This window comes from Talpa occidentalis, unplaced genomic scaffold, assembly GCF_014898055.3.
Source record: "Talpa occidentalis isolate TD23 unplaced genomic scaffold, MPIMG_talOcc4v2.1, whole genome shotgun sequence".
Taxonomy (NCBI): domain Eukaryota; kingdom Metazoa; phylum Chordata; class Mammalia; order Eulipotyphla; family Talpidae; genus Talpa; species Talpa occidentalis.
This window is the reverse complement of record NW_026555331.1, coordinates 76,689,516-76,761,604: the sequence shown is the minus strand read 5'-3', so window position 1 is coordinate 76,761,604 and position 72,089 is coordinate 76,689,516. Positions and strand designations below refer to the sequence as shown.

The 72,089-nt window shown below is 37.5% G+C and overlaps 1 long non-coding RNA gene and 1 pseudogene across 1 annotated transcript; both read right to left on the bottom strand.

The window, feature by feature from the left end:
* Nucleotides 1-15,566: 15,566 nt before the first annotated feature.
* Nucleotides 15,567-52,298, bottom strand: LOC129145309 (uncharacterized). Its single transcript, XR_008550665.1, has 3 exons — nt 52,018-52,298; nt 51,176-51,308; nt 15,567-15,689 (listed from the first exon to the last, which is right to left on the bottom strand). It is a non-coding gene; the product is annotated as an uncharacterized LOC129145309 (long non-coding RNA).
* On the bottom strand, nt 47,520-47,619 carry LOC119251722 (U6 spliceosomal RNA; annotated as a pseudogene).
* Nucleotides 52,299-72,089: the final 19,791 nt, after the last annotated feature.

The following is a 72,089-nucleotide window of genomic DNA, read 5'->3' as shown; positions in this document are numbered from 1 at the left end:
GCATTTGGGACCAGCTCTCACAAAAATAGAAGAGCAATTAAATTGATATCTTCCAAAATGGTCTGGACTCACACACCTACAGTCCTGACTGCTCTGTTTTATCTCATTAAATGCCTGGTTATGGATGGACAGGTTTGCCATCTGTTTAAATAATAGTTTTCTGTTTTCCACGAACTGAGCTGCAGTGCTGAGGACAATAAAACGTCATTCTGGTGCCATGTCTCTGGGCAGGCGCTCTGCCATTGCAGGGCCATCATGCCACCACCACGCTGGCATCGACTCCCAGCTGATTTCACTGCTCTCCCACATAACCTCCGCATTAGAGGTAAGCCTTCCTGGCCAACAGGCAGGCTGTACAAGCATGAACACCCACTCAGAAAAGAACAGAAGACAGATTAGGAATAGTTCCAGCCCCCTCTTTCTTGGCAATACCAGAGTGACAAATGTGACTTCCTGTGAAATCTAATGATAAGCTATTTTCAAAATTCAGTTTAAAATTAGTGGGCAATGATGGGGTTTGTTTGGAAAGTGACGTGCTTAGAACTAGAACTGGAAGAAAAGCCAAGTGGCTGCACATCTGACTAAGGAAAAAAGGTCCAGTTTATAAAACATTCAGGGAAACATTGAAAGGGAATGAAAAATCCAAATGCATGTGGAGGGGTAAGTGGAGGTGCATCTGCAAGACGTGGCTATGGAAGGGGGAGGTGGGCTCTTGTGCTCCCTGCTTTAAATCAGGAAAGCATCTCACAGTAATACTAATAATTAATGGCTGATATTCATTGCACAGTTACTGTGAACTAAACATAGTGTAAAACACTTTATTAATCATTGTGTGTTATCCTTACAACAACCTTTAGATGTAATGATTGTTATTATGAGTATTTGGTTTAATTAGCGAGGAAACTGAGGTTTAGAGTTTAATTGACCTATTGGATGTGTAGATGAGGCATAGTTTTAACTCTAGCAGTTTGTCTTCTATCAGCTAGGAAACCAAACAATTTATTGTCCAAGTTAGGACAGTTTTAGGAGTAAAAAAGGATGTTATTGATAATTATGCCAGTTCAACAAACATAAGCTGAGAGTGCCATGAATAAGCTTCCCTGGAAAATATATTCAACCTATTCACGCTGCTTCCCCAATAAGTTGAATCAGTATACCTGACAACATCTCAGAATAGCACATATTTACTATTTCCTGGTGTACTGCAGTAGTCTCTATTATTCTTTATAGGTATTTTTTTCTCAAGTATCAGACCTTTAACACAACTTGCCTTAGGCTAGACCCTTACAAAAAAAGGTATCAAGCTCTATTCACTTTAGAACCAGTCAAACAAGTTTTGACAACTCTGGGAAAGAAAAGAATAGTCCATGATATCACTAGCAAGTTTTCTGAGAATGGGTATTCACAATCTCACTGATGTATGTGTGTGTGATATGTATGTGTACATATAACTATATATATATATATATCTACATACATGCACATATATTCATGTTATATATGTATAATATCATGTATGTATTATATAGGCCATATTATATATGTATGAATATATGTATATATGAAATATCCTTTTTATAAAGTATTACCTGTTGATTCTTCCAATTTCCTTTAAGTTTCGGTTACTGATAGCTCTTCCAACAAATTCTCTAATGGTGATGATGTTTCTGACTTGTTTAAGGTTAAAATTGAGCTTGGATTTAGTACTGATTTCTTTACTTCTGTTATGACTGTCTACTAAGTGCATTCTACCGAAGAATTCTATGACCTATGTAAGAAATTCCCATTTCCCAGAGTGAGCCTACTAATTCTCCTTCTCAATTGATTTCCACTAAATCACAGATTACCATCAAATCTAAAATAACCTTCACTTGAATAACCTAGGTATAACTAATTGCCCATTGATTCTATCTTGTGATACCATCACAATCCCACAATAGGCCTCAAAGACATCCTATGAGATGATGTAAAGTAACTGTTAAGGGAGATCTGAATAGAGAGATGGGAAGCTTTTTAGTAAAATATCTGTAGTGATTGTTTGACCACATATGTCAGAAAGTAGGTTCTAAAATGACAAAATCAGCAAAGAAATTTTTTCTGTATTTTAACAACCATTAGAATTTTTTTTAAAGAATTATTTATTTATACAAGCACTGGGTACAGTCAGAAGAGCGGGAGGGTGAGAGAATTCACCAGAGCCAGAGAGGGGAACAGAACAGGCAGACTGACGAAATACACTGCTAAGGGGAGCAGCAGGCGTGGCAGGAGAGGTCTGTCGCGCCATGTGGGACTCTCGCCTGTGGCTGGAGATCGAACCGGTGCTGCAGAGGCTGCAGGAAGCTTCGGAGTCCAGCGCTCAACCATTGCACCACTAGGGAAGGCCCCCATTAGAAATTTTTAAAGAAAAAAAAAAAAAAGGAGCCTTCATGAATTATCTCATTGAAACGTTAAATAAGACCAGTTTATTCTAAATCCTAATAAAAAGAGAAAACATAAAAGATTTGTTTTAGCATTTTTTACATCTATAACACCTCAGCACACATGTTTTTATAATCATTTTTGTTAGGCTTTTGTCTCCAAAAGCTCCTTTGCTGAGTATCTTGCCTGCCATGTTTGCTACAATTGCCCCTTCAAGTTATTAGGCTTGGAAGCAGTGAGAAAGAAATTGTAACTAATCTGCTGTGTTCCAGATGTGCTGCTTTGTGGCTGTGTCATAGCAGCTCTTGTTTTTCATGGTATAAGGGCCATTTACCCCCTCTAATTTTGAGCGCAAAATGACTAGGCAACAGTTACAGCCTTACTAAAGAAGACCACTTGCCACGCTCAGCTAAGAAGCCCACTGCCTGACCCTACAGAACCTATTTAACAAAGATGGGAGCATATATTCCTCAGGTGGGTCACAGGAGTCATGGAGAAAGGGACTAACCCCACTTCTACCCTTGGGTCCCAAAATGCTTATTCTACAGATCCAGGTCTTGTTGGGTAAGATTATGACTAAATTTATTATAAACACTTAATGATTATTAAGGTCCTTTCTTAAGGAGACTTAAATGTCCTTTAAGTCATGACTCTGAGTCTGCAAAACACCTTAGATTAGAGAGTGGGCAAGACTTACATTTCCATTGTAGTGTATGCAATTAGCTTTCTTTCCTCTAATTCATTTTTTTTTTCTAGTAATTTTCTTCAGTTCCTCATCTATCTTGTCTCTTGTAGTTCAATGATTACCAGTGTTCTTCAGGTGAAGGTCTTGGAGTCCATCATGATGATTATGTCCATCTTACCCTTTTTATCTATGTGCCAACTCACCTCTGTTTTTTATAGAATCTTCTCATTTCCATTGGAAATGAGCCCCAGCATCACCCACCCCCAACCTTAGCTTGCAAACAGCCACCTCTGAACTTCTCAAAGAACTCAAGGGTTGCTACTCAAGGTAACATTATAAATGCATCCTAATATTTCCCCTTCTCCCCTGAGATTTCGGAGCCCCTTGTCAATGATCTACATGACAATTCTACCACCTCTAACTTATGTTCTCAGCCATTAATATGTCCAAATTTTGAAAAGCCATTCCATCTATGTATTGGAAGTAAGTGCAGATACCGTGCTAGAATTTTATTTATTTATTTTTTAATTTTTATTTATTTATGCAAGTACTGGGTACAGGAGGGTGAGAGAATTCACCAGAGCCAGAGAAGGGAACAGAACAGGAAGACTGACAAAATTCACTGCTGAGGGGAGCAGCGGGTGTGGAAGGCAAGGTCTGTCGTGCCATGTGTGACCCTCGCCAGTGGCCGGGGATTGAACTGGTGCTACAGAGGCTGTGGGCAGCTTTGCAGCCCAGCGCTCAACCACTGTGCCACCAGGGGAGGCCCTTGTGCTGGAATTTTAAACCAGGATTTAAATTTAAAATTTTAAACAGGAGAGTGTATCCATGTCATAAATTCTTCTTTATATGGTATTATAGCTGATATCTCCTAGTCCAAACTCTGAAGATCCACCTACATATGTGTTTCCCTGGTCCTTACTGCTAAATATTTTATGGGTCTTGGGATTATCTGTACAAGATCCTTCCAGAGAAAGAACTGTATTCTAGATAAGCACTGTATTCTTATCTAGATATGTGCTGTCACCTATGTGAATCAAAGAAAGGAATCAGGAGATATTGAAAAGAGCAAACAACTGTCCCAGATGAGTCTTCATAGTCTCTCTGGGAGGGAGAAGGTTTCTGTTCTCAAAGAAGGGAATGTGAGGTCTTCTGCTGGCCTACACAGGACAGGGGAATATGAAAGTTTAATTTACTCAGCTATTCCATCCAAGTGTTTCCATCCTAGATATTAGAATTCCAGTCTTTTCCTCTTAGATAGAGTTCCTAAGTACTGATTTTACAGAGGCAATCTATTGAGGAGGTATATTCAGTTCCCCTATCTATTTACTCGTCTTATAATTAAATCCTCTGCCTCATTTTCAGGAGTCTGCCTTGTAGCTACAAAAATGATCTCTTTAAGTGCTACTAAAGAGATCTTCTGATTTGACAGTGTGTTTTGAGTTTGTTGTTTGCTATCAAGAATCATTTGCTCTGTATTTTTAAAGATTTTAAAGCAATTAGTGGAAGCATGCCAACTCTTCAATCTTATGTTTATATTTATCCCACCTCCATCCAAGTGCAAGAGTCCAGAGCTTTACCTTTTAATGATATATTTTCCCCTTCACGATCCTGAGAGTTTTAAGAATTGTGTCTGCTAGCCAGAATATCTTTAAGAGACCTACCAAAACAATTCATTCTTATCACCGTCTAAGTGGGAAGAGATTCTAATCCAAACCCAATAATGAGGTTTTGGTTTCTAGGGCCACTTAATAACCAACACTCTTAGCTTGGATTCCTCCAGAAAGAAAATCCAAGCTTCGACTGAGCGTAGGTCGTTTATTTTAGGAAGCAATTCCAGGAGTCACAGTGAAGAATGGTGAGAGCAAAGCAGGGAAGGGTTTCAAGCAGTTCAAAAGAATGTTCTGCTGTTGGTCAACTTGAGGCCAACTAGAAATACCTTCCATCAAGACTCCGAGAAGTCTTGCAGAATCTGCCTCAGATTTGATCCCTTGAGTGATGGAAGAGGACACGATAGATGCATACCATTTACCCCGCCCATCAAATATAAGTCAAACCTTGGTCATATGTTGCATTCTAGAATGCTGACCTGTGGCTCCTGGTAGGTTCTCACTAGAATCTGTGTTTTGATCAAAATGTCTCAGCACAAATAGTGAGAGATGGGTAGGTATGTTCAGGTTATATCTGTTTGCAGCTTGCTTCCATAGCAAGGTTATAGAAAGGTGGGTTGAAATTATGTGATGTGGGCACAACAGGAATCTAATACAAGTAATGTGACCACTTTAAAAAAATGACAGAATAGGGGCCTCCCTAGTGGCACAAGGGGTTAAACATCAGCATTATGAAGCCAGCCAGGGAGGTAACCCACATGGCATAGCAGACCTCTCATGTCTCACCCACTGCTCCCCTCAGCAGTGTAGCTCTGCCTGTTCTGCTCCCCACTCTGTCTCTGGTGAATCCTTTCACCCCCAGTACCTCTGGCCTGTACCCCAGTTCTTATATGCATAAATAAATAAATATTTTTTAAAAAATGACATAAGAATCTCTGGATTAGAAGAAAAAGAAGAAAAAAAATTGAAGAGATTGACAGATATTTTATACAGGAGGTGTTGGTTTTATACATAAGTCTATTAGCCATTATTAAAATGAAATGTTACTGTCTTTTGCTGAAATGAAACTTGTGTAATCATCCCTCAATAAACACTAAAATAGAAACAACTGGACCAGAATTTCACAGTAATGAAATATCACTAATCCTCTGCAAACTGACTCTATATATAATCAAATCAAAAGATTTCCTCACAGCACTAAATTAGAAAAAGATGAGGAAAATCCTAGGTTTATTTTGTTTGGAATGTGTTTGAGTCAGGACAACAATATTGGTCTTTTTTATTATATGAAATGATGCTGGTTTTTCTCCCTAGTCAGGGTCCATTTTCTCCTTGCTAGGCCTGAGGGTGGCCATCTGCTTCTTCCATACTTCTGTCTAGCATTTCATACAATCTAGCTTAAATTCTCTGGATTCCAGAACCGTGAAGGTGATAACGTCACACAGTGCCAAAGGGGATTACATTATTTGCAAATTCTGAAAGACTTTTAAACTGTGGACATTTTTAGAATTAATGTTATTAAATGAATAAATTCATGTAAGGCATTAAAAAGAGTGGCAAACACGATGAGCTCAATAAATATTAGCTTTATCATGATGTGATCATTATCACCATCAATGCATGGAAGAATGAAATCTAACAGAATGAGAGCTGAGGGGTCAGGGGATGTAGTTTGTAGTCCTGATTTTCTTATTTATCGCTCTCGTGGCTTTGGGAAAGCCAATTAACCTCTCTGATACTTGGTGTTCTTTCCTTTAGAAGATGGATAATAAATTCCATCTTGTGGTATTGCTATAAAGGAGGAAATAAGGTATTTGTGGATTTCAAAGTGCTAAACCGAAAAACTCTTTCATCACAATTGAGGCTGGTGCCGAAGAGCAGGGATTGTCAATAACTGTATGGTGCTTGGTAACATGTATTCCCCATAGTCTTATGAGTCTTGATTGTCATATGTAATGTATACTTCTTTGAATTCCGTTTCTTAGGACCCTCTTTCTCTCCATTCAAAATAGTATCCTTATCTTTATGTCCAGATTTCTTCCATTCTCACTGAATCAATCTGAATTATAATTTTAAATCATTTATTAATTTTAAATAATCTAAAAAATTGAAAGAATTACAGCCTTTTTCTTTTCCTACATCCTATTTCCTTTTCACACTTTCTAAATTTTCCAGAATGAAAATAGAATTATTTATAATCAGGAAAAAATAATGAAAACCTAAAGACCAATGTGCATTTAATTCACATATATGAATTTCTAACCAGTGATTTTAAAAGCAATTTATAAATATGCACCTGAGACAGTATCAGTTTTCAAAGTCACAAATCTATAGAATGCCCAGAACCTATATAGGCAGATTTTTATTTCTGTTAAAAAAATGACTTCTGGAGCAAAGTACAAAGGATATGTGGTTTATTTGTTCTATGCAAAGTGAAATAAATCAGGCAGCTTACCACCCCAATGGTAATCTTTTCTCCAAAGTTTTTCTCAGGTATTTGACTTGATATAACTCTTTCGTAAATTTCTGAGATGAATAAATAGTATGTATAAGTTTTTAAAGACATTCAACTGTCAGCACAGGAAATATAACAAGATGATTAAATAGAAGATGAGAGAACAGATGTAGGCCAAAACCTCAAATATTGTACTTGTTACTGCCTTTTGTGTAATCATCATGCAAGATAACAGAGCACTGCCTGATGAACTGAGATCATATTAAGTTGAAATTCAAGCTCTAAACCAAGGGCCAGCAAAGACAAAATGACATCCTGAAAAACTGATAAGGCCAATGTTCCAATAGCTGACTACAACAATAATAAATAAAATATTCAGATTATGGATGAAATGACTATTTTCCTTCAAATATTGTGGGATGAGCATTGAAACAAAATTGATAAAATTATATTATTTTCCCATTTATTCTTTGTTGGTTGTATAAGGAATTTATTACTCTTTACCTCTACTACCAGATGTTTAAAATGAGAATGACAGAAGTTGTCGAGTTCTAATAACTATAGGAAAATCCTTTGAAAAATATGGATGATAATTGGTTTTCCTGTGTTTCACAAATGCCTGTTAGTGATCACCATAGCAATCTAAATGATTGTGGGCTCTGAAGGCAGACCTCAGATAAGTAGATTATATTTAAAATATCAGTTTTCTTCTCTATGAGATAAAGATATTAAAGGTATATATGCCTTGTAACATTTTATTGATTCATGTTAAGTAAAATACTGGCAAGTGATTACATTGCATTATTTATGTAGCCAGTAATATGTATCATCAACCACCATTCCCAGACACCATGACAGAGGTTGGGGAGAAAACATCAAATATGGCACATTCCAGGACTTTAAAACACTTTCTGTCTAGTGTATCAAAACATAAGAGTTATTCGGTGCATGTGTTTGCTGTGGTTCTGAGTTATTGCCAAGTATGTGCTTATATGTGTATATTTGTTACAGATCGGGAAGAGAGGCACCCCAGTATCCCCAGACCTGTCTGCTCTAAATAGGTTCTGCCATCCACTGCATCAAGATAAATAAAACTCTAGTTCATAAGGCCTTTAATGGAAAGGAACTTTAATGCAATTAGTGTACAATACAAAAAAGGTGACAGAATACAATTTCCAAATCAAGCACCAAAAGTTACCCATCCAAGTGGGTAAATGTCCAGTCAAACAGGGTTTGACCCATGCAGGGCCACTGAGACCTGAAAGCCTGCCTTAAGTATAAGGCGTGTTCTGACAAGGACCCATAGAAAAGGGTCAAAAACAACCAGACAAGTCTGATAGAAAAAGAGCAAAATTAAAATCAAGGTAAAGCTGCCAATGTTAACCTCCCCACAGGTCTCTCACCCAAATCTGTTTTAACCAGTTCAGGACCGAGAAGCAAGTGCAGTTTCTTCACTTGTCTCTCTCCTCCATGTGCCTCCTCCTTGTCTCCTGGCTCTCCTTCCTTCTATTTTTCTTCTTCAGTCTCCTCTCCAGCTTCTCATCCCTGCTCAGCTCCACCCTACCTTGGGTGTGGCAGGGAACATGGAACCTCCCCTTTTCCTGGGGGTCACACTGTTACAAATTCACAGATACTTTTTATGCATTTTATGATAGTACATATTGACATCCAGTAGGCACTACAACCCCCCAGAAAAATTAGTTCCCTCTAAATCTCTTTTGTCACTCACTTGGCCTTTCTAGGAGCAAACACTTCTGCATTTCAAAACTTCCTTGCTGCTTGTTCAAAGATTATGAAATTTCTCCCAGTTTTCCCACTAAAACCTCACTGTCCCCTTCAATGAGGTGCTTCTACTGAGAATGCAATTTGAAAAATTAAGTCACAGCTGTGACAAAGTAAAGGATTATTTAAGTGTCTCAGAATAAAAGTGTTTATTGAATACCTCCTCCTGCATTAAAGTAGGCTTGACCTTAAGCAACCTGAAAATTTGTTGGAAGAGAATAAGCACATTCTACTAAGTATCTGTGAAATAGCAATTACTGTGAATACTAATCAAGGTGCTACTATACTGATTCTAGTAGATAGTGTCAAATGACTAAGACAGATCGTATGCAAGGGTGTGGGTGGGTGGAGGGCGGGTGCAAAGAATTAATTGGGAAGTTAGCAAATGGCAGTTTCAAAAGGAGAAGAGAGATACTATGTTTGAGTTAATTCTGCAACCTTCAGGTTTCTCTGGTATTTTCTCCTGAAGATAATTTGAAGAAGAATCAAATCAAGAACCTCTTCAAAGATTCAAATACCACACTGAATTAATGCTTAAGGGAAGAATTGCTACCATGTATAAAATGCAAGTAGAAAGAAATATACTTGTATCTATTTTTAGGGACTTTGTGATTTCATTTATTTCAGTAACCATTATTCAGGTATAATCTTGCAAGAAAAATGAACATGGCCTCTCAGTAGGAAGCAGAGTTCAATTGGAATGGTGTCTCTTGTGAGTTTAATTAAAAAATCAGATACACGCACTTGTTTCATAGTTGAAATAATGGATAAATAATTGCATTGAAGTGAAGGGTTAAATGGCTAGTCACATAAGCAAATAAACACCCTACAAAAATTTTTTCCATATAAATGCAGAAATATACAGCTCATTTCAGTGTCATGTTCTATTCTTAGAGTTAAAGCTGTTACAGAGTTGGAAATTAAGGGAAGAAGGGTTGAGGTGTTCAGAAAAAGTTTCAAGTATCTCTTTAATGACTGTCAATCAATTTAACAGATATATGATTAAATTGTAATGTGGGACTTATAAGGGTCAAATCACAGGAAAAAAAGGTTCTTTAGTGATTACTTCGAGTATTTCCCTCCTTTTACAGAAATGAAGATTCTGAGTTAGAGAGATTAAATGAGTCACTAAAACTTACACAGTAAGAAAAAGCAGCACCTGAGCCCTCTGGCTCATTCCCACCACTCTCAATGTCACACTGGGTTGTGCCTAGCATGAGTTGCTTCTGATGGGACCTTATAATTGAATAGCTTTTATTGTTGGGATTCTGATAGTGGTGTCCCCAAAACCACATAGAATGTTCAGTAAGAAGTACATGTCAGAGTTATCAGTCATGACATGGTTATTTTATTATCTTTATTCTAAGACTTTTTCAAATGAAAAATAATTCTATGTATGCCCAGTTTAGGGAAATATGCTACTTTTCAAAGTTTTGTTACAAGCTAATGACTAAATTGCTTTCAGATCTCAAAGAACACAAAAGGAAAAAAAAAAAAAAACTTACCTAATTTTCTCTCTGAGGCTGTATTTACAGATGCACTAAACAGCAACAACCTCAAGCTGAATCCAAGGCTGCCTGGGAACTGAAGACACAGAGAAAGAAGTGGTCACACAGAGAAAGAAGGATGTAGACGTGAGGGAATGTCACCATCTTGGTGACCTCGTCATTGTTCAGTTTGTTCTGTTTATTTTCTTGCAGACAAAACAAAACAAAGAAAAGAAAACAAGCAACAGACAACTGAAACAAAGTCTGAGATAAAAGTAAGATGAGGGTTAAACCACATGTTAAAAAAAAAAACAAAAAACAAAGAAACATGTCTGCCAGCGCCCTGATGGAATTGGTCAAGACTAAATTTGGAAGAGAAATGGGCATGAAAATAATTCCTGGAAACCTTTCTTATTTCTCTGTAGTTCTATTGACTCAGACCGTTTAACCCCTCCTCTTCCTTGACACTCCCAATATAAATCCCAGCTTCTTCCCAATTTCAGGAGATAGAATTTGAAACAACGGACTGCCATTCCTCAGGATGCTAGTTCTCAATTCAACCTTATTTCCTTCCACCAACTCTCATCTCTAGAGTTTTGGTTTATAAATGGTGAGTGGCCATACCCAAACTCCCGTACCAGCTTTACTAGTAATAATTAACCAGAGTTCTCAAATCCTTTGTGGAAAGAAATGCAGCATAGATGTTTAAGTTATTTAAACATTTAATTAATTGTACTTAGGGGCTACTTACATGTGATGTTTGTAGTCCGCCTGTTTGTAGCCATATTCTGCTTTAGTCAGGTGTCCCAGCAGAATCATGAGTCACCTCCCACAAAGTATACAATAAAGTCATAAAGGAAGACCAGAAGAGGGGATGGGTTTCTGAGGCTGACATTTCAACCAAGATAAAAACTAACAATGGTGTCTTTGGTCCATCATGCAGGCCAGCTCTGATGGGGAATTGGAGGTGACTGCCCAGTGCTATACTGAGAATACTTACAAGAGCAAGGAAGAGTCCACAATCAATTAGAGAGAATGATTATGTATGCACCTGGGGGCAGCAGACAGGGTTCTGTAGCTAGAGATAGGAGCCATGTACCTGGAGGCAGAGGTCTATAGTACTTAAAGAACCACACTCCTTTCTTTCCAGAAGTGATCAGAAGGCCAGAGTTTAGATAAGAAAGCTAGAGAGCAGAAGACCTTAAATAAACAATGAGTGAAAGATTTGACTTGAACAATTCCATTTACATTTCCTTTTATTTTTCCATTTCTCCTTTTCTTCCCAATTTATTCCCCCCTTTTTTGGTCTTGGTATATCATAAGAATGTATATCTAAACCCATCATGTTCTCAAAGGACATGAGGCAGCTTACAAAAAGACTACATTGAAAAATAAGTAGGGCCTCCCCGGTGGCGCAGTGGTTGAGTGCTGGACTGCAAAACTGCCCGAAGCCTCTGCTGCGCCAGTTCAATCCCCGGCCACTGGTGAGGGTCCCACATGGCGCGCAGATCTCTCCTGCCATGCCCACTGCTCCCCTCAGCAGTGTACTTCAGTCCTTCTGCCTGTTCTGCTTCCCGCTCTGGCTCTGGTGAATTCTCTCACCCTACTGTGCTTCTGATTGCACCCAGTGCTTGTATAAATAAATAAATCTTAAAAAAAAAAAAGGAAAATAAGTAGATAAGCAGGAGGAAGTAAGAAGTAAGAAAAAGTGTAATAACAATGACTATGACATGGCTACCTTCTAATGAGTATTTACTATGTTTTTACATAAAGTTATTTACATATGTTAACACATTCAATCTTCACAACAACCCCAGGAGGGAGGTACTATTATTATTATTAATTTTATTGAATGAGGAACTGATGTACAGGCTCATCTTTTCTCTAATAAATGGCAGAGCTTGGATTTAAGCCAACCATGTTCTGAAGTTCTTTCCCACCAGCTGTCTTTTTCAAAATAGGGACGATTAATAGCCACAATGTATTATCTAAACTTCCATACCCATTTGTACAGGTTATCCCTAATTTTACTCTCATCAGTCAGGGCAATGAGAGCTAAAACCTTAAAGACTACTAGCCAGTGGCACCCCAAAACTTATTCCTATAAGAGGTAAAGTGTCTAGACATCTAGCCAGATGTAGACTTCTTGGACAGAGCAGGCACTTGGGAGTCCAGGTGCTCCTCCACTTGGTGGCCATTTCCACCCCAGCTGGGTCAAGGCAGCTTTGCTATGAGTAAGTATGAGTCAGCACCTCCATGTGTTTTTACTCCATCCCACAAAAGGATCTGCATGGATTAATGCCGAATGTTGGCTGTTTGAAAAAGTTATGTATGATTCTAGAGTATAACAAGGAATTTAAATGATATAATTTAAGCTTTCATCTTTTGGGTTAAGAAAGAACAGAGAGAGAGATTGAGATTAATTGGCTGACATACCTGACCAGTGATACCTTCTGAACTGAGTTACCAGAGTGCAAGTCAAAGCCAAAAAACAAGAGGTGAGAGCACGCACGTGATGTTTTAAGCCCAACATGACTGCTTAGTTGCCAGTAGTTGCCACCATTCAAAAAGCCAGATTCATGGCAAGCTAGGAGTAGTAGTCCTGAGTACCTAAGGTCTCATTCGTGTGGAGATAGAGGTAAAACACATTCAGGACTTCAGTCACAGATTTAGTTTGTACCTTATTGTTCCTCTTACAAAACTACATGTTAACAGCATTATTTCTTATCATTTTAAAGGTATAATTAGTCAGACATTTTCAAACTATTTGGTGCCATGTGAAGTTGGAATATAATGGGGTTGTTCTTTAAAGGTTCATCTAAATGCTAAGGTTATGATCTGAAAGAATAAGACAAGAAAGCCATATCTTATAAAACAAATAACTAACTAAAAAAAACAAAGACCTTGGACATAGTCAGGTCTTGCAGAATTGAATATCTTAGTTCTAAGAGGAAAAATGGATCAACAAGGTGACCAGGACCACACAGGTATGTAGTTGGAATTTGAAATACAAAAGACAATTGTGAGTTAGGAGCTTTCAAAACAAACATCCAACACCCAGTCAGACAGAAACCTAAAAGTCTGTTCCCAAGTTCTCTAGGACCTTTTTCAACCTTTCAATACCCCTAAGCAATCCATAATTTTTTAATGGGAGCACTGGGTCTCAGACACAAACCACCATAGCACCTTTTATAGTGGACAGGATTACAGCAAGGGAAGGGCCTACCCCATGAAATCTTTGAGAAAGGATGCACAGTTCAGGAGAACTCCTTTATGGTTAATTATGGGGTGGGGGTTCAACCAGAAAACAATTTAAATTCCATCACTGCCACTCACTCACAGGATGACTGGGGACAATTTTATTTAAATCCCATGAGCAGGGCCTCCCCGGTGGCGCAGCGGTTGAGCACTGGGTTGCAAAGCTGCCCGCAGCCTCTGCAGCGCCAGTTGGATCCCTAGCTGCTCCCCGGCCACCGGAGGAGGGTCCCACATGGCGCGCAGACCTCTCCTGCCGTCCGCTGCTCCCCTCAGCAGTGTGCTTAGGTCCTTCTGCCTGCTCTGCTCCCCGCTCTGGCTCTGGTGAATTCTCTCACCCTCCCGTGCTTCTGACTGTACCCAGTGCTTGTATAAATAAATAAATAAATCTTTAAAAATAATAATAATAAAATAAAATAAAAGGTATTAAAAAAATAAAAAAAATAAATCCCATGAGCATTTATCTACAAGAGGTCCTTACTCAAAAAGCTTTTGTCAGGATTAAATGAACTGACTTACACAAATGCTTTGCATAGATGTCAACACAATAAATGGAAACTATTGCCATTTTTAATTGTCATTTATTTGGGTTTGTTGAATAGATAGTTTCATTTGTCATATTGTTGTTTCAAATAATTGCATAGACATTAATAACCACCCATTGTATTACTATGGGCCATATGCCTTGCAAATTAGTAGAGGATTAAGAAAATCAAAGAATATGCATGGCAGATTGTAAATGAATATAAATTTTTAGATAGGAGTATAAGATACTGAAATGAGAAAAAAAAATATTACTTCTACAACAAATGTGAATGAATTAAATTAACCTACTTAGAGTCCCATACTCTCAGATTAAGAATTCACAATCTAACAAGATATTTTATAGAAGATACAATGAAAACAATTGAGGAATATATAAAAGTTAAGTGGTAACAGTAAAATTAGAACCGATAAAGCTCAAGGATAAATTAAAAGTGTAATAAATTCTACTTGTCAAAACATATGAAACTCAAAATTTAAATGTCATAAATTCATTTTCATACTGGGAAACTTCATACTTTTTTTTATTTTCCAAGCAGTAGAAAAATATATATGATTATATCAAATATGAGTAATACAACTGGTATTTTGTTTACATAAGTATTAGCAAACTGTTTCTATACAGAGAAATAAATATTTTAGGTTTTACATGGTCTCTGTTGCATAACTTCTGTGAATGTATGTCTTCCTGTTTTAATAATTATTTTATTTATTTATTTATTAAATATTTATTGATTTATTTATACAAGTACTGGGTACAGTCAGAACCACAAGAGGGTGAGAGAATTCACCAGAGCCAGGGCGGGGAGCAGAGCAGGCAGAGTACACTGCTGAGGGGAGCAGTGGGTGGCTGGAGAGGTCCGCGTGCCATGTGGGACCCTCACCCAAACGCGGGGGATCAAACTGGTGCTGCAGAGGCTCCGGGCAGCTTCGCAACCCAGTGCTCAACCACTTTAATAATTGGGAGGCACTTTTAATAATTCTTTTAAAATATAAAACCCACAACTAGCTCAAGAGCCATACAAAAAGGTCGTCATTTACTGACTTTTGATTTACAGGTATAACATAATGAAAGTATTCATATATTTCATATTATGTTTAAATAACTAATTACACTTTATTAATTTCATTGTAGGTAAACTCTCATACAAACACCTGAACACATGAAACATTTACAATAATTAACTAAATATATTAGACAAAACAGAAATCTTACACATTTCCTTGATCAAACGATCTGGGGTTCTGGGAGATTCCCAAGCACCTTTAGCCAGGTGGCCCTGTAGGTTAAACATATTTTAATAGTGATATATGAGATTATTTACCTTTTTCACTCTCAGTCTCTCATGTGGATACAGTGAAGTTTTCCAAGAGCCTCATGACTTCTTAAATCTCAATAGATTGAATCCAGAAGCAAACATGAGAAATCAGTTGTCTTCTATTAAGGCAAATCTCTACGTTAAAGAGATTTGAAAATTATGAAACAATGCTACCTTTTTCAATTATTATTTGTCTTAAAAACAATCATTTTCCACCAGGCTATATCATATATGTTAAGATGTAAAGAGTATAGTCTTGCTATTTTAAAAATAATTTAAATATATTTGAAATATTTTACTTTGTTCCTAATATGGTAAATATTGATAGATATAAAACACATAAATACAAGCTCCTTGGGGGTCCTCTCTATTCTTTATGAGTGTAAAGAAATTCCGGAAACAATTATCGGAATTTCAGTTATCGAGAATAATAAATAAACAATTATCGGGAATTTCAGTTATCGAGAATAATTGTGCAAGCCATATTCTTTAATTACAATATAGTGCATTACACTAATATATTTAGTCTTTGACGGTAGACTTAGCCCAGATCTGAAAACCAATCTCTTTTCACCATTGTTCTATCTGCATTATATCTAAGAGAGATAGGCAAATAAATCCAGGGCAAAAGTCATCACTTCCCAACCTAACTTTCTCAAGGATTTCTAACATATTCAGTAGGGTTAATCTGGTAGGACGGGGTAAGGTCTAAGCTCCAATTAAGAAAAAAAAAAAAAATGACTTAAGTGGGCTGCAGAAACAGAATTGCTCCCAATAGTGAATAGCTACAAAGGCTAAACCATGACAGTTATATGAATTCCAGATGGAAAAGTGAAACCAAAGAGAAGACTTCATTACATTTCTAATTGAATAAAGTGATTCCTCAACAATAGTGCCAATTTAACTTTTATTTTCAAAGTATAAAGAATATACATTTGCTTAAATACTAAAAGAAACTTTTAAAAGAAAAAAAAAATAGATCTACTTATCTCCAAGCAGTTTAATGACTTGGCAACGTTGTAGAAAAGTATAAAAATTAGTGCATTATTTATGAATTTAATTTTAATTTTTAAGGAAATTTTATTGTAGTATTCAATATATTCAGAAAAGCATGCAACTAAATGTCTGCAGCTTGTGAATTCTTATAAAAATATCTGAGCAATACCCAGCATTACCCAGAACAAGAAACAGAACATGACAATCTCCCTGAAACTCTCCTAGTCTCTGTACCGTTTCCTCCCCACAAAGTCATTATTTTTACTTTTAATACCAGAAATTAATTCTTCCCTTTTAAAACAGTTACATAAATGGAAATCAGTCATTATGTATTCTTTTTGTATCTGACATTTCTACTCTACATTATGTTTTGGAAATTCATGTATATCATTAGGTATGGTGGTAATTTACTAATTTTCATTGTTATCAAGTATTTCATTATAGAATTCCACAATTTAGTTATTCATTCTACTTTTTCATGGAGAGTAAATTATTTTCCAACTTTCAGCTGTTACAAACAGCTCTGTCAAGAACGTTCCTCTATATGATATTTTGATTCATATTTAGGGTATCTGTTTGGTATATATCTGTAGATGGAGTTGCTACCCCATGTGCATTTTATAATAGTAAATATTTTCAACTTTCAAAGTGGTTGTGATGATTTATACTCTAAGCAACCAGTCACAAGATTTCTAGTTGCTCCCTCCTCAACATTTTGAATAGTAATTTTTTTTTTTTAATTTTGGTTATTCCAATGGAGATGTGTTTGTATCTAGTGATGGTTTGTTTTCAATTTTCCCTTTGTTTGAGATTGAGAATCAATTCAGGTATTTATTGGCAAATTAAATATTTTTGGTGAAGATAATATTTTCTTACCCCTTGGTGCTTTCCTAAAACAAATAATAATATAATTAATTTCTTAGTGCATTTAAAAAATGCACTATGTAAAATGTTTAGAAAATTGTTGAATAGAATTGGTGATGGAAGTACCCCAGTTCTCTTCTTCATCTCAGGGAAAAACTGAATAGTTAACCACTACATTTAATATTTTCTCAGAATCTTAGATAGAATTTTAAAAAAATCACAGAATTTCCTTTCTGTTTCTAGTTTGCTAAGAATTTTTCATTTAAATCATGAATGGTTATTATAATTGATTCACTTACAGAGATTATCATATGATTTTTCTTCTTTATATTCTTATGTGATAAGTTCATCAACTTACCAAATTTATTCCATCAATATAAAGTTGAACAAACTTTATATCTGAGTCACGATCTAGTTCCCTTTTTATGTATTTGTATCAAGGTTATGTTGGCCTTATAAAATGAATTAGAAGTGTTCTCTGTTTTTCTATTTCCTATTTTTGTAAATTTTGGATAAATTCACTGGTGATGCCATCTGGACCTTGAATTTTTTTAGGAAAGTTTAAATTACTCTTTCAATGTCTTAAATAAATATAGAATTATACAGATTTTCTATCTTTTTTTTTGATTATCTTTTCTTGTATTTTTTAGAGGTTAGTGTATTTTTAAATATTAAAATTCATGGGTTAAGAAAAAAAAACTATTACTGTCTTCTTTTCTTTGCAATGCTTGTGATATCTAGTAATGTCCCTTTTATTTTTTTTTTAATTTTTTTAAAAGTCTTTTTTTTTTTTTTTTAAAGATATACTTATTTATTTATACAAGCACTGGGTACATTCAGAAGCGCGGGAGGGTGAGAGAATTCACCAGAGCCAGAGCGGGGAACAGAACTGCTGAGGGGAGCAGGAGAGGTACCATGTAGAATAATGGTACCATGCGCAGGCACCATGTGGAACCCTTGCCTGCAGCTGGGGATGGAACCGGCGCTGCAGAGGCTGCGGGCAGCTTCGCAGCCCAGCACGCAACTGCTGTGCCACCAGGGGAGACCTTCATATACTAGTTTTTTGTACTCTTTTGTATTAAATATTTGTTTTCTAGTTTATTAATTTCTGCTGCTTTCTTCCTTCTATTTTTCATCCTCTATTGTTCATTCTTTATTGATTTCAGGTTTTAAATTGATTAATTATACCAATAAATAAATCTATAGATTTCCCTCTAAGTACATTTTAGTTGTATGCCATAAAGTATGTGTCATAGTTGCATTATCATTCATTTCACTTCAAATTTATTAGTTCTAATTAGATTTCCTTTTTGAATCATGCAATATTTATAATTATATAAATTAATTTCCAAATAATATAAATTTTCTGGTTATCTTTTAATATCATCATCTTATTTAATTTCACTATATTATATGAGATAGAACTTTGAAACCTTTTGACCACTGCTATGGCCCTGCAGTTGGTAGATTTTTGGTAAATGTTCCAACTGTACTTGAAAAGAATAAGGATAATGAGATCATTGGTTTTGGTGTTCTAAAAATGTCAATTTGTTTGACTGTGTTTACTGTATTCTTTAATATACATCTTTATTGAATTTTTAGTCTGGCATTCCTATCAGTTTCTGAAATGTATAAGTAAGAAATTTCTCAAAAAATCCTTAAACTTATTTAAGTTATCACATTTAGTTGCTGCTCCAAATGCAGGTGGAGCTGATGGCGAGGATCCAGCCTGGTAAGCTGATGAGGGCACTCTGGGCATGGAAAGTATTAGCAGAATAGTGGAGAACAACCTCTGAGCCAGTAGATGATGCTTATAGCTAACTCAGTGAAACAAGTTAGTGTTTTCCAGACTGTCTCCCTTGACTTCTTGAATGGAGGGTACTAGAATCAGGGAGTGTTGTTGAGCCACCATATTGACCTTAAAAACATGTACTTGTTCTCTCTGCCTTTCAGCTGGCTTTAAGGGCATTTTGGTCTTTGTCCAGCTGATACCATCTGCAGGTACTACAGACTGAATCTGGCTGAGTGCCACCCTAAACTTTCTTCTTTTCCTCCCTTAGTTCTTCCTTTTCTATCTAAATAAATCCTTTTCCTTTCTTTCTTTGTATCCTTCTTCAGCATGTGGGTGAGGACTCACCAGCCAGTCATTCTGGTTCCTCCAGGTTTGCCCCATTTCATTTCCATTTAATTTTAAACATTTTGGTTAACATGTTGTAGTCTCTCATGTAGTAATTTGATTGCCCTTCATGATCAATGTTGTTTAGTACTTTTCTTTTGCTCATTAGCCAATTATATTCTTCTTTTATTAAATGAATGTTTAAACCATTGATCCATTTTTCTTTATTTGGGATATTTATCTTTTTATTATTGAGTTATTAGAATTCTTTCTGTAATCTAGGATGCCAATCTTTTATCTTGTATATATAGTACAAATATTTACTTCATTCTGCTTTGCTTATTCATTTTTTATGTTGTCTTTTGATAGAAAAACATAATTTTGATGAAGCCTAATTTATCATCTTCTGTGAATATTTTCTGTGAACCTAAGTAAGAAATATTTGCCTATCTCTAAGTGAACATAATATTTGCTTATATGTTTCCTTAAAAAAACATGATTTTACTGTTTTTCTTGGTCATCTGCTCTCAGGTTTTTGTTTTCATTTTTAATTGAGGTAATGTCAGCTGACATTATTGTTAGTATTTTGGAACTGTATGATCCCTCTCCTGTCCCCTTCAGGGAGACCCACTTTAGTGAACCTGCCATCAAATCACACAGCCTGTCACCATCGCCCATTGTGCTGCCTTCCCTCTTAGTCCCCACCCCTCCATTCCCACCACTCCTCTCTGGATGTTTCAGTTCTATAGTCAGCTTTAAGGGTTAGTTTTGTAATTAACTTTTTCTGAACCTTAGCTTCCTTTCTCTATATTCCACATATAAGCGACACCATCAGATATTTATCTTTCTCCTTCTGATTATTTCACTGAGCATTAGCCCTTCTTGCTCCATTCACATTGCTGTAAATAACATGAGTTTATCTTTTTTCCATTGTGTATATATACCACATCCTCTTGATACATTCGTCTGGCTTTGGCACATTTAGATTGTTTCAACTGAAGATCTACAAAAAAACTCATCCAACTCAACAACACACACACACACACACACACACACACATCCTAATAAGAAAATGGGGAGGGACTTTTCCAAGGAAGATAGAGGGTAAGCAGGCACATGAAAAATGTTTTCTTCCTCACTTATTATCAGGGAAATGCAAATTAAGACCACAATGAGAAACCACCTCATATCTATGAGAATGGCCATTATGGAGCAGATTAGAAACATCAAGTGTCATCAAGGATGTGAAGAAAAGAGAACCCTCCTACATTGCCTGTGGCAACACAGATTGGTCCAGTCCCTATGAGAAGTAGTATGGACATCTCTTAAAGCTTTAAAGTGGGTCTGACAAAATACCCAGTAACTCCATTCTTAGGTCTCTACCTAAAAAAATTCAAAGACAGTGATTTCAAAGACCTGAACTCACATGTTTATTGCAGCTCTACTGAGGATATGGTTTTAATTTTTGTGTTTATGTCTGTGATCCATCTAAATTATTTTCATGTATTGAATGAGGTTTAAACTAAGACTGTGAACATATTATAAAACTTTCTCCCTCCATCCCCCATTGGTCCAGCAGGCAAGAGAGAAAATCAATCTACATAGATTTCAAATCAGAATAGGCTCCACTCTGTAGTTTATGCAGGAGTCTGCTGCCTGAGGGTAGTTTTTCAACCCATTCTAATGACCACTTAGCAGACAAAAGACTTTTACAATGGCTCCTAAACATTTGCATCTCTACAGTGTATTCTTTAGAAATCAGGGAAATGATTAAATGGAACAGCACACATAGGAAGCTTTAAGTATCTCTAGACAAAGAAACTTAGAAGTGGAAACCCCTTGACAGTAATAATTACATTTTGATTTCAATAACTCATTGTCCCTACCTACATAAACTAAGTTCAAACTTGCTATGTCACTACCACTCAGTTTTGATTACTAAAGTTTTATAATAAATATGAAATCAAATAGCACACATCCTCCAAATTTGTTGTTCTTTTCAAAATTGCTTTGAACACTGGTGTTATTTTCTAGTTTTTTTCTTTTAAGTTGGCTCATCTATTTCTTTTGATTATACTTTGATCTTCTTTTATTAGCTACTTAAAGTAAAACCTCAGGGCATTTATTTTTAGAGTTTTCTTCTATTCTAATGTAAATATTTAAAGCAAATAAAAAAGCAAAGTTATCCCTGCCTTTTAACACTGCTTTATAGACATTATCCAAATTTTATTTTATTTTTTTAAGATTTATTTATTTATACACACAAGAACTGGGGTACAGGCCAGAAGTGTGGGGGGTGAGAGGCCCCACCAGAGATAGAGTGGGGAGCAGAACAGGCAGACTGACTGAAATACATTGCTGAGGGGAGCAGCGGGCAAGGCAAGAAAGGTCTGCTCCACCATGCGGGCTGCTCCGTGGCTGGCTGTGGATCAAACTCATGCTGCAGTGGCTGTGAACAGCCTCATAGGTTGTGTCTTAACCTCTTGCACCACCAGGGAGGCCCCAATTTTTATTTTTTTTATTTTTTTCATAGAACTGGGTGTAGGCCAGAATTGGTGGGGGATGGGGTGAGAGGATTTGTAACAGGGTGGTTCCCAGGAAAAGGGGAAGTTCCAGGTTCCCTGCCCCACCCAAAGGAGGGTAGAGCTGAGTAGGGAGGAGAAAAAGCTGGAGAAGAGACTGAGGAAAGAAGGAAACAGGATGGAGAGCCAGAAGGAGACCTGGAGGGGGCACATGGAGCAGAGAGACTTGTGAAGAAACTATGCTTGCCTTTTGGTCCTGGACTGGTTGAAACAGATGTGGATGAAAGACTCATGAGGAGGATAACAATGGCAGCTTTTTATCTTGATTTTGATTTTGCTCTTTTCTCACAGACTTGTCTTGTTGTTTCTGATCCCTTCCTATGGGTCCCCACTGGAAGTTGCTTTAGATTTGTGGCAGGCTTTTGGCCCTTCCTCTGGGCCAATCCCATTTGGGTGGACTTTTACCCACAAGGGGATGGGTAACGTTGGGTGCTTGATTTCAGAACTATATTCTTTGTCTTTTCTGTATTGTTTACATATTGTATTAAAGTTCCTTTCCATTAAAGTCTTATATGTTTTGTGTTGATGTGGCAGATGGCAGAAACTATTTAGAGCAGGCAAAATTGGGGGAACTGGGGTGTCCCTCTCCTTGCCCTGTAACAGATTCACCAGACAGATTGGGGAACAGACAGGCAGATTTAGGAGAGCTACTAAGGGGAGCAATGGGTGAAACAGGAGAGGGCCGCTGTACCATATGTGGGTCAGCTGCCCCCCACCCTGCCCCCACCGACCAGGGATCTAAGTCAGGCTGTAAAGGTGATGGTATAACAGGGTGGTCCCCAGGAAAGGGGGAGGTTCCAGGTTCCTTGCCCCACCCAAGGAAGGGTGGAGCTGAGCAGGAAGAGGAGAAGCTGCAGAAAAGACTGAGGAAGGAAGGAAGCAGGATGGAGCCAGGAAACCTGGAGGAGGTGCATGGAGCCTAGAGACACGTGAAGAAACTGCGCTTGTCTTTGGGTTGTGGACTGGGTGACACAGACGTGGGTGAGACCCGTGGGGAGGTGACAATGGCAGCTTTTATCTTGATGTTGATTTTGCTCTTTTCTTTCCGGGCTTGTCTGGTTGTTTCTGACCCTTTTCTGTGGGTCCCTACAGGAAGATGCTTTAGACTTGTGGCAGGCTTTGGGGCCTTGTTCTGGGCAAATCCCATATGGATGGACTTTTACCCACGAGGGGACGGGTAACTTTGGGTGCTTCATTTAGAAACTAGACTCTTTGCCTTACCTGTATTGTTTCCTAGTTTTATTAAAGTTTCTTCCCATTAAAGTCTCCTATGTTTTGTGTTGATGCGGCGGATGGCAGAACCCATTTAGAATAGGCAGGTTTGCGGGGCTTGGGCTACCCCTCTCCCTGTCCTATAACAATGGCTCTGAGACTTAACCCCCAGGCCACCAGGGAGGCCCTTTACATACTTTTTTGTTGTTGTTGTTGTTAAGATTATTTATTCATATAAGCACTGGGTACAGTCAGAAACATGGGAGAATGAGAGAATTCACCAGAGCCAGAGCAGGGAACAGAACAGGCAGACTGATAAAGTACACTGCTAAGGGGAGCAGCGGGCCAACAGGAGAGGTCTGCCCACCATGTGGGACCCTCACCAGTGGCCAGGGATTGAACCAGCCACAGCAGAGGCTGCAGGCAGCTTTGCAGCCCAGTACTCAACCTCTGTGCCACTGGGGAGGCCCCCTTTACATACTTTAATATGCTCTACTTTTGTCATTCAGTTCAAAATGTTTTTTAATTTATCTTATTTATTATTTTTTGATGGCTTATTTAGAACTGTGTTGTTTAATGTTAGTGTTTATGGTTACATTAGACATTTTGTTGTTGATTTCTAATTGTCACAAAGAACACAATCTATCTGATACAATCCTTTTAAATTCTCTGAACTTTGTTTTATAGCCTAGCACTTGAGGTAGTTCAGTGACGGCATCATGTGCTCTGTTCTTTGAGTTACTCCTTACTGCTTGGGTAACTAAAGTGAAAACCAGAGAAAATCAGCACAGTGCTCACTCTTTCATGGACTCTGAAATTCATTTTCAACTTTCTATCTTAATGAAGCAGCAAATACTCTTGTTGTGCTTTTCTATATTTAGCCAGTCACTTAAGGATCAACTAATACCTCAAGGAAGAAAGCAGACCTGACAGTTAAGCTTACCTTCCAGCATGCTTTCTCTCTCTCAGGTCTTTTTGTGCAAGTATTGCTTGAAAATCTCTTGCTTTGAGCATATATATATATAATATATTATTCAGTTTCTCCAGTTGTTTTCAGAAGGACTTTTGTCTGATGCAATAACCTACTATAAACAGAAGTGGAATTCTAATTTTTTTTTGAAAGATTTTATTTATTTATTTATACATGCACTGGGTACAGTCAGAAGCCCGGGAGGGTGAGAGAATTCAACAGAGCCAGAGTGGAGGACAGAACAGGCAGAATGACAAAATGCACTGCTGAGGGAAGCAGTAGGCATGGCAGGAGAAGTCTGCGCTACATGTGGGACCCTCACTGGTGGCCGGGGATTGAACCAGCACTGCAGAGGCTGCAGGTAGCTTCATAGCCCAGCGCTCAACTGCTGTGCCACCAGGGGAGACCCCTGAATTGTTGTTTTAAAAGGGAAGAAATATCTGATGCCATATATTTGAGATTTAAACTTTAAAGTTTTAAGTTTTGTTTTGTTTTTTTTTTATATAAAGTTAGACAAGAAATTAACTTGCACATTCATTCACATTTTGGAGGTTATTGTAAGTAATTTTTAATGAAACATTTCAACATTTTAAACAAATTATTTTTAAAATATTTGACTCTGGTACCACAACATATAATTTTATTTATTAATAGAGTTTTTCTTTAAAAATGTGAAATGACTAATGATTATTATAAATGGCATGTAAGAAGTGAAAAATAAACTTTCAATAATTATTGTGCATGTACATTTTCTCCAGTAATATATCCACAATCTGGATACCATCTTCAAAATTGGTAATTATTTTTTAGGAATAATGTTTTCCAAACATTCTTCATTGTTTCCATTACATTTTAGGCATACAATCTTATTCCAGTTTCTCGTAATGAGAAGGAAACCAAAGTCATCAGTTTTTGGTACTACCCATTTCATCAACCTGAATATTGTAGTAAATTGAAGGTCAAAGCCTAATGTCAGGCTCTATTTAGCTGTTCTTAAAAAACCTGGGTGGTTTACAGTGATGGATAAGAAAGCCTACAAGTTATCACTTAGCATAAATAACTTCCATTAATTGAGCACATGTGCTACTTAAAATATTAATCCCTTCAGAGTGACTTTAGCTAGAAAAGAAATCATATGAGATCAACAGTTGTTCTTTCTAAGGCTAGGGTGTTTATTTCAGTTTGCCTTACAACTTGTGACTCTGATTCTGAAACTCTGTTCTGGTAAAAATCCATTTTAATTAAAGCCCAAATATGAATCTTCATGATAAATTGTAGAAAAAAGGGAGTCATGCTCTTCAGTGGAGTCAAGTCATCTGTTTTTAATGGCACCTTTCTTAATAATAATAATTTAAAAAATCCCTTTATATAATTTTTTTAAGATTTACTTTTATTTACTTATGCATACAAGAACCAGGACATAGACCAGAGGTGCAGGGGTTGAGGGGATTCACCAGAGACAGAATGGGGAGCAGAACAGGCAGATCTACTGAAATACACTGCTGAGGGGAGCAGTGAGCAAGACAGGGGAGGTCTGCTGTGCCATGAGGGGTAGCTCCCTGGTCAGGGATTCAACTGATGTTGCAGTGGCTGGTGATACCTTGATAGTGCTGAGACTTAACCCCTCCCTGGTAGTAAACCCCTCCCTGGTGGGAACCAGGGAGGTCCCCTTTCTGTGTTTTTGAAAATTATAAGTGCATTTCTCAAATACCCGTGAATAGAATGACTTTAGGTAACATCCAATGAATCATTCTTATCCAATGAATCATTCTTATCCAATGAGATGGGGGTTTTGCTCCCCAAATCCATTTACAAGCCTGATTGAGAAACACTCAGTTGGAACCAAGAGGGGATCTTTCCTCCCTCCCACCTTCAAGCTCTAGGTCCATTTACCAGTCTGATTGAAAAACAATCCTGGAACAGGAGGGTGCTCCCTCAACCCAGTAGACTGGGATATTCAGAGCAATGACACAATGATAGAGCAATGGACCAAACCTAGTTTCAGGAAGGTAGACCAAGTAACGGGGCAAACTCAGTGGGCCAGAGTAGCCTAGGAAACCCCAGTGGCTATCATTTGGGATCCCTCTCCCCTCAGAGAGCTTTACCCTCCTTCCTCTTGTCTATCAATAAATCTCTTGCTTTTCTGTAACTTTGGTCTCAACGTTGAATTCTTTCTTGCTGAAGGCAAGAACCAAGGAAGAGTCCACCTGGGATCCTCAGATTCCAGGCTTGCTCCCAAAACCCCAGCTTACTATGAAGATGTCCACATTTTTTGTTTGTTTGTTTGTTTGTTTGTTTTAGTCTAGTTGGTTCTACAATAGAAAAACTGAGTTAATTATACTGGGACTTAATAAGAGCTAAGTAATTTGTTTAGCACCCCCTTCAGTTTTCTCCTCATACTTCTATACTTTTGACTGGAGTAGGAAGTCCAACTACATTAAGTGCTTGGATACTTGAGTGTAATTTCCATAGTATCTCCTTCCCTCACAAACTATAGGACTGTATGTGTAGGACAGCAATAGGATCGCAACAGCTTCATAAAAGAAGCTCCTTGTAGTTAGGAATGTAGAGGACACCCTGAGTTGAGTCTTTCTCTTAATTAATTCTTTTTATGGTATTGTAAATGTTCTACCTTTGTGACTGGAGAAAGTCTTATTTTGAATTATTCATATTATTGTTCTTTGCCCTACAATTTAATCTGATAGAGGAAAATGTTTGGTAATTTTTTGAAGGTCCCAAAACTTTCAATAAACTTAGGTAAACTGGGCCTCCCCGGTGGCGCAGCAGTTGAGTGCTGGGTTGCGAAGTTGCCCGCAGCCTCTGCAGCGCCGGTTCGATCCCCGGCCACTGGCAAGGGCCCCACATGGCACGCAGACCTCTCCTGCCACCCTCTGCTCCCCTCAGCAGTGTACTTCTGTCCTTCTGCCTGTTCTGCTCCCTGCTCTGGCTCCGGTGAATTCTCTCACCCTCCCACTCTTCTGACTGTACCTAGTGCTTGTATAAATAAATAAATAAATAAATCTTTAAAAAAAAAAAAAAAACAAAACTTACAAAACTTAGGTAAACCAACTTGAATTTTTTGTTTTTGTTTTTTTTTCCATATTTTCTTTTTATTATTACAGGAAAGGATATGTAATTCATTCTATGGGAAATTTCATCTGGTAGTCGCAATAGAATCAACAAGAATGGAGATGGGTTTTAGCCTAAACTCTGAATTTTATGGGTGATTCTTTTCAAAATGCCTCTGAATATTATTTCCTAAGGACAATCCTACTTTTTTTGGCTAATTTCCCCAGATACTTTAAAAGCTTGATTCATAGTCTTCATTTCAGAGTTAACACAGCTAATTGATTTCTACCTCTCACTCTCTTTCACTTTCTTGATCTTGTCTGTAGCCCATGGGTCTAATAAATTGATGCCAAGTTAAAATATCCCTTCAAGTATTTTCTTATGTGATGCAGATCCCCAAATTAACTAACAAAACTATTCTTCTTCATTTATGAACAAACATACTCAGAATAAAGTATTTAGTTCAAATACATCTATCATTTAAACACCATTTCTTACATTCTTCATGTCTCCTACTTAGAATTTCCCCTCTTCATATTTTGGTACTCAAGGAAATATGTATTATTGGATCCACAGTTAAAGGAGGAATAGATTACATTATGGATCTGTTAGCTTTCTTCCCCCATAAGAACTCTAATTCCCAAGACTGACATTCATCAACCAAGCCACATTTTATAGGAGTACAATCTTTTCGTAGTGTGATTAGCTTTTGTAGTCAGTGATTAGCTGACTATTAATGTTTTAAAAATATGGACAACAATGAATTTTTTTTTAATGGGCTGACTTATTTCTACAGGGTCAGGCAGCAGTGACTAATGAATCATTTCTTCTCACCATTTTCTGATTACAGGAAAAGTCCTCAGTCTCTTGCAACTTGGCAAAGACCATTTGCTTGAGTTGAAATTATCTGGTCATTGGCAATTATCTATGGGCTTATGTACTTTTTATGAGGTTGATCCTCCAAAAATTATTAACATGTAAGAATTTTAGCATTTAAATTTTTTTTATGGTAAGGGAAGGAAGGCCAATGGCAGTCACTGGCGATGGGAGAGTAAAGGGTGCAGTCTTTACAAAATGCATCTCCGTGAAAGGGGAGGAACATCACTACACAGTGCAGGATGCCATATTCCTAGCCTGCACTTACATGGACTGCCTTGGACTGCAACTTTAAGTATGCTGTGAACTATAATTTTGGATTGAGGGAGATGGGATGGCACAAAGCAGAGATAAAATGAATTGGAATAAAAACAAGAGAATAAAAACAAGAGAAGAGACACTTAGAAGAGACATATGGAGAGGAGCTACTTAGAGAAGGGACACTTGAAGAAGAGGCATGTAATGAGAGATAAGTGGGGAGGCTGCTCCTGGTCCTTAGCCCAAACAATGGTAGCTATTAACTTTTCTTCATGGTGGATTATGTTATATTTTTGATTTCTCTCTCTCTCTCTCTCTCTCTCTCTCTCTCCCTCTGCTCTCTGTCTCCTTCTGCTCTCTGTGTCCACCTAATCTCTTTCTTGTGTTTTCTGTTTTTATGTGCTTTGGACTTATTTTGGTGCTTTTCCAATTAAGACACCCAGCTTTTGGTCAAGACTATTTGGCCAGGCATATGTCCATGAGGGGGCAGGTGATTTTTAGAGTTTTACTGGGAATTTATTATTTGAAATTATTTCTTCTTTTCCTTTCTATGGCTAATTAAAGATTTTTCACACTAAGAATTTTCTTTGCATTTGTGGATATGGACAGTCAAGCCCTATTAATGCATGGAACTCTTAAGACTTTGGGGTTCCTGGGTATCCCTCAGTTGTATTCTCACACAATGTCTGAAGAACTCCAGCACACCACTCTTTTCATCTGAAATAGGTTCTAGGGGTGGAGTTTGAGTATTTTACTATAAAGAAGCAGAAATGAGGAGTAAATATTAAGTTAACATGGACCATTATTTTATCATGATGTCACATGTTTAAAAAAGTGTCATGGTTGACACAATGAAAATGCCAGTTAAAATACATGTACTGGATAAAATTAAGTTCTATAAGTTATGTGTTGTATGTAATGTATTAACTTCTTTCATGTAACAGAGAACAGTATTAGTATGTACTATTCTTGATGGAGTCAAGAAAAACTCCCCTAAGCTTAGTTTCTGTATTCTGTGATTTAGATGAAGAACTCTGGTTGAGAAAGATGATCTAAGCTATTAAGCATTTTTCAAGCTTTTCAAAATTCAAAACGTATTAACAGGAAATTGAAAAGTTCAAGATGATTGCTTTGTTTCATTAAATACTAAGTAGCACCCTCTCTATTAACTGTTTTTTTCAACCTCTAAAGAAATTAAAATCAATTAAAGACATATTAGATTTTCAAAGCCTTCTTACTTTTATTCCACTATAATTCATTATTTTGGTTTCTAGCTGTTTTAAATTATTTTGAAAGAAATTGTTACAGTGTTTCTGAAAACTGTAGACCAGTGCATTCTGAAAGAACTGGTCCTTCAGAGTCAATGAAAAAACTGGGTTTCTAAAATTTCTGGAAAAAGTTAAAAGGGTATAGATCTGATTTTTAGTCCTCCTTTTGGAAGGACAAGTTACTTTATATTTAGTAATTTTCTTTTCAATGGAAGTCTAGCTTTTTCATCCAAAAAGTAAAATGCAAATTTTTTTTTAGGATTTATTTTTTATTTATACAATAGCTGAGGTACAGGCCAGAAGCATGGGAGGGTGAGAGTATTCACCAGAGACAGAGTGGGGAGCAGAACAGGCAGACAGACTGAAAGAACAACTGATGGGAGCAGCGGGCACCACAGGAGAGGTCTGCCTCGCCATGTGGGACTCTCCCTGGCTGGCCAGGAATTGAACCCACTCTGTAGAGGCTGCAGACAGCTTCACAAAGCTGTGCTCAACCCGCTGAGCCACTGGGGAGGCCCTACAATCTTAAAAAAAAAAAAGATTTATTTACACATACAAGAGCTGGGGTACAGGCCAGAGAGGATTCACCAGAGACAGAGTGGGGAAAAGAACAGACAGACTGACCGAAATACATTGCTGAGGGGAGCAGTAGACAGCAGCAGACTAGACAGGAGAGGACTACTGCACCATGTGGGTTGCTCCCTGGATGGTTGGGGATCAAACTCGTGCTGCAGAAGCTGCGGATTTCTTCATAGTGCTGTACTTAACCCCTCGTGCCACCAGGGAGGCCCGTAAAGTGCAATCTTGATTAACATTTTTCCTTTTAGTGTTCTTACATTTTACCAGAATTTTAAGATACATGGTAAAATTCAACCCTCTAGGACTGAAGAAATCTACTGGAGTTTACATTTCTCCCCTAATTCCACTGAGCACAGTAAGGCTGGTTGTGGTCATTCTTTAGGAAAATGCTGGCTCTGGTCTTCATTCACCAACCAGCTCTCTCCATTTCACTGAGAAAGAATGTGGCCAAGCTTGTGAAGTCCACACTGTAGCTATGCCTTACCTTCAAATGGGTTCAGACACTTTAATTGCTTGGAAAGGTTAAAATGAGTATGAAAAAGATATTTAATCCTCTTGATGGTTCTAGAAAGCCCTAGAAGCGCTCTAAAAATAATGGGGCCTCACATTTATTTCTTTTGGATCCCAAGCCAACTTGTGGAACATTTGGATGGGTAACATGCAGTATGCCATTAGCTCTTCAATAGACTGTTGCTAAAACATAGGAAACAGTGAAAATCACCAAAGACCACTTGGGTGGTCTTACATTGCACTGGTGAGCGGAAGATTCTAATTCAGATTCATGATACATCATAAACCCTTAGAAAGTGACTATTGTTAACTCTAACACTTCTCCTCCCAAAGAAAATGCGTCAATTTTTGAAGTAGTTCCACAAACACACACATATATACAAAACTTGGAATTCTTAGGAAAATAAGCCACCCAATTTCACTTAGTTGGACAGTCAGCAAGTTAGTGATTTTGTGGTTTGACCCTCATATGGTACATCAATCATAGCAAGTTTCTTTCTCTCTCCATTCCAAGTAAAACCACTGCTTCCCACGCAACATGTCATTACCATCACAATAGGATCTGTGCAGTAATAGAGTTTGGATTGGATCCTTAACTTTTAAATCCCTATTTGAAATCACAGCTTCCTTCCTGTTGCAACTTAGCTTTAAAACAGACTTCTAGTGATCTTGGAAAATCACTCTCTTTTCCCTTTTCTATTCCCTTGCAAGCCAGTTTGCATTTTCTGCCTTCCCACAAGAGACCAGGCTTCCCTAAGTATACCATCATTTTTTTAATTTCTTTCATTCTTAACATGAGGAAAGGAGTACAGGAAGAATGGAAATAAAATAGTTGTGGTTCCATGGGACAGGACTTTAAGTGCTCTACTTAGCAGAAGTATAATTTGTTCTTTACCTAGTCTTGATGACAATCCTGCCTCTGGTCAGAGCTCAACCATCAGTAATACTTTGTAATAATGTTTATTATCAAATTAAAATCATAAATTTTAATTCTGAACAATAATATTTTGTATTTAGCTTTTCAGATATCTAATTTTAAATTTGAGGTTAAATGAACTTGAATAGTAACAATCAACTAGCAGAACAACACTTAAGGGTGCCAAGTACTTTCATACACATTTACAAACTTCTCTTCATAGTGTTGCCAGGTAGGCAAGGAGCAGGCATAATCAGTCCAATTTTATGCACGGAGAAATATAGTAGTCACAGTGGTATACTTCCTGGCAGGGCTTCAATGGATAAAAGTGCTTTTCTCTCCTAACTTCTTTTTACACTTCATGTAATTTTCCTTCCCAAATTACATTAATTATACATTTATTCCTATTTATTTTTTGAAATCAAACAATTCCATGTCTTGTAGAATTTAGATAAGGCTTTTTAGAAATTTATACATTTAGATAATTTAGTTTGATCAACTTTCTTTTTCTTTACACGACAGTAGGTAACATTAACCACCTTAATTAATTTTTGCACCCTGCCATTTCCAGCTTGCAATTCACTTTTACATTGCTTTTTCTCATTGTTTTCACCCTAATTCTGTGATGTTAAAATTATTCACAACATTGTTTCCAAAGTGTAAACAGAATCAGAGAGCTTGATTTAGCACTGAAATTCTGAAATTAATATTTGTTACATTCAATATCTGAACCCAGATCTGATTTTGAATCATGTGTGTTCTCAGTAGGTCATAGCTCTGGCTCTTCATGGGTTTGAGGAGACTATAATGGGTTCAGAGAAGAATAATGTTTAAATCTACTGGGACAAGTGGGAAGGGAAGGCTTGGATGTGGTCATACCCACGCCAACGTCTTAGGCTGTTTAAGGCTCTTCTTGTGCACAGTAGCCCTGAAAAATGACATTGTTTTAGGATTTTCTATTTCAGAAAAAAAAAAAAATTACCTGGGATAGCAAAAAGACTTTTCTTTTTTCCTGCTCTTTCTCATCCTCCCAGGACCTCTTGCTTCCAGGAACCTAGCTTCAGTCTCACAGTGAAGTAGACCAGCAGTTATTAAAGGAGTTTTTGTTGACTAGCCAGGAAATTATCCACCATTGTAGCTTCAATAAAGAAAATTTCCCTTGAGAAAATCAGTCTTAAGTTCTAAATAAGTGATATACATCAGAATTTATTTTTTTTCTAACACTGAACAAAACTTATTTTTGGTTACTTTCACTTTTTTACTTATAAATATCTCAGTAAAGATTGTGAAAAACCAACATCTCAAAGTAACTTGTCACTAAAATATTCACTTTTCCCTTTTAATTCTTCCTTGCTGGCTCACCTAGGCTATTTCCATGGCACCTGCTCCCATCTGCTCCATGCTGAACTCTTGGCAGTGCAGGTCTAAATTTCTTTTTCAACACTTTTCTAAGACTCATTCTATTAAGTGCCCCAACCAAATATAAGTTTCTATTGGCCTAAAAATAGAACTCTTGCCATCTGGAGTTCCACGTTTCTGCATTTTCTCTTTCACCTCGGAGCAACTCCAGCAGCCATAAAAGAACTTCACCTAATTTAATTGTATCTGCTTCCAACTGCTCTGAATGCATTCTGGAGCTCTCGTTCTGATTGAATAATTCTCCTGTGTTATCATCAGGCTTCCTGAAGAGATCAGATGCTCATTCTTTTGGACATTTTCAAATCATCAAGAAAAAACTTAACAAATCCCAGGGTTTGGTTTTAGCTTTAGTTTTAGCATTTAAAAAATTTCCTCAAACTATACACATGCAGACTTGTTCTAAAAGCTCTTAAATTAATCAAAACCCTCATCCTCACAATTCTTGAAAAGTGAAGTAGGTAAAAGAGGAAAAGATATTTTTTTAAAGTTTTACTATCCATTGAAATAGAAGAGAATCAAAACACATTCTTAATTCCATAACTCAATTAGCCTGTGTATTTTTCACTCTTTCTTTTATTTAATTCATGGATTAATTGCAGTTGTCTGAAACATTTCTTTCAACTGACTTTCAGAAAGCAGATTAAAACATTCACATTAATCCTCAATTTTGTCCTTTCTGCCAAACAACCAGATCTTTCCCCCCATATTTTCTCATTAGTGGTGGTGTTCTCCTGCTGATTATTACCTAAACAAGAAACTGAGAAGTTATTTATAACAACTTATGTATTCACATCTCAAATCCATTCAAATGCTAGGTAAACAGTGACATGTTTCTAGAACACCTTCAATTCATTCAACATTTTCCCCAATATAGTATAAGCCAAATGCATCTCCCTGCATCCACCTGGACATTTCGAGAAGCATTTTCCTCTCCTTGGGCCAAACAGTTCTTGTCAAAGAACTTTTGCATGTTTTCCTCTACTTTAAACCTTGCAGCATTTTAATAAGTGTAACTTAACAAGCCCTAGTGAACTGCTTCCTAACCTCTCCAACCTCTCTAACCTCAGATTAAAAAAATAATGCAACACTCAGAAATATCACAAACACTCAGAATATCATGTCACATTCATTAAGGTAATGGGGAAGATATATACTGATGTTCAACTTCAGGAAATTTCCCAAATTTTATGGACAGCAAGTGTGGAAAATGTAATTTGTTTTTAATATGTTAAGTGGCAATATATTTCAACATTTAAAAAGTCCCAGGCTTTGCAACTCACCGAGGATTTTTCACCATAATTTTTCTGTAGAATGGCATTAGCTGGGCCTTCCCAGTGGCGCAGTGGTTGAGCGCTGGGTTGCAAAGCTGCCCGCAGCCTCTGCAGCGCTGGTTCGATCCCTGGCCACATGGCTCTCAGACCTCTCCTGCTGCCCGCTGCTTCCCTCAGCAGTGTGCTTCGTCAGTCTGCCTGTCTGTGCCCCACTCTGGCTCTGGTGAATTCTCTCACCCTCCTGCGCTTCTGACTGTACCCAGTGTACCCAGTGTACCCAGTGTACCCAGTGTACCCAGTGTACCCAGTGTTTGTATAAATAAATAAAATAAATAAATAAATCTTTACCAAAAAAATAAAATAAAATAAAACCTCTCTATTCAGTTCTGAATTCCAGGCAAATCTCCATCTAACTCCCTGGTCCCTGTCCTTTGGTTTTCTGAAGCACATTAGAGGCAATCTTAACACATCCCACCCCCTCCCCCTGTTACCCGCCCACTGCAGTGCAGTAGTGCACCTGAATGGTCATACCCAAAGTCAAATTGCCAAAGCTCAGACTCAGAAAATCTATTCTTCCCTCTATTTTCTAGTCAAGAATTCAAGAATTCCCTTTTTATTAACTAGGAATACTTCTTCTTACTTGCCTCCAGGCTTTTCCTGCTTCAATGTTGTAGAATACAGATTCAACCTTGTTTTTTTCCATTTGTTAAAATAAACTAAAAATACATGAGCACAAATAACCAGTATTTTATAATTTGGGTGCAATAATTTTTGTTACCAGGTCTTCTAAATTTCTCCAAACAATATCAACTTTTGAAATAGTAGAGTGGATGCCTACTCAGAACATTTACATCTGTGTTACCTGGAAACTGGTAAGAAATTCAGATTCTCAGGCTCAAATCCAGACCTGCCGAAGCAGCTACCTGGGGTTTACCCAGCCTACTCATTGACACAAACACTAATATTTGAGAACTGCTGCTCTAGACATAACAGTTTGTCATTCTTTTTTTTTTTAAGGTTTTTTTTTTAATTTTTTAAGATTAATTTATTTTATTTATACAAGCACTGGGTACAGTCAGAAGTGCGGGAGGGGGAGAGAATTCACCAGAGCCAGAGCGGAGAGCAGAACAGGCAGAGTGACTAAGTACACTGCTGAGGGGAGCAGTGGGCAGCAGGAGAGGTCTGCGCACCATGTGGGACCCTCGCCTGGCAGCCGGGGATCGAACCGGCGCTGCAGAGGCTGCGGGCAGCTTCGCAACTCGGCGCTCAACCGCTGTGGCACCGGAGAGGCCCAGTTTGTCATTCTTACAAACATATCACAACCTTTAACACTCATACCTTATTTCTAGAAACTTCCTCTATCCAGCTTGTCCTTCTATTTTACCATTTCCAAAATGATTATATATTTCTTCAGAAATTCATGTTTTTTTAATTGTATTTTTTTTTTTACTGAAGTTTCATTCAAATAGCACTGCTTGCTATTTAGGGATATATATTCACACCTCTTCAGATGTGTGTCACTACACCGTGCCCACCACCAAGGCATTGATAATGTTCCGTCTCAGTCCACTGTGCGCTGTTTCTTTCCTCTCTTCCCTTCCTTCCCACTCTGGTAGCCTCATTTCTTCAGTGATATTTCAGGGTTTAGTTTTGTCTGTTCCTTTATTTTGTTTCTTTATATTCCACATATGAGTGAAATTAACTGGAATTAGTCTATCTCCTTCTGACTTATTAAATTTGCATAATCCACTCCACTTCCATCCATGTTGTTGCAAATGGCAACAGTTTGTCTTTTTTCGCCATTGTGTGTGTGTGTATACCTCACCTTCTTTATCTACAACTTAGTTTATTTCCATAACTTGGCTTTTATAAATAGTGCTACAATGAGCCTAGAATACATACATCCCTTCATGGTGCATCTGCTGTAAATGACAGATTTTTTTTGGGTATTGAACATAAGCCAGTCTCCAGCACAATTCCTGCCTGGGGAGGGACTCAGTTCCTGAGCACACAGGGATAACTGCTCTCACAGGTTGATGCCCACTTTCCTAAGAATATTGTGGAAGAGGCAGATGATTCAGATGTGTGCAACTAAAGAAAGTTTCTTAGAAATAAGAGTTATGCTTAAAGGAAGGTTGATATTTAAAGGAAACTAAAAAGTCTATGGGTAAAGGAGTTGCCATGACAGAAAGCATAATAGCCATCCTTCCACAAGCTAGAAGATAGATAAGAAGGGAATACAGCTGGTAGAATTCCTAACCAAATGCTTCTACTTTGCAGCAAAGCAGGAAGCAAGACAATCTGTGGGAAGTGAAGAGACACAGGCAGTGAAAGAAAGGTCAGGAGAGGGAGATCATGGACTTTGTCACTATGGGCTATTTAGTAGCATGAATTTACCACCAAACTCAAAAATGGGGAATCATGGGTCTCTCTGGCGGTGTAGTGGGTTGAGCGCAGCGCTATGGAACTGTCCACAGCCTCTGCTGCATGGGTTTGATTCCCAGCTGGCCAGGGAGAGTCCCACATGGCACGGCAGACCTCTCCTATCTTGCCCGCTGCTCCCCTCAGCAGTGTATTTCAGTCTGTCTGCCTGTTCTGCTCCCCGCTCTGTCTGTGGTGAATCCTCTCACCCTCCCATGCCTTTGGCCTGTACCCCTGTTCTTGTATAAAAATAAATATTTTTTTAAAAATGGGGATCACACTTAAGACTCAATTCAGGGTACAAATCTTGAATTATTATTGAATTTGTTGTGTGCACTTTTATGGTTTCTCTCCAGCAGGAGACAAAGACACAGAGAAGGTGATAATTGGGTTGAGTTTGAATGAAGGTTTACGTAGAGGATGAAATCAGAGATCAGAGAGCAGAACGGCAAACCATGTGAAACAGGATCATGGCCAGGAGTAGGGTGAAGTGAGAGTGACACAAAATAGGAGGAAGTGCTCTCTCTCAGGATGGTGCAAGTGACCGGGAAAATGTAGTGAACACAAAGGAGCTTTAGAAACAGATGAGTATATTCAGAGACAGGGCCTCTAGGTGATGACAGCTCTAGCCTTGACAAGGATTAAAAGTAAAATGTTACAGATTTTAAAGTTACCTGAGTTAATGGCAAAAATGGGGAGGAGGCGTACCGTGGACCTCCAAGTCCATAGTGGGTGAGAATGTGCTCTAAGTAGTTGTGCTTGAAAGGGTTTTCTACTAGGTGGCAAGGGAACAAGGCTGAACATGATGGAGGGGTGCAGAAGCAGAGAAGGATGGGAAGCTGGCCAAAACCACTCTCTAACTGCAAGATACATGATCATGGGAGGTTGAGCCATTTTGAAGGACATGGTTTCCCAGCAGAGATGCTACTCACTTAAATCAGGGGAGTAGATGGAATTCAAAACAGAGGTTGCAATGTAAAAGAGAACCATATAATAAAACTATGTTTCCCAGTACAATGGAGAGGAATGGGAAGCAGTGAGAAGATGGATTAGAACGGATGTGGGGCAAAATGGTAAGGGTGAAATAATGGAAGAGGTTGCGTGACTAGAAAATGTCATAACATTTTAGTGACTAATGTAGATAATTCAATGTGGAAAGACATACTACATCGACAAATTGTATATTTGTTTTACAAAGATTCATATTAAGTCAGAGAAAGAATAAAAATTGCTTCAAAAGGATAACACAAAAGTCATACTAGCAGGAGGCAATATGTTTAGAATGAATAATCCTAAAAAGAAATTCACTCTTGTGTGAAAAGGTGCTGACTTCAATGGTTGCCTGATAGAGCATTTAGAACCTAGAGATTTCCCTGAATGGAATCATAACTGGAATTAGAGAATCAACACTCACCTGTAGTTTAGGTAGGAGATTAGAGCCCTTCTTCTCTGAGACACTGATATTGTGCAGGGAGAAAAAATACCAATAGTCAAATAGTCATCTGACAGAAGTCTGGGGAAGTACTGAGGTAACACTGTTTTCCCTGTGTAATGTCTACATTAGCTGAATTTGAATTGGTTTCTCTCATATTGAAAGTCCTGTTGAGATTGCTTAACCTTTAGGAAAGAAGTTTTCTTTCCTCCATGTGAAATGGAGCCACTTACTTACTCTCACTTTTCTCAGGTATGCAAAGAAAATGCATGACCCTTCCTTTTTGGTCTTTAGCTTTTATCTCTTTCATGTGTCCTCTCTGGCCCTGTCATCAGTTAACTAAAAGAAGACAAAAAGTTGATTTCAGTCCAAAGTCATGCAAATCAACAAAAGTAATCCATTACAATCATTAAAACAATTTCTTTAACAACAATTCACAACTTTTCAGGTAAAAGGCACAGTCATGAAGATTTCCTCTCAGTGCATCTGGACTTATAGAGGGACAATGGTGTGGCTTTTAATAACATATGATAGGAAAAGAGAAATCTTCAGGTGGGTGGTTTGCTTGATAATCAGACCAGTGACCTCTAAGGAACGATTTAGTTTCTTTGACCGTGAGCATAATGTCCTGACATCCACTGCCAAGACTTGCTTTTGCTATACTCTAGAGATCACGATCTATGGCCCTGTATTTACCCAGATTCCATCTTCTGTATTCCCACTGGCACTTCTAGCAATCTCCTACACTCGGGACACACAAAACTCTTGGAGTTGTAGTATTTATTGTAAGGAGCCTAGAGTAGCCTAAACTGTTTTGGGTTCGCCTACCCGCCACTCCACACATTGGGAAATGACTGTATGCAAGAATTCAGAGCTAAGATTGCTCAAATTAAAACGGTGCAAACCTGAGGGATGTCACAGTTTGTGGATCCTCACCTGTACATTCATAATTGTAAGACATAACTCAGGCTCAGAGTGCAACAATAGGATTTATTTTTAAGTTTTGTTAAGGATTTATTTATTTATTCGTTTTTCAAAGATTTATTTATTCATTTATTTTTGAAATATTTATTTGTTTGTTTGTTTGTTTATTTATTTATTTATACAAGCACTGGGTACAGTCAGAAGCACGGGAGGGTGAGAGAATTCACCAGAGCCAGAGCGGGGAGCAGAGCAGGCAGAAGGACCGAAGTACCCTGCTGAGGGGAGCAGCGGGCAGCAGAAGAGGTCTGAGCGCCATGTGGGACCCTCCTCCGGTGGCCGGGGAGCAGCCGGGGATCAAACCGGCGCTGCAGAGGCTGTGGGCAGCTTCGCAACCCTGCGCTCAACTGCTGCACCACCGGGGAGGCCCTAAAGATTTATTTATATATTTTTGCATGGAAGAACTTGGGTATAGGCCAGTGGCGTGGGAGGGGAGAGGATTCACCAGAGACAGAGTAGGGAGCAGAACAGGCAGATCTACTGAAACTTACTGCTGAGAGGAGCAGAGGCTGAGACAGGAGACATCTGCTGCACCATGTGGGTCAGAACCCTGGTTGGGGATTGAACTTGTACTGCAGTGGCTGGTGATAGCTTGATAACCCTGTTTCTTTAACCCCTGCACCACCAAGGAGGCCCACAACAGAATTTATTTATTTATTTATTTATTCATTTATTCATTTATTTATTTATTTATTTATTTATTTATTTATTTATACAGGAAGTTAGCAGACCATATTTATTTATTATAAATAAATATTATAAATAAATATTTATTTATTTATATATTTATGGGTACAGTCAGAAGCGCGGGAGGGTGAGAGAATTCACCAGAGCCAGAGCAGGGAGCTGAACAGGCAGAAGGACCGAGGTACACTGCTGAGGGGAGTAGCAGGTGGCAGGAGAGGTCTGCGTGCCATGTGGGACCTTCCTCTGGGTGCCGGGGAGCAGCTGGGGATCAAACCGGCGCTGCAGAGGCTGTGGACAGCTTCGCAACCCAGCGCTCAACCACTGCACCACCAGGGAGCCCCAGAATTTATTAACAAAGGGAAAATTGAGAAAAAGATAAGAGTTTCTAAGGCCACAAGTGCCCAGTTGTCCTACCTTGGATGGTGTCCACACGGTCCAGTAGTCCAAACCAAAAGTTGCTTATGGATGATGATGTCATCCCTGTGCTGAGAGCCTGGAGCTGGCGGACCAGGACTCAAGTCATGGTAGCAGATGTAGGTAAGTGCAGGTGGTTTTGCTGCCGCAGCACCACAACACCCAGCAGCAGCAAACCGAATGCTGGCTGGGTAGCACTGGGCTCAATGACATCAGGTGTCAATGCTGGACATACTATAGCAGGGTCGGCAGTCAGACAGTGGTGCCAGAGGATCAGAAGCAGTGGAAAGCTCTTAGAGGTGGTTGGGCATAGGCCAGCAGTGCCAGCCAGAGCCCAACAGCAGGCAGCAATGTGGAGGATCAAGCACGGGTGTTACAGATCTTTAGAGTTACTGGACACAGGCCAGTGGCACCTATCAGCAGGTGATTTGGAAGCAGAGCCAGAGGCATGAGCAGTAGTCAAGAAGTCAAATAGGTAGATGACAGCTCGGGAGGATCAGGCACTAAACAGCCAGGAGGCAGTGGTCAGACATGAAGATCTCAATGAATCTCTGCAGTGAAGTTCCCAGTGAATGAATGAAGCACAGGTCTCTGTGAATGCATGAATCTGATCAGAGTGTCTGAAGCCACATAAAATCCTCTTATATTTTCTTCAGTGTAACAGTCTTTCAATCCTAACTGGCCCATTTTGAAAACTGGTGACATTTCCAAGATTTGATTGTCATAAATGTGAACTCAAACCTGATTGGGCTGTGAATTCAAAAGTGTGCAGGTCTCCAAATCTGAATGGTGCCAGGCAGGGTCAAATCTGCCAGGCAGTTCTCCCAAATTACTGCAGGATCTAAACACCAAATCTGACCAGCATGTGAAGACCCCCCTTGCACAGGGTTGGGCCATCTTGCCCCAGCGGCAAGTAGGACAAGAAAACTCATTGCATCTCAAAAACAGGAAGCGAGGAGAGCCTACTGCAAAATTTTCATAAGCATGTCACTATCCCAGAAGTTCTTATACTCTCCTGAGGTTAACTAACTTCTAATGGTTAGGATTATTTTTACCTATTTCTGTACTTTATATAAATGAAATCACACATGTGTGCGCATTTGGTCTGCTTACTTCCTTAAACACCTTTTGTGAGATTTTATCTATCTTGCTCTTTGTAATTGTAGAGTTAACTTTCATTGTTGTAAGTATTCAACTGTGGACTTTTGAGTTTTTTGAATTTTAAGTGTGAGGTTGAAAATTTTTCAATGAACCTGGAAGTATACAAAGTCAACTAGGCCGAATAGGCCGAATTTTTCACTGTTTCAGACAAGAGGAAAATTTCTTTGGTCAAGGAGTTTTTTTTTTTTTTTTAATTTATTTGTTTATTTTTATTTTTATTTTATTTTATTTTATTTTTATTTTTTTAAGATGTATTTATTTATTTATTTACACAAGCACTGGGTATAGTCAGAAGCGTGGGAGTGTGAGAGAATTCACAAGAGCCAGAGCAGGGAGCAGAGCAGGCGGAAGGACCGAAGTACACTGCTGAGGGGAGCAGTGGGTGGTGGGAGAGGTCTGCGCGCCATGGTCAAGGAGTTGTTAATGAACCAAGAAAGAGTTTGACTGTAAGAAGAGTTCCTGAGAAGGTGGCTGAATCCCAAGGCACAGTGATGGAGGAGTGGATGAAAATGTTAGAACTACAGATAGATTTGTGAACAAATAAATCTGTAGCTTCTTCCCATGGCATGATTCCAGTGTCCATCACCTCAAGGGGTTCACAGTGCTTTCGTGTTGCAATCTCTCATAATATGCAATATCTAACTGTAGAGCTCTTGTTTTTATGCTGTATCCCGGTCACTGATTATAGCACAGAAATATGTCTACACTTATCTCGACCTCCTTTAAACATTTGAAAATACTGGTTGTGAATCACTTTTTATCCAGCTACTTTGTAATTCTTCATTTAAACTCTCTCAGTCATCCTTTCTATCAAACCCAAACTCAATTCCTGGATTTAATAATATTCTTGTACTTATAATTTCATATATAAATCTTCAACTCCTCATATTCCCTGTTTGTTTTTTCTTAAGTCACCAGACAGTCTTACAACTACCTTCTTATTTAGTTCTACTTCACATGTAATTCTACCAAGTTGTTTATTTGGTTAAGGAGCAACCTCCCACACCACATTCGGTTAAGGAGCAACCTCCCAGTCTTCTCTAGGATAAATTTCAATAGTGTCCTAGTGCATTCAGGTTGCTATGAGAAAAACTAGGCTGAGGCTATAAACAAGAGACGTTTATTTCCCACAGTTCGAAGACTTCTGCCCAAGATCATTATACGAGCAGATCTGATGTCTGCTAAGGTCTTCCTGGTTCAAAGACAGTAGTCGTTAACTATACTCATAGGAGAGGACGCAAGAGAACTGTCTAGCATCTCTGTTAATAGAGTACTAATTTTGTTCATGAAGACCCCACTCTAAGAAGTTAATCAAATCTCAAAGGCCCCACTCTTTAATACTATCACATGAGGGGTTATGTTATAATATAAATTTTAAGGGACACAATTATTATCCTGCTCCTCGCATTTTCCCAAATTCATATCTTTCTCAATCATGCAAAATACACATATCTCATCCCAAAAGCCCTTCAAAGTTATTACTTTGTCTAGTATAAACTCAAAGTTTTAGTTCTAAAATCTAATCTGAATATCCTCTAAATCAGATATGGATGAAAATCATTCTGGAGCAAACTCTTTCCCCATTTATGGTCCTTTTATAGCAGAGACATTGCATACTTCCAAAATACAGTTTTGGGACAGGCATGTGATGGAAATTCCCATTCCAAAAGGGAGGATTAGGGAAAAAGAAAAGGTAACAGATTATAAGTAAGCACAAGCTACAAGGTTGAAATATTGAAGTTAAAAAGCTCTTATTCAATTTAGGGGATTTTTGCATGGGCAGAGAGGAGTCAAGGAAATCATCATCAGTGAAATTTTTCAGACAAGAAGTAGGATATTCCAGACATAAACAATTCCATGCTTTTCTTTTTCAACTTTCAAGTTTCTTAGTACTTCAAGTGTTCCTTTTTTAACAAAAGTATAGCTAGATTTTAAAAAATCCATTTGATAGTATTGCTTAACTGATAATTTAATTGATTTACATTTGCTGTAATTATTGAACTACTTATATTTGTGCTTTTAATCTGAATCCAGTAAAATCGCATCTGTTACCAAATATTCAATAGCTTAAAATACTTTCAATCCGATCAATTCACCTTAATTCAGTCCTATTTAAATCAATACAAGAAATTAGATATCATTTTGTTATCATATAGAAAAAATGTGTCTAAATTTACCCAACTTTTTTCTATATTATTATTTTTTATATTTCACATCTCTCCAGGAAATTTTTTGTTCCGATAATATAATCATGAGAAATTTTTAAATGTACATGTATTTATAAATTCTCTTATTTTTTATTTATCTGAAAATATCTTATTTCACAGCTATTATTGGGGAAATTTTTTTCTGGATGTATATATTTCTAGACTGACAGGTATTTTCTTTCATTATATTGACAATGGAAGATACTATTCCACTGCTTCCAAAGTATTGCCTATTTATTTTTATTTTTATTTATTTATTTTTTAATTGATGATCTTCTTGCCTCTTTCACCATAAGTGCATTTCAAGATATTCATTGGAATTGTCATGATAGAGATTTAGAATAATGTGTATAGGTGTGGATTAATTCCTTTATATTTATACCTTGGGCTTCCTGTAGACACAAATTTATCTTTCATCAGCTTTCAAAAAGAAATCAGAGCATTGTCTTTGAATATTGATTTTGTTCCATCGTCTCCATTTGGGACAATAGCAAAAAAATATTAGAATTTATCATTGTGTCTTTAATGTCCTATAATATATCTGCTGGATCTTATTTTCTTACTTGTCTTTGCTGCATTCTGGATAACATATTAAAATTTATCTTAAGATCTTTTATTATTAATTAATTTTTAATTGAGGTAATATTGGGATATTTCCATCACATATCGCCACCACAGTGTCCCTACCACCAAAATCATTGCCTTTATCTGAATCTTAGTTTGGTTTCTCTGTATTCCTTATTTTAGCAAGGAACATCGTGTGATATTTATGTTTTTCTACGGAATTTTTTCACTTAGCATTATCCCTTCCAACCCCATCCATGCGAACGCAAATGACATGAATTCATTTTTTTGAACATTGAATTACATTCCATTGTGCATATACAATGCATCTTGTTTTTTTAATGCATTTTTTTGATCCACTCATCTGTTTTGGACATTTAGATTATATCCATAATTTGGCTATTGCAAATAGCACTGCAATAAACATGAGGATCCAAATTTCCTTCTAAAATAGTGTTTTAAAATATTTTTGGTAGATGCTGGGTTGTATGGCACATTCATTTTAATGTTTTGTACACCTCCATATTACTTTCCATAAGGGATGGACCTGTATCCATTACCACCAGCAGTGCTGGTGAGTTTCCTTTTCTTCACATTCTCACCACCAATTCTGGTCTTTGTGACATGGGCCATTCTCACCAGGTTCTTGATTTGCATTTCCTTGATGTCCAGTGATGAGAAACATTTTTTCATGTGACTGTTTGGAGTCTGTATGTCTTCTTTAGAAAAGGTTCTGTTTATTTCTTCTGCCCATTTTTTGATCGGTTTATTTGTTTTCTTTTTGTTGAGTTGTATGTGCCCTTTGTAGATCTTGGATATAAGATCCTTGTCAGATGTATGAGGTGCAAATATTTTTTCCCAATCAGTAGAGTTTGTTTTTGTTTTAGTTACAGTTTCTTTTGCTGTGCAGAAGATTTTTAGTTTGTAGTCCTAGTTGTTTATGTTCTCTTTTGTTTTCCTTGCTGTTGAATCCCCAAAGACATCACTTAAACTTACATTATGAAATGTTTTGCCTACATTTTCTTCTATGTGTTTTATGGTTTCATGTCTTACATCCACATCCAGCTTTAATTGCCTCTTTTGTATTACGTGCGTTAGTGGTCTACTTTCATTCTTTTGCATGTAGCTGTCCAGTTTTGCCAACCCCATTTATTGAAGAGGCTATCATTGTTCCAATGTATGTCATTGGCTTCTTTGTCATCGACTAAATGTCCATATAAATGTGGGTATATTTCTGGAATCTCAGTTCTACTCCATTGGTTGGTGTGTCTGTTTTTGTTCCACTACCATGCTGTTTAAATTATTATGGCTTTATATTATAGTTTGAAGACTGGAAGTGTAATACTTACATTCTCTTTCTTCTTTTTTCAGGATTGTTTTGGTTATTCAGGGTCTTTTTTATATCCATATGAATTTTAGTAGTTTATTACATTTTTTTTTGAAAAATGCCATTGGTTTTTTTATAAGGATTGCATTGAATTTGTATATAACTATAGGTAGGATTGCCACAGATTGAGTCTACCAATCCATGAGCAGGGAATATTATTTCTATTTCTTTGTGCCTTCTCGTTTATTTTAACAATGTCTTATAGATGAAGGCAACTGATTTTTGTGTATTGATTTAAACTTCTCCACTTTAACTGATGAAAGGTTTTGATTAGTTTTCCCATGGAGTCTAGAGGGTGCTCTACATTATCATGTCATCTGCAAATAATGATAGTTTCACTTCTTTCCCAGTTCAGATTCATTTTATGTCTTTCTCTTGTCCAATTTCTCTAGCTAGGACTTCCAATACTATGTTGATTAGTTGCAGTGAGATTAGAAATCGTTGTACTATATTAGATCCTAGTGGAAAAACTTTCAGTTTTTCACCATTGAGAATGATATTAGCTGTGTCTTTGTTATAAATGACTTTTATTATGTTATGCTTCATTTATCACAATTTTTCCAAGGGTTTTCATCATAAATGGATGTTGGATTTTATCAAATACTTTCTCAGTATCTATTGATATGATCATGTGGTGTTTTATCTTTTTTTGATATTGTGAATTATGTTGATTGATTTTCATATGTTTTTCTGTATCGTTGTTATGAATCCCACTTGGTTATGGTATATGTTCCTTTTAATGCATCGTAGGATTTGTTTTGCTAAGATTTTATTGAGGATTTTTGTTCCATGTTTGCTCATCTGGGAAATTAACCTGTAATTATCATTTTGTGAGTTGTTTACAATAGGCCTTGTAAAATATGTTTGGAAGTGTTATTTTTTCAAAGTTTTGGAAGAGTTTGAACAAAATAAGAGTTAGTTTATCTTTGAAAGTTTGGTAGAATTCACTTGTGAAGCCATCTGGTTCTGGACTCTTACTTTTTGGAATAGTTATGATTACTGTTTCAATTTTGTTCTTTGTGATTTTTTTGCTCAGGATTTCTTTTTCTCCTTACTCAGTTGCAGATAATTATATAATTCTAATAATTTTTCTTTCTCATCTAGGATATTAAATTTGATAGCATATAAATGCTAATGGTAGTCTCTAATTATCCACTGAATTTTGGCAGCATTTGTTGTAATTTCTCCTCTTCAGTATTTGATTCTATTTGATATTTATCCTTTATTTTCTTAAGTGAGTCTACCTATCAGTGTATCTATTTTGTTTATGTGTGGAAGAACCAGCTTTTGGTTTCATTGATTGTTGGACTTTCTTATTTCTATTGTGTTTATTTGCTTTAATATTTATTATTTTTTTATTCTGTTGGCTTTGGGATTTGTTTGTTCTTTTTCTAATTCTGTGAGAAGAGGAAAAAGGCTATTTATTTGAATTCTTTCTTGTCTCTTGATTTAGGCCTGTATTACTATGTACATTCCTCTTAGTACTGCTTTTACTGCATCCCATATATTTTGTAAAGTTATGTCCATAGCATCATTTCTCTTGAGATATTTATTTATTTATTTATTTTTACCCAGTAGCCTATTAGTAGTATGTTATTCAGTATCCATGTAATAAAGGAAGTTCCTCTTTTCTTTTCATAGTTAATTTCTAGTTAGATACCTCTATGGCCTGAGATGATGGTAGGTATGATTTCAAGATTTGTAAATTTGTTGAGGGAGTACCTGTTTTTCTTGTTAACTTCATTTTTCTTTTTCCTTTTCTACCAGTTTATTGGAACAGTTTCAAGTACACTAACTCATTCTTCAAAAATATGAAACACTTCAAAAATGTGCATGTCATCTTTGCAGGGGCCATGTTATCTTCTCTCTAGCATTCCAACTTTAGTGTATGTGCTGCTGAAGTAAATGTTCTCTTGCAATTTTCTAATTCTCTCCAGCTATGTTTAATTTGCTATTAATTTCCATTTATGTTTCATTGCCTCCCTGGTGGTGCAAGGGGTTAAAACTCAACCTATGGAGATATCTGCAGCCACGGCAGCACGAGTTCAATCCCTGGCCAGGGAACTACTCAAAATAGCACAGCAGACCTCTCCTGCCTCACCTGCTGCTCCCCTCAGCAGTGTATTTAGTCAATATGTCTGTTCTGTTCCCCACTCTGACTCTGGTGAATCCTCTCACCCCCCACACCTCTGGCCTTACCCCAGTTCATGTATACATAAATAAATAAATCTTAAAAAAAATCATTTGCTCTCATGATTGCAAAACTTCATTTTATCATTATAAAAATACTTATTATTATCATAATTTCATATTTTTCATGTGATACTTCAGAAGATTTTTGAAGATTAATGTACATTGTTTATGATTTCTGGAGGCCTAAATTACAGTGTCTTCTTTTATTGTGTGAATTGAGTATAATCTGTAAAAATTTTGAGGTCTAATTGTGCTTGTTATTTTTACTTGGTTCTGCTGGAAGGCAGACAATGTTATCATCCTGGAACAACCTAAATTCTAATCATAGACTTTTTCAAAGGTTTAGACTTTCCACCTTGAAATCTGCGGAAGGTTGAATTTTGGAAACAAATCTCTAATAAAGGAAAGTCTTCTCAGGGCAATCTTGCTTTTTACTGTTGCTTCATGCTCACCATTCTCTGCTTATAGCTACATGCTCTATTTTCTTTCTTTCTTTCTTTCTTTCTTTCTTTCTTTCTTTCTTTCTTTCTTTCTTTCTTTCTTTCTTTCTTTCTTTCTTTCTTTCTTTCTTTCTTTCTTTCTTTCTTTCTTTCTTTCTTTCTTTCTTTCTTTCTTTTCTTCTCTCTCTCTCTCTCTCTCTCTCTCTCTCTCTCCTTCCTTCCTTCCTTCCTTCCTTCCTTCCTTCTTTCTTTTTTTTTTTTTTCCTATAGGAGATGTGCTTTATTTTGCAACATGAACCCAGAAATACTTTTAAAATACACACACACACACACACACACACACACATAATAGAAATCTGGATACTATTGGAATGCACCCAGGTACCTGAGCACCCAACACATGAACAAAAATTCTATAAATGACTCTAGTCTTGTTTTTCTATTTATTACAATCTATAGGCAAAAATCAAAACTACAGAATGAGTAACCAATATTTTGGAAACAACAAGATTACTCTTCCATGTAGAACGTAGAAAGATGTTTAAGCAGCTTGCACTGCTTTCTTAAGCAAATCTGCTAGTTTGTAGTAGAGAAAATGAATAAACTCTCACTGTGTAATACTCTGGAACAAGGAGCTATAGACATCAAGGTAGGAAAAATGGAGTTGTTATTTTTATTGAGAATGTATTTCTACTTGATGTTTGAGCAGCACTGAAAGTGCTTCACTGTAACTAACCAATAAAAAGATGATTTACACAAGGTTGTCATATTATTGTCTACAAAATGTGTGTTGTGTAAGGTTTGCAGATTCCAGGAAGAGCAGACTATAATGCTATTCTGCTCACACAGCTAACTTTTTTTTTTGGCTTTTATATATATATATAATATATATTTATATATATATATTATATTCCCATAGAATTGTGACCCCCTTATTTTGACCCCAATCCCTCCCCTCCCTGCCCCCCACCCCCCATAGAGTGTCTCTGGTTCATAGTTGTTTGTTGATTTTGATTTTTACTTTCTTATAGTTATTCTTTTTCCTGGTCCCTTATTTAAGTTTTCTAGATTCCTGCTATGAGTGAGACCATCCAGTATTTTTCTTTTTCTTTCTGGCTTATTTCGCTGAGTATGATCCCTTCCAGCGCCATCCATGTTGCTGCAAATTGCATGTGTTTATCTTTTTTGAATGCTCACACAGCTAACTTTTATCATTGTAATAACCATTGACTTTTTCACACCTCAGTTTTCCTACATCAGTTTGGAGATAATAAGGATATATGTGTATTTCTCTCTATACAAAGATAAAGGAAGAGTAATTCTATATCCAGTTTTCCACTGAATTTTATAGAATAATTATTGAAAGTTCCTTGCTATTTACTTCCAAAGATGTTCCTGGGAACACCTGTATCATAATGTACTAGTAGTTTTTATTTAAAATACAGACCTTACAGTAATAAATAAATATATAAATAAGTAAATCTCACATAAAAAAAACAGAAACCTTAGTCTTTTCCCAGGTCTACAGTGGCTTATCTCTACAGGTATTAGAGCATGAGAAGGAGCAGGGAAAGTGTGACTAGGCACTATTAATAACATCTTAAGTGGCTTGATGAAAGCTGTAGTTTCAGAACCATCATTCTATGGTTTCTACATTGTATTGCTCATCTTTTAATCAGTTTGTAAACAATGCGTATTTAAGAAGGGAAAGAAGAAAGAAGCCTCCTACAATGTGGATAATTAGCCCTTAGATATTTTATAATTAGCTATGTAAATAGTTATGGAATATTCTTTTAAAACTTAATGGTTCAGCTTGTTAAAAAAAAAATTGTAGACTACTACTCTTAGGACAATCCTCGCAATAAATGTAAAACTGTAAGGAGACATATTTATAATAATTAGGGCTGTTTGATAAATAATCTCAATATCCTTATAATTCAGCAAAACTTTCAAATACTTTATCAAATCTTGGTTTACATTTCTTGTTTTCCCATTACATAGTCTACACAATTAAATTCATTGACAGCTTTACCTCTTTGTTTGTTTAGACTCCCAATGAGTTTGTCTTTCTGGATTCCAAGAATCTTGAGACACAGTAAGATGGGCTTATCATGCATATCAGCAATGTTTATGTGCTAAATTTTAGCAGGGTTGCCTTCTGTTATGCTGTGAGATGTAAAATATGGCCTCCCTGTAGTGACTCAAGTAAACATCAAACAGCTTCCATTGGCCAGATTAGTAGCAAATCAAGTTCATTTACTCTCCATCTGTTTCCTTTTCTCTATACCCCAATCATTAAAGAATAATGCTTTTGGTATATGAGAATATAAGAAACTAGTCTCATTTCTTCTTGCTTTTCAGATAAATATGGAAGTTATTCACATTTGCTTCCATCTGAAGTAAAACTCAAATGCTGCTACTTACAGCCATTGCCCAAGGCTATTTCTGAGTCCATGCATGTGGAGCTGAAAAAGTGGTACCTGCTGCTACCACAGTTACAGAGTCACTTCCTCTGGAGGCCACGGTATGGAGGCTCCAATGGGTATGAGGGCTGCTGTTCCACCAAAGGCTCCTAAAGCAAGTTGACTTGGGACATCTTATGAGAATTCCACACATTGTATTCCACAGTCCCCTCCTCAGGGACAAGCCAACCTCCAAGAATTAGAATCATAATCAATGGAGGACAAATCCAACTTGAAAACATGAAATTAGTATGTTTCTTGGTCACAAGTATGAAACAGAGGCTGAGTTGTTGTGATTGTGTTTTAGGATTTTTTTCTTTTACTTTAGGATATTTTCTTTTATCATGATATATTCCAAGTACTTACACTCAGAAAATCAGAGGTTAGGAATCCTGTTCTTTCCCAAATCAGGAAATCTGGGGAACTCTCTGAACTCACATTTTTTAGTAGTCTTTAAATTCTTCATATTAACAATATGTTCTTCATATTAACAGTTCCCCTATTAATAATAAAATAAAAATTAACTCTAAGCTTATCAGATACATTACTGCATACATGGAATACATCATATCATCAAAAATATACACAGTAAGATTTTTTAGGAATGCCAAACAATCATACATTTATTGTTTGTAATTATACAATTGTATATTATAATTATATAATTATAAGTCTACCTGCAACCTACTACTTTATCAGAAAAAGAAAGTAAATGTATTAAGGGAATTATCAGAATAAGAGTGTGTGTTAGGAATGGTAAAATATACTGTGAGGATAATAGAACAGTAATTAGGCAAGTTGACTTTTTCAGTTTTCCATTTTTCAGAAAATCTTGGAATCGTCACTGTTGTTTGTAGGTAAAATAATTTTTATTTTGAAAAATCTGGGCACATTAGCTTTAGGCCAAATCTGGATGCTTAGTCAAGGAAGAAACCCTTATTTTTAGAAGGATGAAATTTCTTACTACTTCCTTACACCAATGCTCTGTCCATCAATCTTTAGTGACCCCTTATAGCTCACCATAGGAAGACTAAATCAATCCATATTGCTATAGATGACCTATTACCATTTTGATTCACCTAGAATCTAATATAATTTCTTAAGATGATATTATTTACTTTGTATTTGTATTATATGTGATTAAGGTAATACTGGTATGATACACCAAATATGATTCAGAGGTATAGGTTCATATAAGATATATTTACCATGACAGACTGTCTCCTCCCTACCTAATATTTGTAGAACATTTGTAGAATTTCCACCTGCACACTTTTTCTTAGGACACTACCCTTCTCTTGGTCAGTCCAAGTCTCAACCACTCTTATGGGATCCTTATGGACTCTTCAATGGAGAGGTTTCCAGGCTCCATAATCCAGCTTCATGCCAACATTGGGTAGAATCTATTCAGTACAATTTATCCACAAATAAGGAAACACTTGGGATAGTACTTAATAATCTTAAAGAATAGAGCTGACCTTATCAGGAATTCAACAGATCCTTGGGATTCCAAGGCTTAGTATTCTAGAGTTTATGGTGTTTATGGTGTTTATGGAGTTTATGGTGTCATAAGTGCCTGTTTAGGCCTTGTCATGCGACAATCTGTGCTTTTCCAGGATTAAGTTTTACATAGCTGAGTGCCCTGTATGCAGGGGTGAATATCTTTCCAGTCTAGTGAGACAACAGCACAGCACAGCACAGAGCAGCCTCCAGATCCAATGCAGAGATACTGGATTCCTCTTTTCATTATTTCTGCAGTGGATAGGATTTCAACTGTTTTTGTACCTCTTAGGAAAAAAAAAAAATAACTTCCATCTTTATAGAATCAGATTTGTAAGATCAGATCAAGAGTTCATTGATTTTTTTTAAAGATTTATTTATTTATTTATTTATTTATTTATTTATTTATTTATTTATTTATTTATTTATACAAGCACTGGGTACAGTCAGAAGCTCAGGAAGGTGAGAGAATTCAGGAGAGCCAGAGCTTGTAGCAGAGCAGGCAGACTGACAAAGTACACTGCTGAGGGGAGCAGCGGGCATGGCAGGAGAGGCTGCGCACCATTTGGGACCCTTGCCAGAGGCCAGGGATTGAACCGGCACCGCAGAGGCTGTGGGCAGCTTTTGCAGCCCAGCACTCAACCACTGCACCACTAGGGAGGCCCAAGAGTTCATTGATTCTTTACAGATTTTGGGGGTGATGTTATGTACATTTTTTAAGAGACTCACCAATGTAAAGCTCCTATTTTATGCCAGGTATATTTTATTTTATTTTTATTTGGTAAATTTTATTTTATTTTTTTTGTTTATACAATAGCTGGGGTACAGGCCAGAGGCATGGGAGGGTGAGAGAATTCACCAGAAACAGTGGGGAGCAGAACAGGCAGATTTACTGAAGTGCACTGCTAAGGGGAGCAGCAGGAGAGACAGGAGAGGTCTGCCACACCATGTGGGTTTCTCCCTGGCCAGCCAGGAATCCAACCGGGAATCCAATCCGCACTGCAGAGGCTGCAGACAGCTTCACAACACTGTGCTCAACCTGCTGTGCCACCAGGGAGGCCCTTATGCTAGGTATATTTTGCTTATTAGTGTGTGTATATGTGTACACATTTTAGCTATATTACTTTTCATAGAAATATTTAATAAGTGTAGTTATTATGTAATAGAAGTGGAAAATCAGATTTTCTCTCTAAAAAATTGTGAAAGTAAATCACTGAACTCGTAGCAAGAGGAGAAGCAGATGAAAAAAGGAATAAGGAGGGCCTCCCTGGTAGCGTAATGGGTTGAGTACCTTGCTGTGGAGCTGACCCACATGGCGAGGCTGACCTCTCCTGCCTCACCCACTGCTCCCCTTAGCACTGTATTTCACTCAATCTGCCTGTTCTGCTCCCTGCTCTGTGTCTGGTGAATTCTCTTACCCTCCCGTGCCTCTGGCCTGTACCCCAGTTTGTATAAATAAATAAAAATATATTAAAAAAAAAAGAAAAAAGGAATAAGGATATACAGAGAGGGATGTCAGGGTAACTCTAATAATAGAGTGCTAGGAACATTATCAGTAAACCTCTGATACCAAAACAGGAGAGAATTACCTGATCCTCAAGGCATCTGTTCCGTTTGCCTTGCAATTACTTTCTTTCCATAAATCCTAGATGCATGCCTTCCCCATGCCTGGGTTACACATGGATGAGATTCTCATAGCCCATTTCTTTATATAGCCATGGGAGAAAAAAATCATTTCTAATATTATTATTATTATTATTATTATTATTATTATTATTATAAAATAACTCAAAATAAGGGTCATTGCTATGTTCCTCTCTTGGAAGATCATTTGAGAACAATGAAAATATTTTCTATTAAATTTATTTCTAAGTAGTCAATAGCTCACCTGTTGAGATGTTTGCAATAGCCTTTTGAAAAGCTTGTCTATCTTTAAGAAATTTACAGTAATACATTGTTCTGTTGATGTGTCACTTCCTCTTTGACACAAATGAATGTGGGGAAGGGGAGGATAATCAGTTGCTGTGAAGACTGGTACCCCAATAAGCAGATGACATAACATGCCATGCCCATTGACATAACAAAGGAAACTCATTAAATATTACAGATGCTTCTTCCACAGGAATAACACCTTAATCTTTTGAGATAGAACCTTCTGATTCCTTATGACATTTGTGGGTTTTACTTAAATCCCGGACTGTGGAAAAACTGCTGAAATCCAAATGTCATGCTAGCATTGTAACAGGGTGGTCCCCAGGAAAGGGGGAGGTTCCAGGTTTCCTGCCCCACCCAAGGGAGGGTTTAGCTGAGCAGGGAGAGAAGAAGCTGCAGAGGAGACTGAGGAAGGAAGCAGGATGGAGCCAGAAGGAGACCTGGTGGAGGTGTATGGAGCCTAGAGACACATGAAGAAACTGCGCTTATCTTTTGGTCATGGACTGGGTGACACAGATGTGGGTGAGACCCGTGGGGAGGTGACAATGACAGCTTTTATCTTGATTTTGATTTTTCTCTTTTCCTTCCGGGCTTGTCTGGTTGTTTCTGACCCTTTTCTGTGGGTTCCCACTGGAAGATGCTTTAGACTTGTGTCAGGCTTTGGGGCCTTGCTCTGGGCCAATCCCATTTGGATGGAGTTTTACCCACAAGGGGATGGGTAACTTTGGGTGCTTGATTTAGAAACTAGATTCTTTGCCTCTCCTGTATTGTTTCCTAACTGTATTAAAGTTCCTTCCCATTAAAGTCTCATGTTTTGTGTTAATGGGGCGGATGGCAGAACCTATTTAGAGCAGGCAGGTTTGCGGGGTCTGGGGTGCCCCTCTCCCTGTAACAGATTTGGTGCCCAACGTGATTTAGGACAGAGCCATCCGTGGTTAGTCAGTCCCATGGGGAAATTGGGCTTCCCTATGGCACTGGCTACGCAAATGTGATTTTTGGTTTCTCTAGTGTGTTTGTTCTCCCTGTCCTGTAACAGCATCACCAAAAACACTCATTTGAACTCAAGCCCCAAACTCAGCAAGAGTTAATACATGCCTATAAGACTTCCCTGCCTCCTCTCCTGCCTCCCTTTAGTCTTCCTTTTCTGTCCTCTATCTCCTTCTTTCTTTTCTTCATTTTAACTTTTTTCTTTTCTTCCTCTGACCCCGTTTCAAAAGTTTCAAAAACTGCTTATGGAGAACATGTGCAGTTTTGACTTTCTGCTGAAAGATAATTCCCTGAGATGAATTATTGTTATATTTTATAGTGAGATCATTGCTCACAAGCCATAGGATTAATATGTGTTGCTTGGCCAAATCTGAACTAGCTTTTATCTCTGGCATTTCCTCATTTCAGGGAAAATGTTTTGAAGTTCTTTACTGAAGCAACATAAGAACTTACTTTGGTGGGACCTAATAAAAACCTTCAATATACAGAGAGAATTGTGTCTGTTTGTTTATTAATAGCACCTAAGTTAGGGTTCAAGTTCACCTCTGAACCTAGTTCAACTCTTTTGGCTCATTCAGGACATGTTAATAGGATATTTTAGAACTTCACAATGACATACAGTGTGTCAAAAACTAAACCACTGTACTAGTCTAAAACTTGAACTCAATATAAAGGCTGCAGCTGCCGTTCCCTCTCAGTAGGGAGTGTTTGCCAGGAGTGAGTGGGCATGATCCACGGCTGCTGTGCACAGGCCTGGCCCCACAGCATGGTCCACAGGAGCCTTTATGAACAATGTCCCATCACACAAGTGTCCAGTCTTATCTTTTGCCATTTTTCCTCCCATGCTAGTTTCCAGCCATGCCAATGACTTGTTTTTCTATACCTAAGCCTTTGAACACATTTGCTCATGGTAGGGGAGGCTTTGCTTGCCCTCCTACTACTGATATCTGTTTATCCTTCAGACTCAGTCTCTGATACTTTTCTGTGACCATTCAATGCTGGATGAGTGCCCTTCCTAAGAGTCTCCTACCAACCCTGACTGCATATGTCATAGGATTTTTGCACTTCATCTAGTTGCCAAGCTTTTTTTTTTTTTTTTTAGTTTTCCATAGTAGGGCATCCTGCAGAAATTCTTCTGTAATTTTTTCATCAGCATATTCTCAGCTTTTCACCTGGACACTGATGAATTTCATTGAATGGAAGTATGAGCATGAATGAATAAATAAATCTTCCTCTTGTGTGCTTTACATACACGCAATTATCTCCTTAGCTACTCTTTCCCAGACTCCCAAAATGACTTTCCAAATATACCAGTCTTGGGAAAACTTGGAGAGAAAAAACTTCATCTAGCATTGAGTAACCCTCCCACCACTCCATTTTCCTGTACCCTTTATATAATAATTTATATTTGTTCTTTAAAGTCTTTTAATTCCACCGTATTCTTAAGCATCTGGATTTCTTTTTATTATTATTATTATAAATTTTATTTTTATATTCCCCATACAATTGCAATCCCCTTATTTTGACCCCAGTCCTTCCCCTCCCTGCCCCCCGCCCCCCTTAGAGTGTCTCTGGTTCATAGTTGTTTGTTGATTTTGATTTTTACTTTCTTATAGTTATTCTTTTTCCTGGTCCCTTATTTAAGTTTTCTAGATTCCTTCTATGAGTGAGACCATCCGGTATTTTTCTTTTTCTTTCTGGCTTATTTCGCTGAGCATGATCCCTTCCAGCTCCATCCATGTTGCTGCAAATTGCATGTGTTTATCTTTTTTGAATGCTGAGTAATATTCCATGGTGTATATGTACCATATCTTCTTGATCCAGTCATCTATTTTTGGGCATTTGGGTTGTTTCCAAAGCTTAGCTATTGTAAACAGTGCTGCTATAAACATAGGGGTGCAGGTGCTCTTTGGGATTCATGTTTCTGTGTCCTTTGGGTAAATACCTAGGAGTGGAATTGCTGGATCATATGGAAGCTCTATGTTTAGTAGGTCAAGAAATCTCCACACATGGGCCTCCCCTGGTGGTGCAGCGGTTGAGCGCTGGGCTGCAAAGCTGCCCGCAGCCTCTGCAGTGCTAGTTCAATCCCCGGCCACCGGTGAGGGGTCCACATGGTGCGACAGACCTCTTCTGCCATGCCTGGTGCTCCCCTTAGCAGTGTATTTCGTCAGTCTGCCTGTTCTGTTCCCTGTTCTGGCTCTGGTGAATTCTGTCACCCTCCTGTGCTTCTGACTATACCCAGTGCTTGTATAAATAAAATAAATAAATCTTTAAAAAAAAAAAGAAATCTCCACACAGCTCTCCATAGTGGTTGGACCAGTTTGCACTCCCACCAACAGTGCAGAAGAGTTCCTTTTTCTCCACACCCTCGCCAACATTTGTTGTTGCTAGTTTTTTTAATATGTGCCATTCTCACTGGTGTAAGATGGTATCTCATGGTAGTTCTGATTGCATTTCCCTGATTACAAGTGATGTTGAACATTTTTTCATATGCCTGTTGGCCATTTCTTTATTGTGTTCTCCTAACTGATGTTATCTATCCAGTGTCCCATTCTTTCATAGATTTTCTGTCAGTCTGTATGATAATAATCAATAATAACAATGGTGATAATAATTGACATGAATTGAACCCTTTACTAGCTAGGCATTTTTCATTCATTTTATTTTATAAGTTCTTGTATCTTCACAAGGTAGTTACTATTACTTTTATTATTGCTTTACAAATGAAAAAAAAAACTGATATTTAATATTAAAGAACTACACATGGTTGCATAGCTGAGGTTAAGTTTATCCTCCATCTCCACCTCATTGTCAAGTAAAGCATAATGTTTCATGAGACAGATCCTAAACATAAAAGAAAGTCTGAGTTTCCTGGTAGGAAATTGTTATTATGGCAGAATAAATGGAAAACATATATAGGGGAAGTAGACAGTATATGGAAGCAGTGATAGCTGGAAATGACCTCCAATTTTACGATGTGGATACACACCTTGTCTTTGTGTAAAACAGTGGAAAGCAGGGGATGAAGCAGGGTGGGAGTTGCGGAGGAAGGGAGTTGGAGGTGGAGGATTATTGGGGCACTGGTCCTGGGCAGGGTGAGCCTGTAAGTCCCAGAAAAGATAAAAAGAGACAAAACTACTTTACCTCAATAAATATATTTGGATAAACAAACAAACAAACAAACAAACAGTGGCAGGAGACTAGCATAGTCAGGGTAAATGACTGATAATTCAGAGGCAATGTCAGTGTCTAAGTCCTCTCCTTGCAGTTACACAATAGCTGGAAAAACCTCCATCCTCACAGTGCCTCATGGACTAGCACCAGAGAATAGTGCCCTCTCTCTTCCTTTCACTTGGCTTCTATGGATTGCATAAAAGTTGAAATCTAGACAGATTTTAATTTCAATCTAAAGTCTTTCTCTCATTCATGGTGATATCTTGGGCAATTTAGTTAAAGGGCAATTTCTATATTTGCAAAATAGTGATGATATTTATTCTTAATATTACCAAGATTAAGAGATTTATTATATGCAGTATTGTATAAGCATGAAGTAAATACTCAAAATGTATTAACTCCTTTCCTTCTCACATTTTTTCCCATCTTTCCCTCCATAAACAATTCAATAAGCATTCTATGATCCATTCATTAGTTTAGAAATCAGAAAAAGGTGGTCGTAGATAAATGGGTCAAGACCAATTTCTAGGACATTGTTTATCCAGTCCTTTCCCTGAAATGGTTACCTCCCAAACATTTAGCATCTTCCCTTTCAGGATTTTAAATTACTGTTTTTGGAAAGATGATAAGGGAATCTGGGAAGGAGTGGGGAGGGAGGCAATTGCTGTGTGTGGAAAAGACAACAGAGTAGACCAAGTTGTGGTCTGGCCAAAGAGGAACCAGACAAGTCAATGACACAACATAGAAAATGCAAGCCAAGCAGGCGTGTTTGTGTGTTTGTGTGTGTACACATACATATAAGCTTAAATCATGATGGTGATACACAGTGCTTCAAAGCAGCAGGACATGTTTTTCACAGTCAATGGTGTTAGAGCAATTGACTACCTTTTGGGAAATAGTAAAATTAGAAAAGTACAATCAAAATAATTTAAAGAATCAAGTATTTTAAAATACATAAAATAACTAGAAATAAATTTAAATATTTAGGTTATGTAGGGAGCAATAAGGACTTATTTTGGCAAAAAAGATAAAATTAGGAAACCACAAAGAAAAAAGATTGATGGACTTAGCTGTATAAATGCAATTTTTTTATAACAAATCATTAACAAAATTAAAAAGAAAATAATAGATATAGTCATAACATACTCATACAGCTCTTTAATCAATAAGAAAAGGAGAACAACAAAATAGAAAAATATGTAAGGGGACAATCAGATAACTGACAAGATGAAAGTAACATAAACACCAATTGTGTATACATACACAAACACACATGTATATAAGGTATTTCATTAGTGATCATATAAATGTAAATTATAACAATAAGTGAGCAATTTAAATGTGATACGATATAGTTTGGGCAGAGTTTTGAGGAAATGTGTACCTCTGTTTTAAATGTATGTTGGTATAACTAATCTGGAAATTTACTGAACAATATCATCCTTTCTGTTGCCTTTAGAGCACTTACAACCATACCATAGTACATTGTTGATATGAATCTTTATTGATGGTCTATGTTACATCACTAAAGAATAAGTCCCCACCAAACTACAACCCAGATTATCTTCTCACCTGCTTTTTCAATGCTGTTACATCTGCTTTGGGTTTTTCTATTGATTCTACAGCTTGTAACATTAATGTTGTAATCAAATGAGATTTACTGAAAATTGTACACTCAGGATAAAAACTTTCAAAATGGATATATGTTGAATTCTGACCAGAAACTCAATTTTTGGAAATTTGTTTTAATGAAATTATCAGATGTGTACAGAGATTCTCAGCACAGTATAATGTCTAATTGCAAAATATTCAAATAAATTTAAATACTTAGCCATAAGAAATTGTCAGGCTATAAACAAAAATAGTAAATACATTTAGTTTATTTTTATTTTTTGTGTTTATTTGATATTTAATGCTTTTATTGTTTCAGACTTAAAAATTATTGAAGTAAAAAAATTAAAAATATCATTGAAGTAACATTGGTTTATAACATTATATAGGTTTCTGGAGTACAGAATTATAATTCAACATTTGTTTATACTAAATAAAATCACCAAAAATGTCTAGTTTTTGGTGACTAGACAGTTGACCTTATACAGTTGATTTTCTTTACCCATTTTATCTGTCCCCCAATTCCCTTCCTCTATGCTCACCCCCATATCATGTGATCCAACTATTACACTTCTGGGTATTTATTCAAAGAATGTGAAAATACTAATTTGAAATTTATATACCCCTATATATGCACTCTCCCCAGTCACCAAGATACGGAAATAACTTCAGTGCCAATCTAAGGATGAGTGGATAAAGATGGTGTGGTGTACATAACCAAGGAAATACTACTCAGCTATTAAAAAAAAATGGAAACAAAATCTTATCATTTGTGACCACATAGATAGAACTTGAGGGAATTATGCTAAGTGAAATAAGTCAGTAGGGGGAAAAAAAAATAGTGTATTATTTCACTTAGCTGTGGAAGATAAAGAAACAAAGCAAAACAGCAAACAAAATCTTAGCAAACCCTTACATACTTACAATAGAATGGTGCTACCAAAGTAATTATTTTTAAAAAGAGGTAACTTTCATGAGAACCTTAGCCACATTTTTTTTTTTAACATATCTGTGTTTCTGTGTTGCGGCCTACTGTAGTAGGATGTCGGAAAAAGTCTGACCATTTCACCTTCCCATTTTCCATTCCCACCCCCAACACCTCCTTCTTAACTGTTCCAACTGACCATTGTGTGCCCTGCCCTTTTCATTCCTGACCACAATCTCAGCCAAGCTTGCAAATGGAAGAACAGCCGCCAAAAGAGGCTGTTCTGGAGAAAGCAGCTTAAAGGAGACAGGCCGAGCAGGCAGTAGCTAAAAGCATTCCTGCATAGTTCACTGTCTCAAGAATTTTCTGCCAGATATTTAAAATGGACATTTCAAAATGTATTGTATCAAATAAATTTATTCTTAATATATGTCATTCTCTTTGCAGTCTCTCTAAGTGGTTCCATTGCTATTGAAGGTTATTACATTCAACATTCCATAGAAAAATCTTTCTCCAAATAAATTGGGATGTCTCAGCTTACATGTGTAATTTTTTCCTATTGCTAATATGAGAGCTAGTTACTTGCCTTAAAGTAATTTCCCTTATCCTTTTCATGCATTAAATATTTACATATTTCAACAAAGATTGCCATGAAACACTATCTAGGGTATGTGTGGCTGCATATAAATTTACCCTATAAGAATAGAAGTTACATGTACAACTCCAGACATGTTAAAATGCTTAGTTATTGGGTGGCACTCAAAGATGGAATAGCCCAATTGGGAGCGTGGGGAATCCATTTACTGGAATGTTTGGTGTGTCTGTCCAGAATCTCAAGAAAGGATCATTTCATGGATGTCCCTAAGAGTTGCAGTAAAGGAAATCTATGAATAGAAAAATACATGTGAAAGGAAAAATACATGTGAAAAATACATAGAAAAATACATGTGAAAGGAAAATTTCTTACAAGATGAGAGAAATAATAAATAAACAACAAGGTCAAATGGATATGAATCTCTAAATTCCATAGCCCAGCCTCATGATCCTCTATTATCTGACCCTATCTCTTATTGTCTCTCTTTACCATGTACCTTCAGGTCTCTTGCCTTATTGCAGATCCCTCAACTCTGCCGCTGTCTTTACTTTGGCCCAGGAACCATAATAGTCTGTCCTCTGCCTTTCAGCTTCTCCTGAGTCCTACCAGTTCACCTTCTCAAAATGGCCCCTGCCTTGCCCCTCTCAGCAACCCACAACCAACTACAGCCACCCTCTATCCTTTACCATTTCCTTGCCTTTAGGGAATGCCTCACTAATGTGTGCTGGTATCTTTCCTTACTGAATTTTTATGTCATTTCACTGAAGTTGAAGTCTTAGTCAACAACCAGGCCAGGACTGTGCCGCTCATCATTCTATCCCCAATGATTACAATCGTCTCTGGAATGTCATAGATGCTTTTAAATATACAGTGAATCAGTAAACTCTATCTCAGATGCAGTTTTCCTCAGCATGAAATGGTGATGAAGTTACTATATCATATATCAAATCTGGAAATTCCTATGTTGTAATCTTAGAACAGTTCTTTACCTCAGACTTTGTCACCTTCTGACATTAATGTGTATTCTTAACAACTCCTTTTTTTTTTTTTCTTATTTGGATCCTTCTTTCTTTTTCTCCTTATAGTAAACATTGTTAGGATGTTGGTTTCATGTTAGGCCTGAAGCTATAGAGAGCAATGTGACATAATTCATATTTTCTGATGTTAATAGTTCAGTGAAGGATTGATTTTAAAAATAAGGAGATAATTGTTTTTTTAAGGATAATAAAAACACAGGAAAGGAGCATAGAATTGCACTGAAACAACCACATGTGCACACACGTGCACACACCCACCCCTGTAACTCAATGCTATAGCCACCTTTACCTTCTCTTTGCCATTTCAACCTGAGCAGTAGTATTCAGGCCATTCTATTGTACTTCCTATGTTCTTTAGTGAGTGGAGGGCCTCCTACATATATGAAAATAGCTTCATCTCAGTGGAGCCACAGAACTGTAGGCTGATTGCATTTGTCAAAATTGTGGTCAGAATGTGAATGAAAACACTGCTCATACAAGTGGGGTTTGAAGAGTAGTTACTCTCTGGTAAGCTACTGGAAGACAGATCATGTTAACACTTCTGATTTAATTTATATGCTCTACTTTTTTGGTCATTTTGTAGAAATAGGAATTAACATGGTCAGCTCTGTTCTTATGTCATCTTTTCAATAGTTGCTATTTATCTGAAATTCTTTGAAAGTAGAGGCAGAAGAGAGCAAAACGGGGTCACTATACACTTGGCATTCTGTATTTCTACAATAATCCCCCCACTCTGCCTAACAGATGCTTCTAGAGAATGCTGAAGAGGTGAAAAAGTTAATATTTTGCTGGGATTCCTTCCTCTAAGATTTTCAACAATCTTCTTCAACTACTTTGTAGACTAAGGCAAAGTACACAAATATATAATTGTGTGACAAATTATCTTAGTGTATAATCTTAGCAGAATATAGATTAAAATATTTCTTACAGAAGATTATGTTTTCTATAACTACAAAACTGCAAGGATTTATTAGCAAATTTGATCTTGGGCAAATGGCAGACTATATTATGTTTAGTTTCTTCATTTAGAAAGTAAAGCTAAAAATAAGTACTTCAAGAATTAAAAAATATAATGGATATATTAAAAAAATGTTTAGAGGAGATCATGTATAATTTTGGGAAAATGTAGTCACAAGGGAATTCCACCACACCTCACCTTTTACTTTGATGGTGCAGACATAGGGAATGTTATTCTCCTCTTTATAGATAGTGCTTATGGTTTGAAAAAAAGTTACCGTTAGGAGAACTGAGTTTGCTCATTCTTCTCCCCCCCCCTTTTTTTTAAAGATTTATTTATTTATGTATACAGAAACTGGGGTACAGGCCACAGGTTTGGGGGCTGAGAGGATTCACAGGAGACAGAGTGAGGAACAGAACAGGCAGATTGATCGATTACACTGCTGAGCGGAGCAGCGGGAGAGTCAGGAGAGGTCTGCTGCGCTTTGTGGGTAGCTTCCTGGCCGGGGATGGAACTCGTGCTACAGAGGCTGTAGAAAACTTCATAAGTTGTGTCTTACCCCCTTGCTCCACCAGGGAGGCCCCACTTTCTTCTCTTTTTCTACACGACTAGTGGTATGCAAGTGGTGCACTTTTTTTAATTTTAATTGGCCCATAATCTTGAGACAAATCATTTACAAAATTTATATTTTAGAAGATTTTTGAGAGTATAAAAGCATGGGTAGATAGTGACTAATGAGGTCCATTTTCTTCCCTGAAATAGCTAAAGGTGGTCTCAAACCTCTTACTGGGGAATACTTCAAGTCACCCTTCTGACAGAGGTGGGCTTTATTCAGTGTGGATGCCCCCTCTGGCAGGAGCTTTTACCAGTGTTAATGATTACAGATGTATGACTCAAATTTGAAAACTTTGGGTTTTTCTACAGAAGTATAACAACAGTCAACTACTTCCTCTCCCTCCCAAATCCCTTGGTTTTTACAGTAAACTGAGTTGTCCACAGAGAAGGTATGTTTTGCATTCACTTCAGTGTCTCATTCCCAGTGATGTTAACAAATATCTGTGTTTTTGTTGTGCTTAAAAATAAGACTTACTCATAATATGTTTTTCTAAACATACTCAGACAATGGAAACTTTGTATACACCCCACCACATACACCATTACTTTATTCTTATAAATGACTCATGTTGACTTGTTGAAGCAGAGAAGAAATGTATATAGCAGGTAAATCCCAAAGATTCCAGAACAAAGAAGAGAAGAGAAATTGTTTGCTTGAGGAACTGTGGAGACTTGTGGTTTCAAATTTGCATAGAGTGGGAATTAAAAGCTTCCTGAACTTTTTCTTGCAGTTTTCACCTCTATTGTTTCTGCTAATAAAATTGTGGACTTTGGAGGCCACAGACAATTACTGGGAGGGATGATTAGTGAATATATATTACAGGAAATTTAAAAATTTATTTTTGAAAGATCTTAGATTCTAATAAAAGGGATTTCTAGAGAGCCAGGGACACTGGAAAGGATTTTAACTAGGTGAGAAGATAAGACAGGCATCTTGGGAAGGGGAGATGTCCAAGGAATCAGGTTAACTGTAGATGAGTTCTTTAAAGCCGAGTTTGCTTATTGATTTTTTCCATTTGCACAGCCCATAAATGGACTCACAAAGCAACCTTGAGGAATGCATTGATGGGACAGCTGAACTATATTTCTTTTTTGGTTACCATTTGTGTTCAATGTTTTCCTATTTCAACATTAACATTAATGAGATGTTTAAACAGAGAAAGCAATGGTAAGAAAACTTCCTATTCACCTTCCTATAGTTATTCTTAAGCAAATTGAGTGCTGAAGTGGCATCTTTTGTCTTTGTCAGGATGAATGTTGTGATAGGAATACTTATGTGCTCCCACAGTTCAAATGCTGAAATCCTATTATCCAATGTGATGGTGTTTGGAAGTGAGTTTTTTTGGGAGATGCTTGGTTCTTGAGGATGGATCCCTCATAAATGGGATTAGCATTCTATGAAAGAGACTACATAGAGATTCCTACCCTTTATACCATGTGAGGAAGTAGCAGAAAGATACCTGCTATGAACCAGGAAGAAGGCCTTCACCTGAACACAACCATATAGCACCTTGGTCTTGGACTTAGCACCCTCCAGAACTATGAGAAATAATTTTTTGTTATTTAAAATTCACCCAGTCTATGGTGTTTTACTAGTAGCCTGAAAGAATTAATGATGAGGGACAATTACTTTGTGGATAATGCATTTCTGGATCCCTATGTTATGAGAATTCTAAAAGTTGCTTCAGATTCATTATGAGGAATTTTTATAGGGCAAGGGTGTGTGTGTGGAAAAATAATGAGAAAAAGTATTTTCTTAAGATCAGAGATGAAGACAATTAAGATCCTTTCCTATAAATGATTATTGATAGTAGTGTATGTTGTAAAATATCTTGGGGGTCATATCCAGAAAGCTATCACTATACTTTCAAAGGGGAACATAGCATTCCCCCCTATATAGTTTTACTTCAATTCCTGAAATCTTTGTCATTTATGAATGATTTGGAATGCATTTCAATGTATTTCAAAACAAATTTAAGAAAAGGTGAAGTGTATTATAATCAGTTCCTGGCAGGAATAAAGTATTGGGGAGCTAGGCATGTGAGGACAGATCAGCTAATGTTTCTTCAGGCACACTGCTGAAGAGTCATGACCTTAGATGGTCAGGAACCAAAATACAAGAGGTGTCATAGCTCAGAAAAAGATACTACCTCACATCTTACCCTTTTAATAAAGTCAAATGTATAGTGTAGTAGTAATGTAATTTGTAAAGGTAAAATCTGTTGTCTTTCCTGGATTGTTAATTTTAGTAATGATTTGGGTCCTTGATGCTTTACAAAGCATTGCAAAAGCCTATATTTTCATCCCTTTAGAGTTTTCCCCCACATTTTCACTTTTCTAATATTGGGGATTATTGCACAAATATTATCTAAAGAAAGCTGCCAGGCTCCCAATGAAAGGGGGTAGTTGGCTTGATTATTTTCAAACTTGCTGAATCAAAAGACAAGTTCTCTATACCTAATTGTAACCTTGGAGGGGGTTCATTGCAATACTAGAGAGCAACATGTTGGATTCTTATTTATGCTTTTTATTAGTCATTATTTTGAATATGTAATTAGAGGCAATGTAATATACAGGTTATCAACTTGGTTCTGCCACTAGAGTTCCTGAGCCTCACCTAGTCTGTGATATGGGTCATCTGCTTACCTCCTCTAAAATAGAAAGATGGAACAACTACCTCATTGGGTGTCTGACATTACATTCATTCTTTTGTTCAACAAATGTATATGGAGTTACTATTATGAATCAGACATATTCTCCTGCTGGAGATGTAGAGATGTGTAATAATGATAGTTAACACGTGTTCTACAATGAAAAAAATAACAACATCCAATGATGATAAGTACCATCAAGAGAAGATGCTCTCATTAAGGTGGTCAGAGAAGAATTCTTGGAGCAGATGACACTGAGCTGAGACTTCAGTGAGAAGGAGACAAACATGAATATATGTGCAGCAGAAGAATTTTTCAAGCACAGAAACTTTGGATCACCAAGGATGACAGTGGAAAGTGAGGTCAGTCTTCAATAGAGTCCAAGCATTAGACCGGGTTATGAGACTGGGATTTTATTCTGAGGACAGTGTGAAATCAATCAGCAGTATTTAATTAGGAGTGTGATTTATGGTTAAATTGCCTTTTTGAATGATCTTGGGGGAACTGGAAGACAGTATGAGGAGAGAGGACTTGAATGAGATAATACAAAGAGAAAAGAATGTGGCTTTGGCCAAGGTGGTAGCAGTGGAGATGGAAACAGATAAAAAATGATGCCACTGTATGTCTGAATAACAAAAAGAAGTATAACATGTCTGGGCCCATGACATGGGTAACTCGTAGGAGGTAGTATCTATGTCAGTGGAGTTTTATAAGCTTTGTTTTATGTAGATCCAGTTCCTTCCTGGAAAAACTTGTTATGTTGGTCAAAGAGCCAAGTAATATCATTGGGCACTTGCTCAAAATCAATAAGGACCATAGAAAACATTTGTTTTTGTAGGTGTATCAGCAGAAAGAATTTAAGTAGGAAATTAATTCTCTAAGAGGTGGGAGAGTTTGAGAAGTCGCTCAGGGAAGGGTGAGGTATTCTGGGATTAGTAGCAGAACAGGAAGCCACTTATTCACCTACTATGGAGGAATTGAACCAGGCCAGTCCTGCATGAGCTTAAACTAAGGAAGAGAGACATCTTTTGTCAGATTTGCCTTCCCTGAGAGAGACAGAGGGAGAAAATCCCCTAGCCTTTTCATCTTCCAAGAGTGCCCACATCCAGCCAGAAATCCATCCAGAACCACAGTCTGTGAAGAGCTGAGGAATAGGAAAAACTGCTGCATTATAGAGAAGAGTAAGAAAAAGCAGGAAATGGATTTGAGGGCTAATAGCATCAAAACCAGCAGAGAAAGAGTGGTGAATGGGGTGACTTATGGAATTTGGGAAGCCAAGAAATTTGTAATATGGATACAGGCCCAGAAAAGGGAGGTGATCAGGGGTTAGTTTACAAAGATAAATAGTAGTTAAGTCATGAAAGACCTTATAAGCAATTATATGGTTTAAAATTTATCCTCAGATTAATAAGGATTCACTGAAAAATTATCACTGTATGATTTATAGAAAAATTACTCTAGCTACAGTGTGATTCACTTGAAGAAATATGTTCTTGGAAGTAAGGTCTTCATCTCAAAACAGTTCTGAGAAACCTAGATTGTTATGCACTTACCTTGTCCATGAACTTTATGTGTCTATTAATGCATGAGTGTGGTTAACTGATATTTGAATTACCCTAACTAGCAATGGATATTCACGGTGTGGAGATAGTTATATTAAAGTTACTAGCCAAGTACTAAGAAATACTTCCATTATAATGTGAGGATTTGATAATTAGCATATGGAATGTTAGCAATAATTTATTATTTTATCATTTATTTAAATAATTAATTCATTATTATCATTATAGATAATTATTATACAACAATTTTATTTTTTCAAGTGAGCACTGTTCAAAAATAGGACAGTTCTCCAGCCCACCTGTGACTCTATAGGTGCCTCTCTTTTTCTCCTTTTCCTAATAAACCTGTGCTTTTGAAATATAAAATAAACAAACAAAAAGAATAGATGGATTTGATAGAAGTATGAGGCTTCTTGAAGTTGCAGGAACCCAGACAACACAGTTTTGAAACTGCAAAGAAATACCCCAGGTCTGATTTTGGATGTGTGTTTCTCACACTCTCTGAGGTTGTCTGTCTCACTGAACAAGACTGCCACTAGAGCACTGGAGCAGAGGATCTGCTGGACCTATTCTGTTTGATCTGTCATGATGCTTCTTTCATGAGGGCAAACTCAGGAGCTTTGGAACAGAGGCCTGAGTCTCCACCAATCCCACAGGCAGGTTTTTTGCAGATAAATGATTGCATATAAAACAGCATCCAGGATGAGATTAGCTTTCACACATCTCCAGTTACATTTCTCTCAATGAGATTATATGCTTTCCTACTCAAGTCACTGTGAAAAACAAATTTCAGTTATTTGGGCTATTGTACTAAGAGAGCATTCATTAATGAGGAAATTCTAAGGAGAAGTAAGAAGACCTGGGATTTTATAGAGACAAATGAACAGGGAGTCATCCTCTTTGGAACTCTTGAGGAAAGATGGAAACCAGGTGTAGGGTGAGGTAAAAAGTATCAGGCTTTTTGCCCTCCTGCCATTAGGATAGATGATGGAATCCTGCGGTCCTGAATTCATGCCTGATGGCGGCCACCTGGAGTAGGGTGTGGGCATATGTAGATGGGATTCACCTGGACTAAGACTGGACTTTTAGGATGGCATCATGGGGATGCCAGCAGAAGAGAGAAACCAAGAAAGAAGCAGCAGAGAAGCAGAAAGAAGGCCGGAGAGCCCAGATAGAGTGAAGACTTGCTGGGGGCTGGGAGGACTGCCAGCCTCCCAGCCCCCTATCACCCCTGCCTGCCATATGCCTGGTGAATCCCAATAAAAGCCTGCAAAAGCTACTGAGGGTTCCAGGACTCCTCCTTTACCCTGTCTGCTGGATCAGAAATCCTGCACTGTGGCCGTTCCTGTCCCTTACACCAGGTTTATCTAATACATGCAAGGCAGATGGTCCATAGAGTTTTCTTGGAAGTCAAAGGATGTGGAATTATTAAAAAAAAAAAAAAAAGAGTGGGTTGATTTCATAATTATTTCTGTTTTCCAGGAGCAGAGGGCTCATGTAAGGCTTAACATGGCTACCATTAGAGGCTAAAAGAAGGCCTTGTCATTTTCAATACAAGGGAGAGATGACCTTGGGCTATAGGGTGGTTGAGGTAGTTACAGGAGAGTCGTGGATACAATTGAGGCATATTTAAGTAATGTGACTGAGGGGGCTTGGTTAATGATTGGATGAGTAAGAGTGAAGGATTGGTTTGGGAAATAGACAACAGCCAATGCTATTTACTAAGATATCAAACACAGACATAGAAGAGATTTGGAAGAAAAATATGTAGAATTGAATTTTACTTTGTTGTGGTTTTCTTGTTTAACTGCCATGCAACATCTGACACAAAGATACCCCTTAAGCATTTGGGAAGTTGTAGGGTAAATAAAAAGTATCAGGCTTTTCTGCCCTCCCGCCATCAGGATAGATGACGGAACCCTGTGGTCCTGAATGCATGCCTGATGGCGGGCACCTGGTGTGGGGTGTGGGCATGCATAGATGGGATTCACCTGGGCTGAGAGACTGGGCTTATAAGGGTGGCATCATGGGGATGCCAGCAGAATGAATGGAAGAAGAACCGCCAAGAGAGCAGAAAAACTATGGGAAGAGCAGCCTCCTGGCCCCCTAGCACCCCTGCCTGCCCTGTACCTGGTAAATCCCAATAAAAGCCTGCAAAAGCCACTGAGGGCTCCAGGGCTCTCTTCTCCTTCACCCCATCTGCATAGAATCATAGAGAATCTGCCCTGTGCCCATTCCTGCCATTAAAGAAGTAGTCATAGGTAAGTTTGGAAATTAGTAGTAAGTCAAACATCACTTAGCTTTTCCATTTTGTAACTTGAACTACCCACCAGAAAAAATATGGGACACAGCTTTCCTTCCAAAACATGTTACAAGTGTTGAGGATGTCAGTTCAGAGTTTAATGGAATTAATTTCCAAAACGCAGGGAGAAAAGGCAACCCAGAGTACATGCACACTGAAAGTCATATGAAAATGTAACACATAGATTTCTGCTGTAGAAGAATAGATAAAAGCCCTAAAAGTCCTCAGTCTCTCCCGAAGCCTGGGTCTGAGCTCAGCAGTCTGCACTTTCCATCCCACCTGCCCTCCGCACCCCACGCAGCACGCATCTATTCCTGGGTTGCTGAGAGGGAAAATTCAGCCTACCTTCTCTACATAAAAACAAAAGCTCATTCCTATTATAAAACATACAATTCCAGCAGAATAAATTTTGTGATAAGGCTTGAAAATACAAACAGTTCAGCCTGAGGGCCTGACAGAATTATTACAGGCTCACACTCATTAGCTAATTACAATAAGTCACATCAGCTGTTACTTTTTTAAAAAAATATATTGCCAGTTGAATGAGAGTCTTAAGAACATTAGCATCTAATTTTCTGAATGATAATACAATGTGCTGGCATTTGGGGCTGTGTCAACAGGCACTGTGTGGTACGAAGTTAAAGTAATTTTGGGGAGAGGGATAGGTGTTTGGATTGAGGGTCAGGAACTTTTGGTTTAGTCCCAGCTATAATTAACTAGTTTTATGGTCTTGTGCACACAAATAAACCTTGGGGATTTGCTTTCCTTATCTCTAGAAGACAGAGTTTTTATTTTGTATTATAGTCCTAAGAATTTAGATTATTCTAGTTCAGTATACATTAAAAATTAAAAAGTAAAATTTGAATGATTTTTCATTAGTGAATTTTTACTTGATAAGAATATCTATTGGTGTGGACTATTAATATGAGCTCACAAGTCCACATATATTTTGGCAACAGTTACTTATGGAAATGCATGGCAGTTTGAGGATAAAGGGGGGCAGGAGAGACTGGATATTGCTCATTAACTTTTGTGTTCTGAATTGTGCATTTTTACTAGCTGTCAAGATCCTTCCTATCTATAGTGGCTGGCGGGAATGGATCACTGCAGGTTTTCTGATCCAGCAGACCGGGTAAAGGAGGAGTCAGAGTTCTCAGTGGCTTTTTGCAGGTCTTTAATTTGCATTGACCAGGTACATGGCAGGCAGGGTGCTGGGGGTCGGGGAGGCTGGCAGTCCTCCCAGCCCCCAGCAAGTCTTCACTATCCCTGGGCTCTCTGGCGTTCTCTCTGCTTCTGTGCTCTCAGCTTCTCTGCTTCCTTCTCGGCTTCTCTTTCGGCTTCTACTGGCATCCCCATGACACCGCCCTTAAAAGCCCAGTCTCAGCCCAGCTGAATCCCATCTACCTATGCCCACACCCTATTCCAGGTGCC